The 60948-nt window shown below is 50.3% G+C and overlaps 1 long non-coding RNA gene across 1 annotated transcript; it reads right to left on the minus strand.

Moving 5' to 3' along the window:
- Nucleotides 1-17595: 17595 nt before the first annotated feature.
- Nucleotides 17596-59139, minus strand: LOC116657832. Its single transcript, XR_004312970.1, has 6 exons — nt 59051-59139; nt 57662-57727; nt 50922-51461; nt 21332-21494; nt 20800-20873; nt 17596-19407 (listed from the first exon to the last, which is right to left on the minus strand). It is a non-coding gene; the product is annotated as an uncharacterized LOC116657832 (long non-coding RNA).
- Nucleotides 59140-60948: the final 1809 nt, after the last annotated feature.

Consider the following 60948-nt stretch of genomic DNA (forward strand, 5'->3'; position numbering starts at 1 on the left):
TCCCTGACCCACGCCCAACAGATGTCAGTAGATCACCCGTTTCCCTAGCCATCGTGACAACTCAGACACCCTTGCTCTTTTTCACTCACTCAGGTTTATATGCAAACGTGATACTCAAAGTGCCTTTGGAATTCAGTGTGGGGGTGGAAGCAGGGACGGGGATGGGGAACGCAGTCCCAGCAGCATCACTGCCTGAGGGGGTAGCTCTTCACGGGGGCCAGGCCATCTCGTTCTTAATGCTGATGCCCGTCAGGGAATCCCACAAACCCTCCCCTTTCTGCAAAGAGAAAGGGGTGCTATTTACTGAGCATTCAGTGCTCCAAAATTAGACAGTTACAACAAAACGTGAGAAAAGGAGAGACAGATCTGTGGTTTCCAGCCAGCAAGCTTGTGCCGGGCACAGCGCCCAGAGAGGGCAACGCAAAGTGTAAAAGCCGCTGCCTGGACTCAGGGAGCTCAGGGTCTGGTCAGCAGAGAAAAGTCACCCACTGCAGCAACAGCCGTGAGAGAGAGCCCTGTGACGGGGTGGTGTTTGTAATGGGCAGGCAGGGGGCTACTGTGGGTCCTTACATCTATCTAGCGTATCTCAGACAGTAATTTGAGGTTGGAAAAGAACGGAATTTAGAATAGAATAGAATATTACGGGATGGTAAAATTAGGGTTCATATTTTGTCTCTGGTATATACATTTGAGCAGTGATGGCTTGTGATGCAAACTATTTCATCCTGGGGATCACGGACAAAAACAACATTAGAAACACTGAGTAAGAAGCTACAACGTAAGGGGCTACCTTTGCAATAACTGATCGTAAAACAGGTATAAAACGTGTCACGGATTGGAAACTCAGGTGTAGAGCAACCATACCCGCTACGTCAGTGTGGATGATTCCCCAGCAAGCCTGAGGGATGGCAGCACAGGGTCGTTCTGCTTGCAGCAAAGATGAGGAAAATGGAGACTAAGCAAGGCTGAGAGTCTCTTTATGGTCAGCCAGGTGAGAGGCCAGAGCCCCAGGCCTGGGACCCGCCGCCCCAGACTCTGACCCAGGAGGGTCCTGCCGCACCAGCTGCCACCCTGGAACGAAGTCCCACCCACATCACCCAGTGTCTCCGCTGCCTGAGACACACCTCTCACCACTCACCATCTCCAGGCGCAGGTAGAGAGGACTCAGAACTTTCCTAGGTTCTAGGAAAGAGACTCCCCTGCCAAGACTTCATGGACACAAACTCCCCACAGTCCCCTCCTGCTTGTGACTGTGATGCTTTTCTTTAACGCCATCGACTGTCAGCTCCTAAGGACCCCACCTGCTTTGAGCTCAGGACATGACGGCGAAGCAAACCTTCCAGGTTTTTATTCCACCACAGCCTGTAGCCCATCATTACCCCTCTGACTGAAAGAGCCAAGAAAGAAACAAAGAAAGAAAAAGGAACGTCAGGATTTTTTCCAGAGGAGAAAAGCCACGTGAAACGGGGTGGATTGAACACTGTCCTGGCTGGGGATGTGTTGGGCTGCACCAGGCAAGCCTGCAAGGCCTGTCCTCGCTCAGCTTCAAGACGGAAGGGCCCCCCAGAGTCAGTGGCAGAGACATCCATGGTTTATGGATGGAGGGATCTTTCCTGTCTGAAGCAAGGTCCTGGAGCGACACCCCCACCGTGCACAGCAAGGACTGGGCGGAGGTCTTCACCACGGGGGGGACAGGGCCGGGGGGAGGAGGAGGTTAGTAGTTACAGGGGAATTGACAGATTGACGTCAGGTTGGCTCATTGGTTACCAGGGAAACCAGCAGAGGGCCACGCCCCTCACCACCCCTTATTTGAACTATCACTAGCTTAGGGGGCAAGGTCAGTCCTGTGAGCAGGTGTGGGTGAAGCAGGGCCTGGTCGAGCAGGATGTACAGAGAGCAGGAGAAAAGCCACCTTGAGCAGCCTGACCACACGCGTGCTGAGCCATGACTCACCCCGTGTATGTACCCTTCCCCCTCGTACAGGTGTGTGTGTGGAGGGGTCCTGTCACATGCCACCTCCCCTCTCAGTGCCCCTCTGAGGGGCACCAGGCCGTGGTTTTTGGTTTGGGGTGTCCACGTGGAGTGGGTTCTGGAGGCTGAGCTGAATTTCGGGCACAGATGGCTTCGTTCTTGCTGTAGGATCAACGGGCCCCATGACAACCTGTGTCACATGTGCCCGTGACGAGTGCCCACGTGGCAGTGCAGCCGGAGGTCAGGGCCCAGCTTCGGGAGCCCCCACCTCCTACCGTGTCCTCTGTCCAGTGAGCAGCTGGGGTGGGCGATCTTGGAGATTTCTCCCGGCGCATGGAATCCATCCACACTCTGTGCCAGGCACAGCTCCAGGCCCCAGGGATGCAGCCGTGACCCTAGTCCTGCCCCCACAGACCCTGCCCTGGTGACGGGAGCCAGACAATGATCAAGAAATCCAAGCAACACTGCAGACCATTTCAGAGGGTGAGATGTGTACGGGGAAGAACCTTAACCAGGGCGAAATGACAGAGTGGTGGGAGTGGGCGGACTTGGATGGGGACTCAGGGAATGAGGAGGGAACATTTGACCTGAGTTCTGAAGGAGGAGGAGCAGATCATGGTGGGGGAGAGGACTGGGGGGGCTTGGGGACAGGGCTCCTGGCACACAGTCAAGGCCAACCCGGCCTTCCCAACAGGCCCTGCAGGACCCATGGAGAAACGGCCTCTACTTGCCCCCCGCACAAAAGTCCCTGACACTGCAGCCTAGGGCTCTTTTCAGGGGCTACATGGAAGAGCAATTAAAAGCCTGGACCCTGGCACCAGGCAGTCTGGGTTCAAGTCTCAGCCCTATCACTTACTAATTACCTTAATTACTGCTCTGTGTCTGTTTTCCAATTTAGAAATAGGGGTGGTAATAACAGAACTGTTGTGAGGATCAAATGAATCAATCCTCATGCCTCCTTTAGCCCAGGGCCGGCACACGGTGGGGTTTGAGCGGCTGGACACCGAATCAGCAGATGCCCTCGTAGGTCAGAGCAGGGGCTTTTAAACCAGCCCACATTCAGATCAGACCTCCGGGGCATCTTGAATGAGAAAACTGCTCCTTTACAGAACGAGCAGGGAAATTAGCACTCAGACTTCCCAATGTCTGTATTCTGTCTTGACACCAAGCAATCTTCCGGAAAACAAGGGCTTGCCCTAGGGCCGGGACAGCGAAGGCCAGGCTTGTCTTCACTGGGGATATGGGGGGAATAGTATAATTGTCTTCACTGGGATACGGGAAGGGGTCAGTGAGCCACAGACTCTAAAGACAGGCAGGACCTTTGGGATGACGGTAATGGTTACAGGTCAGGGCTCTGAAGCCAGGCTTGGGTTCAGCCCCAACCCCACCACTTGCCAGTTGTGTGACCTTGAGCAAGGTCCTTACCCTGTACAAGCCTCAGTTTCCTCATCTGTAGAATGGAGATAATAATCATAGAGTGGTTGTAAGGCACGAATTTCCTAAATCCACACATCCATCCTTACCGTATAACATAGCATCACAGGAATGCGAGTGGTCATCGTTCATCGTACTGTCATCACCCGGGGCGAGGACGGTCTGAAATCCTCGGTGCTGCTGCGGTTTGCAGACAGGACCTCAGAGGTAGTAGAAGACCCATGCTAAGCACTCGGATCACAAGGGCCCGCAGGGAAGCAACTGGACCCCTGCACCCCTGTCCAGTGCCTACCGCTGGGATGGACGCCCATTTCCACGTCCTAGTTATACAGCATTTGCCTGGGGCTCAGCACTCTTGCTGCTGTGGCCAGAGCCTCTCCACCCCAAAGACTCCAGGGACTGCCACCAGCCAGGCTTCCTGCCTCGTCAATTTTTCCCTTGAGAAAAATGTTCTCTTGTCCTGCTGGAGTCCTCATTCTGAGCCTCCCAGCACAAGGTCCCCTGCAAACCTGGAAACGTGTTCCCACAGGAAGTAACCGCTCTCCGGCGGGGTCCTCACTCTCGCTGCACAGAAAGCGGGCAGTGGAGGAAGGCTGCCGCCTGAGGACTGTCGTGGGTCCCGTGCACAAACTCCGGGAGATGTAGACAAGCCCCACAAGTGGCATAAGGATTCCGCAACGGCAGGGAAATAGTCTGTGATGAAACCGAGATGTCAAAATCAATATGCAAAGAGTGTGATTAAAGACAAGCATGGCTGCCACCAGAACATCACTCTTAATTGAGCCTGCACCTACATTTTTACATGTGACAAGAAAATTAATGACAGCGTGATAAACCTTCAAGAAACATTAATTACCCCTGCTGCTTGCCCCTCCCCTGTGCTCTCTGGTTAACCTGTAATCTCCCACCCCCCCAACCCCCAGAGGGGCCCTGGGGTCGCCGATTACACAGGAAGTGCTAGAGCATTCAGACAGCCCCTGCTGCTCAGGCTGCTCAGACCCAGCTCCTCCCCGGGCTCTGTGTGAGTTTGTTTTCTGGCTCCCTCTGCACAGATTCAGCCCTGGGAAGAAAGATCCAGTGCACAGGGGGTGTTTACTGGAGAAGGAACAGAGGAAGAAATAGACAGGGTGCAGGTCTGCGAAAGTTGGAAAAGGGTTGGTGCAATGTGTGGTCCGCCACGTGGCTTCCCCAGGACTAGACGTGTATTCCCATAGGACGAGGGAGGGAGGGAGAAGGGGCGAACGCTGGGGTTTCAGCAGATGCAGAGCAAAGCCGGGTGTACTGGCCTCTGCAGGCCTAGGCTGAAGTGACATGTGTACAAGGGGTAGGATGTCACCAGGGGCTTCCAGAGTCATTGGGATTTGGGGCAGAGGCTCCAAGAAGAGAGATGATTGGAATACAGGGGAAAGGCAGAAATGAAAATTCATCAGTGCCTCCGCCACCGCCCCTGCTCTGCCCAGACCCTGGGCAGTGCCAGGTTGCAGGGTGGGCTTTCTGCGGGAGGCGGACACCAGGCCTGGGACACGCCTGGGCTGGACAGACTCCAAGAGCCAGAAGCAGAGAGAGAACAAGCACAGGGGCAGGGAGCGGGGAGAGGGCTGTGCAGGCAACGCCGACAGGCCCAGATGGAGCTGTGAGCATCCATCTTTGCAGTGACCAAAGGGAGACAAAGTGACAGAGACCAGCAGGTTCCTGGGTGGTGGGTCCCCTCCCAGGAGGTCTCCATGGACGGTGGGTCTGCGGAAACAGAACACACCTGGGCCGCCTCCGTGTGGCCACTTCGGGCTTGCTGGTCTCTGCCATCTGCAGGTGTGGCCGCCCTGGGACCCCACGTCTCAGCCTCTGACACGGGGACTCCCTCTGCTCCCTTGCTCTGTCTTTTGGGACTTGGATAAGCTCCAACATCTCCATCCACCCTTCTGGCCCCTGGTGCCCATGACCTGCCCCCTGTTATCTGACCTCCCTGAGTGTGTCCTGCACACCTGACCCCACTTGGTGCCCACGTGCAGCCTCAGACGGGCACCACTTGGGATGGGGAGGACCTGGGACACTGCCCGTGGCCCCTTCCGACAGTAGGAAATGGTGCTTGAATCACGCCCATCGTGCCTGACACCGAGGCTCCTGGAGATGCAGGAGGAGGAGGGCTTGGTGCCCTGTCCTCATGGCCCGAACCATCTCCTGTCAGGGAGGAGAAGTCACAGAGAAGGGGCCTGGCTGATCCGGAGGCCACGGTTTCCAAAACATCTCCCCGCCACAGGTGAGCACCCTGCCTCGGATGTGCCTGGGCGCCTGGAACCAGCAGATAATAGATGCCCCTGAACTTGCGGAGTCCTGCCCGGATTTCAGCCTTAAGAAGTAATTTGCAAGAAACAATTTGCCCAGTTGAGCACCTGCCAGGAATCCAGGCTCACTGGCGTTTTCTCTTGGCGACTGTCCTCCACTCAGGAGCCAGACTGGGGTTGGGGGCTCCTCTGGGGCCTCGGCAGGCCCTGGCGGTCTGCGGGGAGCGACGGAGGGCACCGCCGCGCTCATGGACGTTTGTGCGGCCCCGCGGGAGGCCATAGCTTAGCATGTCCCCTCCTAATTAAAGGACAGCGGCCAGTTGTTCCCCATCAGAGCTGACAAAGAGGACTGCTTTGGTCCCAGGGAGCTTATGGGAACGCGTCAGATGCCAAACTCTGGCGCCTGCCACCTGGCATTGTTAAAGTGACCTTTTAAGGAGAGACGGCCATTGTGACAAAGATGGTTATTGTGGGGCCGCCACTCGGCCTCTGGAGGGGTCGCTCCGCCCACGTGGGGACAGGAGGACAGTGTCCTGAACCTGACCCTGCCCTGGCCTGGCTGAGGGGAGGTTACGTGGGGGTGGGGCTGCAGATGCAAATGCCCACAGGCTGGGGGTCAGGGGGCCCCTGCAGGGGCCGGGGGAGGGGCCTTGGCCCACAGGGTGAGCCCTGACTCCAGTGGAGGGAGACCCCATGGAAATGCAGGCCCAACACTGCCTGACCTTCTGGCAGCCGGCAACCCCGGGAAAACAGAGGTCACGGTCCACTCCAAGACTGCAAGCTATGTCAGGACAGCGGCGTGTCCTGTCCCATGCCTGTGACCCTGAGTCCTCCCCCGCTGCTGAGAGCCCTCCCTGGGCCCTCAGGTGGATGGAGCAGGCGCCCCCTCTGAACAGCATTAGGTGGGTGGGCAGTCACCTCAAATATGACTGACCCGCTGAGGGGGTCTAGGTTCTTGGGGGATGCTCACAACATTCCAGAATGATCGTTTCTCCCCAGGGGTCAGAGGTCACACTGTGGACTGAAACCAGCCAGCAGATGTGGCTAGCGTGTCCCTCCCGGTGTTTGTTGAAAAATGTGAACCTAAGGTCAACACGAGAAAGACTTGAGATTTTACTTAAGGTCTCAGGAGATGGGGCCACCCTGGGCCCAAATCCTCTCCTGGTAGCAACTGATGCAGCAAAGTCCAGCTGCCACTCTGGACAGGCTCGTGCTCTGTGGTTTGCCACAGTCTCCACCCCTCCCCATCGTCTCCCAACACAAAGGCCCCGGACCTGCCACTTAAACTCCTGTGCTGTGTTGTCCATAGGCCACTTGCTGGCCATGTGTCCTGGGCAACCTCCTCTCCCTCCCTGAGTGTTTCCTACTGGGTTGGGGGGATTGGCTAAGCCATTAGCCAGAACCTGCTTAGAACGCGTCTGCAGCTGGTAATCCCTCAGGAAATGCTGCCTGGTGGCTGGTTCACTCCTTCTGTTACTTGCCAGGCCCGTGTGGACGTTGGGATTTGAGAGCCTGTTGTAGGTGGAGGAACCAGATTTGGCCATTTCTCCCCAGCTTTCTCCATCTCTACCTCTTTCTCCAAAGCCTCGCCTCCCACCATGTCCCACACCCAGAGGACAAGGCACACAGAGCCCGGAGTCCTGCCACGTGGAGTCCTGGGTTACCCGGGGTCCCGGCCCCGCCAGCACTGCAGACCCTGTGAGGGACGTGCTGGGATTTTCTCGCTGCCTCACCTAACAGTGGGAGTCCTGAATAGCAAACAGCTGATCTGCATGAATTAACGTGAAGATCCTGTGAGTCCTGGAGCTTTTAAACTTGCAAACAGGTATCTGCTGGGTTGCCATGGAGAGCGGTGGACCGATGCCCGGGCTCACCCTGCGGACTCAGGGCCTCCTCTGATCAGCAGGGTCACACGGGCTCCGCGAGGAGGCAGAGGCCTGGCCTGGCATTTTAACGACGCCTGACTTACCGAGCCTGAGTGTGTGGGGCTGAGAGAGGGCAGGTATCTATGAGTGTGCGTGTCTGTGAGTCTGCACGCACGTGTGTCCAGGCCCCACATGTATGCGATGAAAACTGAATGGCCCCAAAGATCTGCTGAACACCTTTCATGTCCTAACAGGGACCAAAAGCCCCTGGGGGTCACTGGCTGGGCGGCTACTGACTCAGCGCTGAGGAAGCTGCTCCTCCAGCCCCGGAAACTCCCGGCTCGCTCCCTCTCTCTCACAGGAACCTACTGCCCCCCCATCCCCCTGTTCCCCTTCCTCTTCCCCCTCCACCACCCTCCTTGCCTCCCTGCCCCCATCTCATTTTCTCACTGCAGCGTCTTTGTCCTGCAGTCCCCTCCCCCCGCCCACTATGGGCTCTGGGATGAGAACCACATCCCCGCCGCCTGCCATGTAAAACCCTAGACACTGCTTTGGACCCATTGTCTTGTCTTGTGAATCCGCCCCAACTCAGGGGAAATACATGCGTAGATACATGCGCACACACACGGGCATCATAGGCACAGAATGTGAACACAGACCAGAAGCAAGCCCTCCACCCTGTGTCTCAGTTTAGGTTTTCCCAGAATCCAACCCTGAGGCAAGGTTTCAAGTCCAAGGAATCTGTTTAGGAGGTGATCACAAACATTGCCAGTCGCGGGGCAGGGAGACTGGGAGGGATGGTGGTGGCAGTGAGCCTTCTGCCTGTTTCTCTGGGAATCAGCCTAGGGGTTGTCTGCACGCCCGTGGAGCCCAGTCCCAAGCAGCGGTCGGAAGATGGGCCTGAGGTTCCTGGGAAGGGGCATGTGCCCACCTCCAGGAAGTCACCTCCGCCAGGGAGCCCGCAGCACAAGCAGGCACCACAGGGTCATCCGATCCAAGGGCCAAGAGAGCTGGGTGTGGCCCCAGCTCCATCAGACCTGGGCCCCGGGGCATTCATCTCCCAGCACCTCTGGCCTCTGGAGCTCCTGCAGAGCCCAGTCTGGCAGCTGGGACCCTCATGGGCGACGCAGCGGGGAGCCAGGGAGGGGGCATGCAGTGGGGGAGGGGGGCAGGAGAATCAGGGATGGTCAGAAAGAGGAGCCCACCGCTCCTGGCTGTTCTGGTGGGCTCACCTCTGAGCTGCAGACATTCCCCCACCCTAGGCTCCTGCACCTTCAAGACAGGGGACCGGGGTGCCCCACCCCTGCACGGGCACTGGGCTTATGCTGGGGACCATCAGGGAACAGGCTCCTGTCCTGGAGGAGACGATGCTCCAGAGGGACAGACAAGACAAGAAACAAGAGCCAAAATGACGGCGGTAACATCTGGCCTGAGGGGCGCTGTGAAGAGGGGAAAGCAGGAACGTGGCTACCCTGGTGCGTCTCCCGGGACCCAGTATTCCTGCTTCTATTTTCCAGGCTTCACAGTCTCCTCCCCGAAATCCACAGAGCCCAGACCTGCTGGGCCCCCAGGTGACTTCCCAATCAGCTGACACGAAGGCCATGAGACAGTTTTTAAAACATTTTTAAAGCAACCACAGTAAGAAACACATTTCACACGGCGACCCACCACCACACACACACCTATTTATGCAAAAACAAAGGAGTTTCTCCACCACCACCTCCCTTCCCTGCAGCCCCGCACTCTGTATTTCCTTATCCAGTCTATTTTGGCCTATTGCACCTTTTAAGCGGCAGGCTCCACCTTTAATCTGATTTCAGGACCCACTAATGCATCACAACCTGCAACGTGATAAACTTTGCACCAGGGAACATCTGGTTGTGGGCGTGCTGGACCAGATGCCATTTGTCCTACAGTGAGGGGTGGGGGCCAGGTTCAGCCACTTTCTCCTTCTGCGGTGGTGGGGGAGAGGGGAGGAGGAGGGCTGTGCCCACTAGACCCCGAGAGGTCACCGCTTCCAGTGTTTGCGCAGCAGCCTACAAGGTAGGGGGACTGGGGTTGGGGGCAGGGACCAGTCCTAACCCCCAGCTCCTATAAATGGGACCTTATTTGAAAATAGGATCTTTGTGGATGTAATCAAGTTAAGATGAAGTATTAGACATCAATATGACTGGTGTCCTTATAAGAAGAGGGAAATCTGGACACAGAGACACAGAGGACAACACCCCAGGGAGAGGAAGGCAGAGATGGGAGTGATGCAATTACAAGCCAAGGGTTGCCGACATCTTCCAGAAGCTAAGAAAGTGGCCTGGGGCAGTTTCTGCTCAGAGTCTGCAGAACAAACCAACCCTGCCAACATCTTGATTTTGGACTTCTGATCTCCTGAACTGAGAGAGAATAAGTTTCTGTTGCTTCTGGCCACTCAGTGTGTGATCATGTGTTACAGGAGCCTAGGATACCCCAAGAGTTCCCTCAGTGCTTCTCTCTGGTCCCCTCAAATCCTGCCTCCTCCTTAAAGTCTCTTCTGTTCCGCAGTCAGGGTAACTGGCTCCCCTGCCACACGGCCCCCACTCCACCTGCCCCTGCACGTGGCCTGGTGGTGTCTGTGCCTGTCACGGTCAGATGCTGCTCCCTCATCCTGGAATGCAGGACACTTCAAGGCCACTGTCTTGGCATCCCCTAACAGAGGTGGCACAGTCAGCCTGCAAGTCAGGTTTCATTCACAGATTGTTCTTTTGAAACAATAATTTTACCATTTTCAATTGGATGCCAAGATACAAAAATTGGGACGTTTCCTATGATGATTAGGGTTTTTTAGGCTTTTCCCATAAAGAAATGCCCATCCACGATGAGCTTGCCTTCTCCAGTACCACAGATAGCTGGACTGAGTCACAGCTGCTCCTGTGTGGATGGGCACCTACTCTCCCATGTGCCGCAGACCCCACCCAGCCTGAGTCCCACAGGCAGTGAAGGACCACACACATTTCTGGAGGAAGAGAGTCCAGGCAGAGGAACAGCATGTGCAAAGGCCCTGTGGTGGGAATTATCAGTGTTGGCCGGATCACAGTGACATAGAGCAAGGGAGGAAAGGAGATCTGAGAGCCACTCAGAGCCCAGATCAGCATGGTGTCGAGTGTGGATTTTCTCTTGAGTGAGAGAAGAAGCCACCGGAAGATTCAGAGCAGGAGGGTGACAATCTGACATTTACAAAGGACACTCCCATGCCTCCTCGAAATAGCTGCATTCCATCTATATTCTCACCTGGTCACAATTCAGCATTAAATCAGTTTCTCTACTCAAATACATTTTTAAAGGAAATTTGATATTCCACTATTGCAAATGAAAAATTAATGTCACTTGCAGTAAATAGGAGAGAATCCATAAAAACAAATACTGTGAAAACAAGGCAGTGATAGCACGTTCTAGCTGGAGGCTGCTGAGCCCGTGCTCCCTCCCTCTGATGACAGAGTGGAGAGAAATGGAGACGCCTTAAAATCACACCAAACCAAGACTTTCTCAGTGAACATCCAAGAGACTGAGGGGGACTTGGTAAGGAAACACGTTTTGCACCGTGAGCTTCTATAGAGTTAATGCTGGTTTGGGGACCCACCCACCCCCAAGCCATCTCACCTGTCTTTAGCAGGCACCCACCACTTTTGGGGGAAACACCATTTTGAAGTATATTTTCAATTCAACATTTAAGGTCCTCGAGGGTCAAAATCATAAGGTTTTTGTCCTTTCCTCCCCAGCACCTGGCAGTAAATGCTGCATAAACACTCATTGCTACTTTTTACTGCAAAAGCCAAAGGTAGACACAAAAGAGAGCTAAAAGAGAAAGCGTGCAGGTTGGCACTGCTTCTGTTTTACCCCCGACAAGCCTGATGCGTGTAATTGCTACCACATACACCTCATCCAGTCTCCCAGGTCTATCCCTGCTTCCTTCAGCCTGTCATCAACACAGCACCCAGGGGGTTTCTGTAAAGTGTGAAGATTGTGTCTCTGACCTGCTGAAACATTCGTGACACATGTCACACTTAGAAAAAAGCCCACCCACCTCATGTGGCAAACAAGGCTGCTCCCTGCTGCCATCTCCTCTACCAGCTCTGTGTTCCGTCCACAGGGAACTTCTCTCTGACCTCTGAACTTGCCGAACACTTTTCCACCTCAGGGCGTTTGCACTGGCCAGTCCCTCTGCCAGGAGCACTCCTCCTGGATTTTCACATGGCTCCTTCCTTCTCATCCTCAGACCTCAAATGCCACCTCCTCAGAGGCCCCCTTCATCGTGCAGTTTCAGCAGCTCCCACTCACCACTGTCAACCCCGTGTCCCATGTATTTCCTTCGTGCATCTACCCCGCCGGCAAGTGTCTTGTTGGTTTGTGAGTTTTCACTTTCACTGTCTCTCACCCTCCACTAGCACATAGATGAGGCCGAGGACACGCCTGTCTCACGCCCTGACGAACCCCAGCGCTGAGCACGGTGCCTGGCCTGCGGCAGGCGCTCAGGCAGTGCCTTCTGAACACTCACCTGGGAGAATGGAGCCAGTGTGCTCTGTCCAGGTTCTCAGCGTCACAGCCAGATGGAGCTTTGAAGGGAATCCTCTGGCAAGGGGCAAGCAAAAGCCCCAGGAATGGTGATTTGTCAGGGAGTTTAAGCAGCAGTGGTAACTCCTAACCCAAGGAGCAGCCTCACGCAGGGTCTTCAGCAGTCCGGTGGGCACTTTGCATTGCCTTCCAGAGACCCCGCGGTGAAACCAGCCCAGATGCCGGGGATCTGTCCTGATTAGCGTCCTCTTGGGGGACTGCACGACCATCTCTGCCACGCATTCTGAAGGCAGAAGATGCATCCAGCTGGCCAATGTCGATTGGTGGCGACTCTGTGCCAAGAAGTGCCCGTGCCACTGGGCTGCAGGGAACTAAATAAGGCCCCTGGTCCCCTGGGGCTTTGCACTCTGCTGGGAAAGACTGTCTCTAGATGAGTAAGTACGTAAAGGAACAAAGTCATCTCTGAAGTAGTAGATCAAAGCAGATTAATGTGACCAAAGTGTCACTGGGTTGCATGAGTTCGTCTGAGCAGCTGGAGGAGGCTCTTGAGGAGGGAACTTAGCGCTGAGATCTGACAGCAAGGGGGAAAGCGATTCTGGCTGAGGAAGGCTTGAGGGTGACATGTCTGCAAAGCAGAGAGAAACCAGCAGGTCCCACCATGAGGGGCCATGTCGCCCACAGCCAGGAATTTGAGGTTTCTCCAAAGTGTAATGGGAGGAATTTTAGCTTGGGAAATCTGAAACATCCCTCTGAATACAGTGCTGGAGATTCACCACGCAGGGCAAGAGAGGATGCTCGACGACCAATGAGGAGACCATTGCAGTCAACCAGGCAGGTGACCTGGACCAGGTGACCAGTGGGGATGGGAGACAGAGAAGGCCGATCTTCAGGGCTTCCTAGTGTCCAATTTGCATCCTTTTGGTCGCATCTCATTCCTTCTCTTGTTCTGCACCTAATGCCCTTTTGGACAACCCACCAGCAGCCTGAAGACCTTTATGAAGCCCCTTCCTCTTCACCATCTCTTCTGGAGATCAAATTGTTGAAACAGACCTTCCCCAGCAGAGCCTTCAGATGAGACCACCTCCCCAGCTAGCACCTTGAATATAACCTACAAGAGACTGGAAAAGGACCCGGCTAAGCCATGCCCATAATCCTGACTCACAGAAACCATGAGATAACAAACATGTGTTGTTTTAAGCTGCGAAGTATGTGCTAATTGGTTACACGGCAAGAGGAAATGAAGATCATTTTGCAGATCATTCGTGAGTCGTCACCAGCCCTTCCATCAGCATAGCAGCTCTCAGCTGAGCTCTGAAAGGCTTTGAAATTGCAGCTGTATGTAAATACCTCATGCTTTCCCAGGCTTTCTTAATCACTGTTTTTCGCCCAAACACGAAATGGGGTGACCAAGGGTGTTCACTTGAAATTGCCTGTGTGAAACAAATGTCAGAATATTTCTGAAGCTTCTCTCTCTAGAGAAAGCTTTCTAGAAGGCCCAGCTCAGGGGCTGGCATTAAGTGGGTGTACCCATTTTCTCTTGCCATGTAACCAATTACCACATACTTAGCAGCTTAAAACAACACATGTTTATCATCTCACGGTTTCTGTGAGTCAGGATTATGGGCATGGCTTAGCTGGGTCCTTTTCCAGAGTCTCTTGTAGGTTATATTCAAGGCGCTAGCTGGGGCGGTGGTCTCATGTGAAGGCTCTGCTGGGGAAGGGTCTGCTTTCAAGTTCACATGGTTATTGTTGGAAATCAATAGGTTTTAGATGTAGGGTCTTAGTTCCCAGCTGGTTTTTGGCCAGAGGCCACCTTCAGCTGACACTGGAGTCTCCCCAACATGACAACTTACTTCCTCAAAGCAAGAAAAAGGGTCTTCTAGGGAGACAAAGGTCACAGGCAATATGTAACAAAGCCAGGGAAGTGCCATCCCATTACATTTGCCATATTTTATTGCTTAGAATCAAATCATAGGTCTGACCCACATTTGGGGAGGGGGGTGTCATCACACAAGACATGGATGCTAGGATACGGGGATCACTGGGGGTCATCTTGGAGTTTGTCCACCACCACCCAGTGCAGGAGGCATCTTCTGAGATGACCCCGAAGATCCTTCTCCCCTGCTACTCACCACATTGTATACTCCCTTCCCCTTTAGTCGCTTGCTTTTCACCAGTAGAATACCTCACAATTGATGGCATGCTGCTTCTCAATTAGGGTACATAAGATAGTAGCTTCCCTCTTGCTAGAAGACTTTCTCCTTTGCTAAATTTGATGGGGCAAGTAACCATGTTATGGGAAAACCCTGTGGCTAGAAACTGAGGGCAGCCTTCAGCTAACAGCCATCAAGGGACTGAGGCCTTCAGCAAAACCATCCAAAAAGAACCAAATCCTGTCAACCACCACGAGTGAACTTAGTGGTGGGTCGTTCCCCAGTCAGACCTTCAGATGAGACCCCAGTCCTGGCTGACACCTTGATTGTAGCCTCCAAGACCCCTGAGCAGAGGATCCAGAAAAGCAGTGCCCAGACTCCTGACCCACAGAATCTATGAAATAATGAGTATTGTTTAAGCCATTGTTGGCCATAGTTTGTTACTCAGCAATCAGTAACTCAATAAATCATCACTGAATAACTGAATGAATGAAATAATTTAGCAGGAAACACTGATTTTGGGGAGGGGTGACCAGGAGAGCACTCAGCCAATTTCCCTCCTTGCCCCTGAGCCACTGAGCAGGGCCCCCAACACCTGCACCCCTGCCGTGGCCGGAGCAGGTGCCAGGCACCGTACACGATGACTCTGAGAACAGACCCTATCGCTGCCCTCCCGGAGCTTACCGGGCCAGAGCGTGGAACCCTCCTGAACCTCATCTCCACACACACAGCTCACCTGGGGGGAGCAGGCAGAGGGTCTGGGGGTCACCTGATCCTCCCCCTCCCCCGGGAGCGGCTTACCTAAAGGGCTTGTAGCTCACACGGGGCTGATAGTTCCAGCCTCCAAGACAGCCTGAGGCCTCCTTGGCTGCTTGGTAATCAGACCAGGTACCTGTAAGGAGGTGTGACTCTCATTTTCACTTAACTGAAAAATCCACATCATCAAAGAGAGCATAGATGCTCAGTGGCCCTTTCTTCCCTCGCCAGTGACCATTAACCTTTAAAAAGATGCTTTATGAGCCATGTGGCGAGCCTCATTCTCTGTGCCACATGTAATGAGGCTCATAATGGGTCAGACTCAGGAAGGCGTGAACGTGAGAAATGCCACCAATGAGAAGCCCAGGCAGAGCAGGCCCCTCGGCCACCCGGCCACACGGGGGCCTGGAGGGGATGTGGCAGCAGCCATGTCGGACCTGTCAGACCATCCTTTTACTGACTGACGGCAGCATCGGACGTCTGCTCCACTAGGGAGGGGTCTGCCTGTTTGGGTCACTGCTTTGTTCCCAGTGCGCAGAACAGGCCAGACATGCAGCGTACACTCCATCACTCCACGAGCATCTGTGGAATGAATGAGGGAGTGAATGAATGCATGAATGCATAAATGAATAAATGAATAAAACCACAGTTGGAGGACAAGCCCCTGGGACTTGAAGGAACTTATCTTCTAAAGGGGCGGATTTCTAGAATCCGTGTCCCTCCATTTGCTGAAGGGAGAGATTAAGAAATACAGTTACCAAGTGGGACAGCCTTGTGCCCAGGGCCTGAGCGGGCAGCAAACTGGCCGTCATAGTGACACCCTCCACGCACAGGGACAGAGACATGAGCGGGAAAGGCAGGGATGTCTCCGAGGTCGCTGCTCACCCAGAACCACGTGCTGGTGACTTAGAGGTTGTGGGACATCCTGCTTTCCGTTTCTGCTCCGCCTGGAGTCCTCTGCCCCAGACCTTCCCAGGCAGCTCCTCCCCATCCTCTGGGTCTCAGCTCACACACCCCCTCCTCAGAGAGCCCGCTCCTCACCCCAGGATCTACCACCACCCCCTCCCCCAACCTCGCCCCGCGGTTTCTCATCCCCGCGTGCTCATCGCTCTCTGACCTTCTCAGGTTCACTCGATTCTGGTCTTGCTTATTCTCTCTCAACCCCCATGAGGACATCAGCTCCATGAGAAGGGGGACAGTGCCCATCCTGTTCACCGCTGAACCCCCTCGTCAGGGTCCAACACGCAGCAGGTGCTCAATAAACACGTGTGAAATGAATGGTTCGAGGAAACAGATTATCTATACACTTTGGGGACGTATAGAGTAATACTGGAAATTTTCATTTCTTAAAGCATTTACAAGCACATTTGCTGTCATCTCAGGGGGGTCAAATGCGCCCCGACGTGAAGACAGGAGGGTGGCCCAATTAGCTCCCCTACCGCCCTCCCCAGGCTCTTCTGTACTTCAGTAAAAACGTTCTTTACATTTCCTTCTTTTGAATCTGTGTTCACTGGAGCACTCAGTAAAGATGGAATACAGCAATTATTCGCTTTTTCTTTCTCCCCTTTTCAGCACACAACATGATTTTTTTTTGCAGTTGGTTTAGTACCTGAACCCCCTCCTCCATCGTGGGAGGACCGGAGCGCAGCATTCAAGGGGTTTGGGGCATCCTGGAGTCTGGAGTCCAGGGACCAAGTGCCCTTTCAGCACCTGCTACCTGCCCAGGTCACAACACGCCTGGGCCTTGGTGCTGCTGCCACCTGAGGGGTGAGGAGTGTGACCAAGTGACCCCACCAGCTTTGCCCTGTTTTACTCAAAGAGTCCCTGCCAGGGTCAAGGGAGGGGATCAGGCTAGGACTGGCTCCCAGAGTGGACGCTGGTGCTCTGGTCCTGTCCTTCCCATGGGTAAGTCAGTTCTCCCTGAAGGATCTAATTCACCGATTCCCGCTGTCTGCCCGTCTCCTCCAGCTGTCAGACCCAAGGACGCCCTGGCTCCCGCCCCTCTGAGGACCGGTGCTCTGCTCCCCCATTTCCTTCTGGTCATTCCTCTTGCCTTGGCCTCAGAATCCACCCTGGATTCTGTCTCCTGCAACCTCAGAATCCGAGTGACGCGATCACCACATTTACCAGGACGGGTTCCCGAGTCTTCAGCCTCAGGAGGGTCTTCCTTGCACATCATGGGTGACAGAGCATCTCCAAGGAACCTCGGGACCTCGATGCCCTCAGAAGCATCAAGAGCTCCAGGGGGGAGCCCCGACGGGAGACCACCGTAGAGACCGTGGGACAGGCTGGGCGGGGCCACTGTTCAGGCCCCGGCAGGTTGACTCAGGCCCTTGGCTTGTGTCCCCCCCCTAGAATCTCCCGCCAGCAGACCAGCCCAAGCTCTCCCGCTCACGCCCTGTGTCACCTGTTTTGACCTGAGGGCTGGCCAGGCTTTTTCCTCACTGCCCCCCAACAAGGAGCAGGAGGATGTGGGAAGGGGAGGGGGCGATGATTTGCATGTAAACATGGGTGCGAACAAGGTCAGGAGCTTGAAGTCCTCGGGGGCTAAAACTGCTCCAGGAATAACAGTCCTTCTTAACATTTAATTAGACATTTATCAGCTGTATTTCTGTGGGACCCCGTCCTCAGTGGGGATTGGATCCCGTCCCTCGCGGGTGTCGCTTCACACATCAGCTGCATGAAATAATCGGACACACTCTGCTCCCCTCCCCTTCCAGCCTCAGTCACCTCGACCAGGTGTCCCCCAGGGCCCAGCGGTACGACTTCTGCTGGGGCCCAGCGCAGAGCCTGACGGGGTTTGGGTGGCTTCATCAGGATGCGGATTTGACAGTGACCCGGGAACCAGGCAGCGCCGGGATGCCGTGGGGACTGAGTCCCTCATGAATTAAATCATTTAACAGATGAAATGGGAAAGTCCTGCTCGTTTTCCTTGTGACTGAGCCGTGAAATAGGCTCTGGGACCGGCCTCCAGGGCGAAGCGGTCGGTCGGCGGGGCCTGGCGCCCAGAGGGACTGACGAGGTTTCAGGAGGCGGGGCGCCAGCAGGACACGGTGCCCGGGGCCGGGTCACAATGCGCCGCAGATGCGCCTGTGTCCGCGGGCACCCCGACCTCACGGCGGAGGCAATTCCCAAAGGATATCAGGCAGCTTCAGGTAGAGGGAGGGGATCCTGGGTGGCTGGAAATGACCCTGTCCCCTACGTGTCACTTGGGACAGGACCACAGTGAGCCCTGGGGGCCGGACTAATGACTCTCAGCTTCCCCGTGGAGGCAGGCGGGGCAGGGGACACAGGATGGATCTTTATGGAAAAGGCAGCTCTCAGGGCTCTAGACTCCAGCTGAAATGTGACAAGGCTGTCCTGGTGGGGTCATTTCCTTTTACAATGAATATTTATCACTTTCATAATAAAAATGATTTTTCATTTAGAAAACAAAAAGCCACAGCTTCTGCGAGCAGCAAGCCAGAAGTTGAGGCTAACGGGCACAAACGCCTCCGATCACGCCATCCGCACACCTCCGGTCCCCACGGTGGCTCCAGGGCTGTGGTTGGCGCCCGGGGGAGGGGGTTGGAACAGTGAGTCCCATGGACACACCGGCCTCCAGGTGCCCAGCTGGACAGACCAGCCCTTAATTGCCGACAACGAGATTAGATCAGGAGCAAGTCGCTTGCTGCATTTGCCCGTGTAGACACAGCTGATACACATACGTCTCGCGGCCGACTTGTCTTGGGAAACAGTGTCATTGTCAGGTTTCCATTTTCTCTGCAGTGGCCTCTCTCTGTAATGCTCCTCGTGCTGTGTGCTGAGCCGCACGTTTTCGGGGCCTCTCACCCCATTCCCTGAAGAGCAGCATGGAGGCCAGCAGATGTGATCATGTGGCTCGTTCCCTGCACACCTCCAGGGGGCCCCGTTCCCACTAGAGTGGGCATGGGTGGTGCCCCGGAGTGTGCAGGGCCAGCCTCTACCAGCCGCCCTCCCCTCAGGTCCTCAGGGAGACCCTCACCCCTCCCAGAAGGTCAGGTCCAGAAGGTCCCTCGGAGTCATCTCATCTGGGGCTTTCGTCTCCATTCCATCCGGGAGAACTTTGCTCGCAGTGGCCGTGCTGGGCCCCCTGCCCTTGGGCTGGTTGAGACATCACCCAGCAGAGCAGTTCTCAGCATCCCGGGTCCAGTCCACCGTCCTCAGTGAAAGGATGAGGACCTTGAGGCCTGGAGAGGAGGCACGTCTGCCAAGGATGCTCTCCAGGCAGAGCTGGGGACCGTGCAGTGTTTTATAATTTGCAAAGGCTCTCAGCCCCGTGTTGTCACATCTGACCTTCATGATAGTTGGTCGACAAGGATGACACTGCACTTCACACATCGAAGACAAAACTGACCAGATGATGCGTCATTGTTTCACGTGTCACTAAGAAAACAGTGACAATTAAATTATGAGGCAACAGTGAGACTCCATCGATTATAAGACACAACCAGATCCAAGAGACACTAACATGTGAAAACGGCGCACCTTAGAATCAGTGCACTTCAGTGCGCCTCCCGTTTCATAGATTCGGAAACTGATTCCGAGGTCTGGTCCTTTCCCACACACACTGCTGGCCAGAGGACAAGCCTGAGATGTCACCTCAGCCCCCCGGTGGCCATCACCAGGCTGTGGGGGCGGGGAGATGCGCTGCCCCGATCTCCCTTCAAGTACGGACGTGCCACCCAGTGTGGGAGTGTGGTCAGCAGGCAGCCCCCTACTTTAACCGACTCCCTAAGTGCACTGAAGAGCAGACAAGTGTGCGGCAAAAACACCAGTTCAAGGCTGTGCGGGCTCCTTCCTACTTTAAAGCAGTGGCCTGGGCTCCACAGGAGAACTGGGAAGTGAAGTGTAGGAGCGAAGGCAGCAATTGTGAGGGCCTCTCCCCAGGCCGAGTGAGGAGGCCGGGAGTGGGGGCGACAGGGAGGGGAGAAAGGAGGAGAGAGTTCACCCGTTCACTGTCCCCCGTCCACGCCACCTCTGCACTGGGAGCCAAGACACGGAGGGTGAGAGGCCACAGTCCAGTGAAGGCCTGAGGGTTCTGCCTCCCCATCACCTTCTCCAGGATCACAAAACAGGAGTGAGATACTGGCTACTTCTGCTGCAAGAACCACATCTTCCTTCTTTCCCGGCTAAGGCTGTTCTGTGACTGCGCTGGTTTGTTCATTTGTTCATGCCAAAGATATTTATTGAAGGTCTACTAGGTGCTGGAAATCCTGCAAGGGCTTGAGATGCAGCAGTTAAAAAAATAGTTCAAATCTCCGCCCTTAAAAGCATATTGTCTAGCAGAGGGAAACTGGCAAACAGACACAGGACATAAGGGACGTGCATCGGATGCATGTTACATGTCATCTCAGATAGTTTCAGCCCAACCAGTCTCCCACTGCAGAAACGGACTCACTGATGGTCTACAGGATCCCACTGTGTCCTGGTCACCTCCTGTTCACCCCACTGGTGAGGGAGGGACCCCCACAACCCCAAATAGTATGAAGTAGCTAATCACACATCACTGGACACTGCACAGATGGACAGGTCATTAGTCACATACACTCAAAGCCCAGGGGGTAGGACACTTCACGTCGTGCAGAGCCACATGGGCACTGCAATTGGGAACAGAGTGAACAAGCAGGGGCTGTGAGGGGCAGGCTTTGTAGTAACAAGAGGGTGAGGTCGTCCCTGGTTCCCATGGGAGGATGCGATTGAGTTGATTGAATAATTTAAGTCTGGCAGGGAAGCAAAATGAAACCACAGGTGGTGGCCGGACTGGGACCTAAATACCTGTCTTTGGCTCCAGGAATTCCAGTGATGCTTCACCATTTCCACTAAACGTTGGCATGAACCCTGAGGTTCTTCTGCAAGAATAAAAGATGGATAAGCTATGGCAGAGTCTATAAGCTGCCTGGATGACTGTGATCTTTCCAGTAAAAGCCTTTTAACCTGCGTTATCTGGGGCATCTACCCCTCTTCCCTTTCTCAGTCTATGCTGGTTTCAGGAATCCGTGGGCATGGATTCACTTTTGCATCTAAGCCTTCTGTTTGTTTTCTTCTGCCTAATGAAGGAAGGCAAACTAGGGGACATTTAATAACCTGTTTCCACTCTCTGGTTTCATGATATTAATTTGACTACATGGTCTCTTTAATGTTTCACCATCACAAAGACTCAATTTCATACATGAATGAGTCAATGTCAAATGGTTGGGGGGGGGTGCCATGTTTTCCTGACACCTCTTAAATGGTTTCTTATTTTGTACTGATACAGATCAGGGACCATGGATTATGCTGACAAGCTCATAAATTATCTGCTACTCACCAACAATACCAAGTCTTGCTTTCTTGACGGAGTGGTTGATGTTGAGTGCCGGGGATGTCCGCGAACTTGAAATTGTTTCAATTGTTGTTTACCTGCCAGAGATCTTGAACTTGAGAACTTCCTACTCCACACAGAGGTACAGATGGCATGCATGATGGGAGTTCTGTCAAGGGACACAAATTAGAGCAATCAGAGTGAGATGGAAGGAAGGGAAGGATGCACTACTAATTGGGGCATCATTACAGGGGTTCTGAGAAGTTATAAGAAATACGGTATCAACATTGAAACCCAGAAGTGACAGGCAAAAGTGACCATATTTAGAGCCAGAGGTCATTAACATGGACAATTGACAGGCTTGATGACTCTGAGGGGGAGCAAAATCACTCTGACAGGTGACAGTATGTTAAAATGGCATTTTATTATTTTTTAGAAGCCATCATTTTCAGATGATGACTGCAGGGATCCTTTACGGAGGATAATTGATTGCCTGACAAAGAACCTGTAGCATTTCCTCCCCACAATAGAAGAGAGAAAAAGCGACAATGCAGCTCTTTAGAGCAGAAAAAGAGCATTTTTCAGAGAAAACATTGCGAAGTTTTTAACAACGAGAGCCGGAGGAAACACAAATACATTTCTCCTTCTTGACAAATATGATTTAATTAAGAGACTTCAAGCTAGAAAACAAAGTCTTGCCGGTGTCAGGCAGGGAACAGCAGCAGGCTGAGGGGGAGGGCCTCGCTGACAAACAGCCCTGTGTTGTCGGCCCCTTAATTATTCATAAATGTCCCTGTGATGGAATTCCACCGCTTCAGCTATTTTTAGTTAATTCTCTATTTCTTTTTTTACTCCAAATGTTATTTGTGTTACTTTATGAAATAGTTTAGCCAGCCCACAATAAGCTCAGATGAAACAGAGAGGCTTGGGTTTATCCCCTCGAGGAATTTTAGTAGTTTTAACATTTTGCAGGAATGTAAACCGCGGGCACTGAAGCTATTTGCTCGGAGGTGCACCTGTGGATCCCGGGTCCCCACACAGACCTGCAGCCCTGGCGGGATGGGAACTTCCCCACCAGCCAACACTCCCACAGCCGGGTTCTTCCATTCTGACCCCTTGGCTCGTGCTTTCGTGACACCATGGTGCCCTTCCTCCCCAGCAAGGACCACACAAAGTCTTTATTATCTGAGGACAATCTGAACAGATAAAAAGGTGGCTGAGACAAATCCAATTCAACTGGGTACCAAAGCTTCACAGCAAATGTTTTCAATTTCATTGGCTTTAGTTCCTTATCTTTTCTTAATTCTACTTTTCTAGTGTTTACTTTGACCTTTTTTTCTAGTGTCTTAAGGTGGAATCTTAGGTCACTGATTTTTTGATCTTCCTTCTTCTTCAATATACACACTTAAAGCCATACGTTTTCCTCTTTGCACTGCTTTGCCTGCATTCCCTAAAATTCTGATGTTGTATTTTTATTATCATTCAGCAAAATTCCTTTTAAAATAAATTTATTTGGAAAAAATACTGAGTCTATTTAGAATTTAAAAACAAAGCAAATAATAATTCATTTGGTACACAAATGTGTCCAAAATTATGAAGGAAAAACACGAGTTACTGAGGTTTGGGACACAGTACTGTAGCATTAATTTGGAAGAAAAATTTTTTTTGCTTCAAAATTTGTTTAAGAGGTTTTAAAAACCAAGTAATCTCCATCTGTCAGGAGGAAAACTGGACGCTAGTTGAGAATCTCAGTTAAGACACTAGGATTCTGCTTGCTTGTTTTATGCTGAGTTGGCTACCTTATCTGCTTGTAATGACTAACTGCCCCTCCTTGTCTGGACACCCCTTCCTCCCTTAGGAACAAAACCCCAGCTGTTTAGCAGGCACACGACAACCCAGGATTAGGACTATGGTTCCAAGCCTCCCTTGCAGTGATTTGAGGCCAGGTGAGTGAGCGCTGCCAGTGGACTGTGAATACAGGTGAGGAGTGCCCCTGCCAGGCTGTGCCCATGAAGGGAAGCATGTGCCCGACCCTCGCCTTTTCTCTCTTCTCAGTGTTGGGACGCAGACAAGTGTGGGGCATCTGGACCCAGTGGATGAAGCCGATGGCCTTGGCGTAGTGGAGTGAAGACAGAGGGAGCCTGGGCTCCTGACAGCTTTCTGGGCCAGAACTGCCACTCCAGCTCAGCTGTTCACATGAGTTAGAAATAAACCCTTATTTTGTAAAAGCCACTGTCTCTTTCACAGCAGCCAAAGCTAAGTCCTAATTCAGAGCCCACAGACACTGGATAAAGATCTTACAGACATTCTGATTCGGGCTGTCAGGACATTTCCCACACAAACCAAAAACTTGAGGGTAAAGGAGCCCAGTTTTTAGAGCTTTTAAACAAAACCCATGGCAGAAGCAGCAGGAGCTGGTTTTGTGAGTGGAAAAATTGAGTCCAAAACAGATGAAATGAATCATTCACCAAAATGAGAAGTAAATTTTGCTACTAACGTGCGCAGGTTAACAGTCTACCCCAGACAGCAAATGAGAGACCTAAGGCCACATGCAACCAGGAGATGTGTTGTGACCAGCCCTCAACTCTCTGTCTATGCAGTGGGTTTTTAACATTAAAAATAAAAAGATGCTACAATATGTGTACATTAGATCATCACACTGTACACTTCAGATATCTCACAATTTTAGTTGTTGATTGTATCTCAATAAAGCTGGGGGAAAAAAAGAAAAGATTTCACTTAAAAATCTAGATTTCCAGCTTCCTCTGAAAAATCAAAGACACTGTAAGCTGGCTGTACCTTCCATCAGGCGACTCACGACCTGGGTTGGTCCCAGCTGCCCTCTCCGGGCTGAACCTGCCACAGTCCTTGGCACTCTCCATTGCCCCTAACAGTCACTATTTATTATCTCTCAGACCACTGGGCTTTTTTTTTTTTTTCTGGTAAAGACAAACCTCTATATCCACCTCTTTACTAAAAACAACAGAACAAAAGATGGATCAAGAGAGCCAGGTGTTTGAAGAAAAGTTGAGTGCCCTGGGTTTCCTCGTGGGAATGAATTCCCTATGAATTTACCATGCAAACAAAATGCAACTGTGTTGAAAAAACGCACTCAGCCGGCCTCCCTCACATACACCTCCTCTCTAGGAGGAGCCAGACTCTGTAGGCATGTGAGTTTTCCTTCCCTTCGTACAATCTCTGGGTACAACCTCCCTTCTCCTCTCACAGCTCCTCTAACCAGAGCAGGGTTCCTGGGGCCCCTTCATTCCGGGGAAACTGCTCACACTTTCTAGACGTCGTCATCCCAGTGAGAGCCAACTCCCTGTTTGGGGGTGTTTTCTTTGACCTTTTGCTTTTTCCTTCTTGGACCCAGGAACCCATCCAAGCCACGCTTGCTTCCCCAACATGTTAACACAAACAGTCTGCTTTCACAAACTAAATAGGCACATGCTACCTTAATTACACGGTTGCTATTGAAACACTCCAGTGACAGACAAAACCCCTCATTTAGGAGGAAAATTAATTGCGCACGAACAGGAACACATTTTATCTTGAATTAAAATCTGCGACGCTCCCTTGGCAGAGAACTCCGGCTATTTCTTCTTTCCTGCGTTCCGTCTCCTCCCTCCCGTGGGGGATTTTCTTGGCAGTGGGCCCGGGCTTTGAGGCCCCACGAGGGTCTCTCCGTCACCTCCCTTCATCCCCGTTCTCTTGCCTTGGTCAAAGCTTCCGTTGCCCCAGCCCACCTGGAGTGGGACCCTCCCTCCCAGCCCTGTCCCTTCCTGTGCCCGGTCCCCTCCCCGCAGCCCCTGAGGAGTAAAACCTGTCAGGTCAGTGACAGCTGCTCCATCGCAGCAGGAGGTGAAGGAATGATCACACGTGATGAGTAACAGGGAGCGGAAGGCGCAACGCGGGGAAGTGCTTGCTTTAGCCCAAACTCCCAGATGGATTGCAGCGTGCCCCAAGTCATGAAATCATCCATCTTCCCCCGACTGAAAAGAGGAATCTGCTGTGGCAAGTTGGAAAAGGGCAGCGAGAAAAGTCCTGCCTCCTCCTCGGAGTGATTCGTGCTCTGGGATGTCCCTGCTCCCGCTGCCCAGCTGATCCCCGGGCCCCTGGGGACTGTGTCCGGCAGACGCCCTGGCCCCCGAGCTCTTCCCTGAGGACAGGGGGGTCACCAACACCCTGACCCGCCACCCACAGGGGCCAGGTGGTCCCTGACCCCACAACTTGCTGATTCACCCTCAGCTCCGAGGAAAGGCAGCCTGTGCTTCTTCAGTCCTGGTCACACTCCCGTGTTACAGACACAGAACAGTTCAGTTTTCATCACTTCACTGGGAAGGTCTCAATCACACTCTCCCAGGGATCTGGGATGGTAGTACATTTTAAGGCTGCCAGAATCTAAGACACACTTGAGAACTTTCCGTCATCCTAATGATGGAACCCTCAGGACAGGCATCAGAGTCCCAGCGTTAGTTGCCGAGGACAGCCCCCACCTCACCTCCACTGTCCATAGCGGCCTGGGAGATACACCCACTGTTTTTCCCCTCTGCACTGTGGTTATTATTACCTGAAATATTAGAGAATTTCATCAAATCTAAGATGCCTTGGGAAGAAAATATGGGGCTGTCAGGGAGCCAAGAAGCTCAGACAGAACCCAGAGATGAGGGAGGGGCCGCTCCCAGCAGAGCCAAGGATGGGGATGGGGTGGGGATGAGGTTTTCAGTTCAGGGCAACGGTAAGGACACCTAAAGCTACCAAGAGAATTAAGACTGCCCCATGTCGGGAAACTCAAGAGGCATTTTTCAAGGATGTAAGGAGCAGGAGATCTTTCCACTAAGTTACCAGAGCTTCCATGAGAGAGTGGGAGTAATTTCATGAGAGGCCTGACACTGTAGAAAATTTAAATTAATTCTCTGCTTGGCTGATCATGAAAGAGGATGAGGAAGTGGTTGCCAGAAATAAAAGATAATCAAAACATGTGATTTTGTAAAGAGGCAAACAAAATATGTGCGTGTACGTGTGTGTATATATGTAAATACTTGAGAGAGTAAGCCAAAGCAAGGAAGATAGAGAAGTGGGGGAAAAAGGGGGGAAAAGAACCCTAATGAAGGGAAATTGAGCTTATTCATTTCTTGATAGAGGTTATTCGTTTCTTGATGATGCAGTGGGACTTCCTCTGACACAATTAAACTTGAAAAGCCACCTTCGGCCTGTCCTTGGAGCCGGAGCTGATAGTCACCTGCAGGTGCTGGCTCTGGAGGGGACCACAGCAGCCCCACAGTGCTCTCAAGGAGCCAGTGCTAAAGCTACATCCACTGTCTTTCGTGCTGCGAGTTCTGCACCCCACACGCACACTGCCTGCATAGGGTCCCCCGACTCACCGCTCCAAGGTGAAAGCAACGCTTTCCACCCCTCCCAGCCCCCTTCTCTGGCTTCACAGCTTCACAAATCACGGTGCATGAGATCATTTCACAAGACAGACAGACATGGCATTAACTACCATCGCATCCTGTACTGATTCTTCTCTACCCCTTCCAATTATATCGAAGACAACATCTTGTTTTGGTGCTAATATGCCTTTAGCACCTCCCCAAGCCTTGCCTATATCCTTTGGAACAAAGAAAGAACAGGTCCCAGGCTTCGTGCAGAACGCAGCCCCTCCGTTAAGATGTATGGTTTTTATTTCTATGGTTACCATCCTCCTGCAGCAAGACATGCTGGTTTCCTATTTACACTGGTGATATGGTTTCCCTTCCAAATAAAAGTCTTCTAGTAAAAACAAACATGGGTTTATGTAAAGAAAAATATTGAGTGAATATTCAGCAAACTTCAGGCCAACTACCTGTTGTAAATCGAGTTTTGCTGGAACGCTGCCACGCTGATTCATTTACACGTTGTCCCTGGCTGAGCTGCTTTCATGATACACCAGCAGAGAAGCTGCAACAGAAACCACGTGGCCCCCAAAGCCTAAAAGAGTTACTCTCTGACCCTTCACAGAACACATGCGCCCGCCCCTGGAGTAAGGAATCATCCTGGTGGCATGTGGATGTGGCAAAGTGGAGACGGTGGCCTGGAAATGATTTAAACTGGGTGACCAGTGAGCAACGGTTAGGAGCTTGGGCTGCAGGGTGAGAGAGCACCCCGACTTTCCATCAAGTCCCTTCTCCTGACCCATCCTCAGCTTCCTTGTCTGTAAAATGGGAAAACAGGCCCTACCTCATGGAGCTCTCCTGCAGAGTAATGAGGCCATCAGGAAAAGGCGGAGGCGCAGAGCAGACAGACAGGAAGTGGCCGTGATAATTATCACGAAACCCATCTCTTACCAGCTGGGATGAGAGTTGCTCGGAGTAGAGGAACGTCCATAGTGTGGGGAAATTATACCAAGAAGCCACTTGGGCTTGGAAAATGTGGGCCCAAAATTAGGAAAATAACAAAGAAACAATTACTCAACATCAGTGGGGAGATGGAAGTGAAATCGGGAGGGAGGACGTAGAAGCACATTCAGTTGCTAGGTAACACATCCTGACGCTGGAGGTGGCAGAAACGGCCAAGGGACTGGGGCATTCATCGGTAAAAATCACCAAAATCACTTCCCTCTGTGTTGTTCCAGAGTCACCAGTAAAACGCATCCATTTCGGACTTCCCACAGACGCAGGACTTGAGCACATCTACCAGCCAACACCGGGGTTACAATGAGCTTCTGTGGTCCTTTCAAGGCAGAATTGTTTATGACCTTAACAAATCTGCTGTGAAAACAACAGGCGCAGGTAAGACAAGTTGGGTCCCCAGACCTGGGACTAAGAAACAGAGAGAGTTTCCTGCAACGGGTGAGTTTTCCGAGCTTTGGACGCTTGGACCATGCTGCCAATCTCCCCTCCAATCAGGTGTGTGCCTTGATTTTGCCGAGGTCGAGCCTGTCTCTGTCAGTATGACCATCATTTCCCCCGTGTGCCACAACAGTGAGAGGCAAATTTGGAACCCTGAGATGGAGTAAATGTTTATTTTGTTAAAGAACGCCTCCTTTTGGTCCCCACTTCTTCCCGCGACATGCCTGAGACAGCCCTTTCTGGAAAGGTCCACTTGCCCGAGCCCCCAAATTTCCTTTTTGCCCTGACCCATGAGGCTGGGTTTTCCATCTTTTGGCCAATGAAGAACTTTCTAATTTATAGAAACCAGAGCAGGTTGTTACAATTACCTATTAACTGTGCAAAGAAGGAAAGTGGGTGTCCTTCTACCTTTTAACCCAGCATCCTCGTTCTCTTCCAGTCAACGGAAAGAGAGAGATGATGCTGATATCCTGCTGGCCACAAGAGGATCTGGGAAATGTGGTCTTTCTTCCAGGCGACCAGGTTCCCCACCTCTATGAGAGACACGAGAGAGGGAGACTAGGGGTGGGGGGCACCCCGAGGCCTGTTGCAGCTCAGCAACTCTGCCCTGCCTCCTACGAGGGCAGCTGTGGGACAGATGACCCTCAAGCCCAGCACCAATGTGAGAGGGCATCTTGGTTACACGAGCCTGGCTAGGTCATCCCTGTGGGAGGACAGCACTCAGATCTGGGCAGGATCAAGCCTTCTGCAAACGACAGGCCAGGAGGGGAAAGATGAGGAGTGAGGATGGGGAACACCACCCACAAAGGACTTCCCCCACTTCCTGGGACTCCAGGGAGCCCCGGGTCTTCCCTCTGTGCAGCAGGCTCCGTCCCCAGCCAGACACCAGAGACAGGGGCTGAGCTGAGAGGCCCCCCAGGGCAGACACTCCCTGCATGGGTTGGAAACTCCACCCTTTGAACGAGATGCTAATTACAGCCCCAAGTGTGCAGTCTGTCACCTGCTAAAATTAGGCTGGCTTATGTTTTCGTCTCCACAGGTACAGCTGAGTTTGGGGAAATAATGCCGTTTTTAGCGCTGGCAAAAGTAGGAGATGACTGACTCCTAGATTCTAGAAACCAGGCTATCTGTGCAGGAACTTGTTTCCAGGAGTGTGACCTGTGGCGGCCAGCCAATCAGAAGCGGTTCTGACCACCTCACAGCTCAGCGAGGAGTGAGTGATGGTGGGAAGACAGTGTTCCTGGATCAGCCTCAAACTCGGAGGTGACTTGCAGAGCTGGGAGCATCAGTGCTTGGCTTCCCAGAGCACAAAGCCTCAGCTCCCAAGGCTGAGAAAAATCTGTCATGGAGGCAGGAGGGAGGCAGTTAAAGCAGGTCCCTGGGAGTGCATGAGGGGCCCCAAATCCCCCAAGAAGGCCTGAAAAGAGGGATGTTGGAATGAGATAGGGAGGAGGGACCTGAAGACAATAGAAGAGACAGGTGAGGGCAGGGGGAGATTGAGAAGTTTCATTCATTCGTTCATTCATTCACTCATTCGTCTGATAGATATTGAGTCCTACTGCATGCCAGGCTCTCTGCTAGGTTAAGGGACAGACAAGATCCCTCATTTATTTATTAATTTGATATTCTAACAAACACATACTGAGCCAGACAATGCCCTGATACAACAGTGAACAAAATCCCTTCCCTCCTGGAGCTAAAATTCTAAAGGGTGGTCCAATACCCTCTTTCCCAAAAGCAAATGAACAAACGATGTCATGAACCAGTGATTTTAGTAAAGGAAGCACCCCTTCCTGGGAGGCTAGAGCCCACCAGCGCTAAGAAAGGGGGTGGGAGATGGAGGGACAGGTGTGGCCTTTACGAGAAACCTCCTTCTCTTCTTCCAAGCCCTGAGGACACCCAGTGTTGGCTGCAGCCTGAGAGAGAGACCCAGGGTTCCAGGACCCCCATTCCCCCAAGATGAGCCCCTCCCAGCATCCGAGGGGATACCCCAGACCAAGAAAACTCCCCCACTGGCCCGCCCCTCCCCTGTGTGCAGCAATCCCTAGAGACCATCACGTGTTACTAAGCCCCAAAGCCAGGAAAGTCCCAGCACAGGACTCGGGCTTCTGCGGGACTGACCCAGGATGTATGACATTGTGAATGGAGCAGGATGGGGGGGCCCCACAGTTATAAATTCCTCAGAATTTCCAAGGGGACCCAGTTCTACCACCAACTCAGTCTCAGGTTGCCGCTGCTGGGCTCCGAAGGGTCAGAAAGTTTTGCCGGGCTATGCAGACGTGCCGTGTAGACACCGCACCAGCAGCCTGCAAAGTCCAGACGGCAAGACTCTGCTCGGCTCAGATGCAGAGTTCACCTGGCATGAATATTTCATCGCCTGGTCCCTGGAAATTGTGCTTCCATCTTCACTGCTCTCGGATTGGCTCCCTGCCAAGCTCCTCCTGTCACTGGCAGGTGCGCGGGTCACCAGGGACAAGCCTTGGGAAGCTGCTCCAGCCCAGCAGGGGGCAGGTCTGTCCCCACAGCACAGGGTGGGCTCATGTTCAGCTACTCTCTGGCCCCCTGGGAAGGGCCATAGTTGCTGCAATCTCTGGTTTTACGGTCCCACCTAAGAGACCAGAAGACTCTCAATCCAGGAATTACAGCTCAAAGCCCCTCATTTTCTCTGCTGCAGGTGGATCCCAGCGAGTAGCATGAACTTGAACACAGTCCATCTTGGGTCGTAAAGCTACACAGATCCTGCTCATTCTCTCCTGGAGGCGGGGGGCCCAGACCCCACCTGCCGACTCTGCAGCCCTGCTCTGCAGGCACTTGGGAAATCAGGGTTTGCCTGTTCTTAGTGGGGGCGGTGGATGAGTCTGGAGCCGAGAGTGGGAGGTCACAGGAGGGGTGGATGGCGTCTGGAAAAGAGGAAACACCTGGGTGAAGTATTTCCATTTTGCCTTTTTTGGAAGCCAGATGTTGGAATGCCAAGAAATGTGACCTAAGAAGGTCACAGAGTGAAACCATTCATGAGTGTTTTCTGTGCAGGAAGACAGCACATCACAACTGTTAGCTTTCTGAGAGCACAGCCTCTGGAGGAGGATTCTCTGGGTCCAAATCCCAGTCCACCACTTACTAGCTGTGTGACCTTGGGCAAGTCATGTAACCTCTCTGTGCCTCAATTTCCTTGTCTGAAAAATGAGGACAATGACAGTCCCTATTACATAAGAACACGGGACAGATTAGAGCAGGAAGTAGCAGTAAAGTGCTCAGTGGGGTCTGCCCACAGGATGCAGGGTTAAAGTGTCGGTTACTATCACCATCATCATCATCACCACCATCACCACCACCACCACCACCACCACCACCACCATCATCACAATTGCATTTGATGATGACACTCTGTGACTTTCATTCCTGGCCTTATCAGCCCCTTGTGGTTTTTTGCTGGTTCCTGTGGTTCAGACTTTTACCTGCAGAAACGCAGGCTGAGAAGGATGCTCTAAAGTCATCTCCCTCATCGTCATCACCATCAGAAGCCTCAGATGTCACTGGGCCATGGCAGGTGCTAGCCCATTGTCCCTCAGATGGAGACACTACACAGTGTGCAGAGCACATGATTTCTCATCCATCTTCCCAGCAGTAGCTAATCTTGAACTCTGCCCTTGCCTCGCCCTGGCCTTCCTGCCTCCCCTCCTGCTCATGAACAACCCCTCCTCCCAATACAGGTGCAGTAACAGGGAACCTTTCAATGCCTGAATCAGATCACAGCACCTCTCTATGTAAAACCCTCCAGTGCCCTCTCTCCTGGGGACTGACAGGTCAGGCCAAACCTCCTCTCAGTTCCCGTATCTGCCCACGCTCCCCTCCCACCAGCTGCCCTGCCTATCACTGCTATGTCTTACATTCCTTGAGCTTGTCCCACTTCAGGTCCCAACACCAGGAGTAACCCTCCCTAAATACACCTGCCCTCAGCTGCCTCCTTCTCATCTGGCAAGACGGATCAAGCGGCCCTTCGTCAAAAGGCCTCCCAACTTCCCAAAGTCAGCCACCCCTCCCGTGGGTCACATCACTCCTTTCCTTCACAGGACTCCTCATGGTCCACCAGTGCCCTGCACTTACTTCATTTACACATTATTCTTTCTCTCCCCCATTCGAATGTAAGTTTCAGGAGGACAGGGACACTGGTCACCACTGCATCCCCAGCACCCAGGAGAGGCTCAGGAACATTTATGGACAAATGATGAATCACAGTGGCCCAGGTTAGGGGGAGGGGAGCAGTGTGTCGTCATTATAACGCACAGTCATAATAACAACATCACCTTGTGTTTACAACCTGCTTTACAGCCTGCAGGTACTTCAGCATCTGCCATCCCTGAAAGAGAAACCTAGACATTTAGCCAGAAAAGGAAGGGGAGGGGAGATTTCAGAATGAGGGAATTTTCCAGCATTGAGCGAAAGCATATGTTTCTTCCTGGTCTTAGGATAAAAGAGGGTACTCAGAGGAGAAAAACCTTGAGAAGTCAGTGCTGTTTTCTGGAGATGAGCCCACAGCAGAGTGTCGGGGAGTCTGCAGTAATGGAGGCTTTGGGATATAATTTGTTTTTAATTAAGAAGCAGGAGGAGGAAAGAGCAGCAGGCCCTGAGCCCAGGGCTTGGGAAGGCGCGTTTGCGTCGTCGGGCCTCCCGACAGCAGCCGCCAGAGCGGGCGCCCCTTGGTGGGGCGGGGCAGGGGCAAGCAACCTTGTCTCTCGAGAGCTATTGGAAGCAAAGCTGCCAATTACAGGCTAAATCTCGAAGCGGCCCTACAGAAATCTCTCCTCCTAAACCCAAAGCCCCGATTCCAGGGCGGCCTCTTGACTAGATTCACCTGTGCCGCTGATGGGCGACCCGCGGACGATAGTGGGCTGAGCTCACGGGCACTGACCGGGTGGGCGCCGGGCTCCCGAGCGCTCCTGTGCGCTGACTCGCCTTATCCTCACCTGGACGCGGCCGCATGGAGCCATCAGGAGCCGCAGGTCTCAGGGCAGAGTCAGGCAGGGCAGACACCCCCCCACCGGGGACCGGTGACACCGCGCCAGAGTCCCAGCCCACAGCACTGACTGCTGACTGTGCCCTCGTGGGTGGAAGAGGGGCCTCGGTGACAGCCCCCCACACACACATTGCTCCCGACACCTCTTTCCAGAAAACAGTCCTTCTCTCCAGAGACAGGGAATCCATTGCAACTGGAAATTGAAGAAGACTTTTCTGGAGGACTTGGAATTTTGGCTGAAGTCCCAAACCTGGAAGCATAACCCACTCATTCTAAAGACAGTGCTGGAAACACCCATGCCTGCCAGCGACCCCCACCCCGACATAAGAGAGGAGGGACGTGCGGAAGGAGATTCCAGGGAGGGAATTTACAGCAGGAGACACTCTTAGGCCCAGAACAAGTGAGGCGAGGGGAGCTGTGAGAGTCCCCAGAGAGGCTGGGGAGCTACACGGAGAGTGTGCACCTCTCTCTCCCACAGTGAACGTTCTCAGGGCTGCACAAAACTGAGTAGAGGGAGGCCTCTCAAGAGCCTGGCCTGGGTTCCCTGCAGCTTGGAGGGAGGCCAGCTCATCCTGGATCCCTGGGGAACTGTACAGTTGCTAAATCAACCCATCCTGAAGCCCACCTCATGGCTGGTCTTCGTCGTGGGCGATAATGAATTCCGTCACCACGTGAGTCAGGTTCCTTGCTTGCACTTGCAGCCAAAAGCAAGCTAATGAACACAGCATCCCTTCAGAAAGCCTTCTCTAACCCCCAGCATCCAGCAACCCCTCCCTTCTCCGAACCTCAGGACCTCTCACTGCACTAACCCACCGCATCTATGCACTATTTATACCCATGTTCAAGTCCCACATCAGCCAGGGGCTCCTTGAGAACAAAATCTGATTCATCTCTCTCCTCCTTAACCAGGGCCCTACTACGTATAGGTGCTTTGTAGACTTTACTGTACAAATGAATGAATCATTAGAAGCTGGGCATCTCTACTTTACTTTTAAATCTAGATAGATGAGTTTTCTCGGTTTTGTTTTTAAAGAAACACATCAGTGTTATAAATGACTCTTTCAGAATTTACGGCAATATTTTGATGCCAGCAGCAGTGGATATTAAGATGTTTTATTGTAATAAACTGCACGTCCATAAAAGCCCCTCCCTCCTTTTCCCCAGGTGATAGAATTTGAAGATGCAAGAATTTCCTGCCAGCAAACATCTAAAGTTCACACAGCCTTTAATAGATGTAGCCCATTCTGACAAATAGACCTGGACAGATGGCTACAGAGATAAAGCTCCATTTGGACCCAGGGGACTCGGGGCCACCAATGAGTCTCAACAACGGATCTGCTCGCTGATTGTGCAGGATGTTCATCCTTATCCGGGTACAGCCCAGGCTGAGCTCCCTGGGCTACCTTGGAGCTGGGAATTCAGGAAGGGCCATGACCAGTGGACATGCCAGGACCTGCTGCACAGATGGAAAGAGGCCGTGGGAACCAAGGGCGGGGACAGCACTCAGCATCAGGACCATGAAATGCCAGGTTCTGAAATCTCCATCTCTCCCCAGAGCCGGCCCCCACATAGTCTTCCCCATCACTGTAAATGGCAATCCCGCCGTCCCAGTGTTCAGCCACATCTGCCCCAAACATCACGGTCCAAACATCTGGCATCTCTCACTGAATTATTACAGGTGCCTCCTCACTGGTCCTAGCTTCCACTCTCGCTCTCCGTACAGTTAATCCTCCACCCACAGCCAGAGGGAGCTGTCATCAGATCCCCTGTCCAAAACCCTTCAGTCAGGTCCTACAACATCAGAATACAATCTGAATTTCTGTATCATGTCCAGGTTTGCCTACGGCTTTCCCGAAAGTTGAAAGTCCTGCTTCCTCGCCAGCCAGGGAGCCGTCCTAATAGACGTTTCTGGGAGCCTTGGCCCTGATCCTTTCACCACTCCTGGTGAGTCAGTAGGACAGGATGACTACAGTCCAATTTGGCAAATGAGGAAACTGAGGCACAGCCAAGGTAAGTGACTCACCTTTCTTCAAAGGGCTCATTACCATGGGGTGATGACAGGTGGTTACAGTGTGGGCCTGAGCCAGCAGCCTGGGCTGGGTCCTGGCTCCACCACTTTCAAGCGGAGACATTGCTCACCTCTGTGTGCCTCGGTTTTTCCATCTGTAAAATGGGTGATGAGCATAACTGACCCGTAGCTTTTTATGAATGTGACGTAACCCAGGCATCACCATGGGGAGAAGCCTGACCCTGGAACCAGACGGCCGCTCAATGCACCAGCCCCTCCACGCACTCCCTCTAGACCACGGGCGCCTCACCCACTGCCATCTGCAGATGGAGACAGCGGAGCACCTCCGCACAGGGTTCTCATCGGGACTGAATGGTTTAATGATTACGTGGCTTAAAATGTTTATCAAGTTGTTACTGTTTGTAAAACAACCAGAGCAGGGCCTCCACAGAGCAAGCACAACATATTAGTTAAATAAATACATTCACAAAGTGCATGAAAAGTGCTCAGACTGGTGCCTGATGCCTGTGCACACGGTGAAGTTTAGCTGCTCTGATTTTTATTGACAAAGTAAGACCAGACCCGGGAGCCACCTAGCCCTTCCTCTCCCCTCCTGTTCACATCACAGCCCCAAGGCCCAGGCATCCAGGCTCCTCTGTCCACCTGGACTGTCCCTCCTCTGAGGCCACCTCTGCACTCTCTGCCCCCATCTCCACAACCCCGCTCTCCTCCAGACACTGTCACATACACACACACACACACACACACGTGCTCACACTCACAATCATTCACACTGGGCCTCAAGCATGAGCAGGATGTAGAAAAGAGGAAGGAGGAAGGGGCTGCAGTGGCGGGAATAGCATGGACGTTGACAGAGACAAGAACGCACTTGGTAGGAGGGAGAAGGGGGTTCCAAGGGCAGAAGGCTGGTGAGAAACGCGAGTCAGACCCATAAAGGTAGCTGGACACCAGAAGGTAGGGGCTTGAGATGCCCACGGGGACTGGAGACTTGATCCCTTGAGCCAGCGTCCGCCTGCTCCAGCCACCACCTGCCACCTGTCTGATGCAGCACAACCTGGGATGTATGTAACATTCCTTCAAATCAGATGTCTTCATTATGTAAATGTATTTAACAGCAAACTTTATATTCTTGATAAAATTGGAAAATAAACCTAAAAAGAAAATAATGTTATAAATTCCTCCTAGGTGTTCATTTCTACCGGAGGCTCAGAGCCGGAGGCCTGCTCTCTCTTTGTTAAACAGGAGTCTCTGTTAAAAAGGAGATGATTAAAGACATATTGGCATGAAACTGAGACTTGTCTTCTTAAGGGAAAGGAGAATTTAAAAAGACTAACCTTCTCAGGATGCGTCTCAGTGCTACACAGTGAACATCTGTGTTATCACATAAGTAACTCAGCATCGATTTAACAGTAGCAAACTTGTCCCAAACTCACATCCCTCAACCCCTCACTGGGCCCAGGCCCACGTACCACTGCCTGTGTCTGTGCCTCTTCACTGGAGGGCTTTTCCAGAACAAATGAAGGTCATTCTGTGTATGCGTGTACATGTACACACACACACACAATGACCCTTAGGAGCTGGTGTGCAAATAACTAACCGAGAACCCAGCAGGATTTTCGGATTTTCTCCTTCAGGGAGGTTCTCAGCCTGGCCCACTGCTTTGCTCTGAGATCAGAACTTTCCATTTCCGCTTTCTAAGGTGAGAAGAGGGCATCTTTTAGGTACAGTGGGATCAGGAAATTCCCCATCCTCCTACCATTCCCAAGGACACCTTTCTCTCCACACGAGCTGAGGGCTCTTCCCTGGCTTTCCCCATCCCCTGCCCCCAATGTCAGACTCCAGTCCTGTGAGATTTAGTCCAGAAAATCCCTGAAGGCAGAAAAAACCAGAAGTCAGAAAGAGCCTGCTTGGAGATTTCTGCTAGAAGGGGCTGATGGCTGGCCAGGAAATACTGTCATGCGGCATCGATTACTGAGAAAATGCATGGGAATGGTTTGGGTCAGATCTGCAGTCTAAGGAGACCACTCCAGCTGCTGCTGTCAGGGGCGGACCCGAGCAATGCCAGTGGGAGGTCGCTGCAAGGGTCCAGGTGAGAGGTGGAGTGAGCTTGGACAAGGGAGGTGGTGGTGAAGATGGAGGGACTAGTGTGAGTGACACATAGTGGGACATAAAAAATGTATTTGGTCTTTGTCCCGGTTCTTGGCCCAGAGACCCTAAAACTCCTGAGGAGTATTGTAGGAATCCCCCTTTGAGCACACCTGATTTTATGCTAATGAGGTGAATCAGGGCAGGGCCCCTAGATGGCCTCAGGATGGGGGCTGGTCCCCAGAAAGTCAATTAGAAGGTGGAAACTCTCAGCCCCATTGTCTGACCTCTGGGGAGGAGGAGGGGGCAGCTGAAGATTGGGTTATAGACACTCTTGGACAAAGACGTTCAGAGAGCTTCCAGTCAATGGCCACATCAGTGCTGGAGGGAGGGGGCAGTGAGCCGGGACGGGGCACTGCAGGTCCGCATCCCTCACCCCACGCCTTGCCTTATGCGGCTCTCCCTTCGGCTGTTCCTGAGTTGTGTCCTTTGTCATAAACAAGTAAATGCAAGTCAAGTGTTCTCCTGAGTTCTGTGAAGCTGTGCTAGCAAATTATCAGACCCGAGGAGGGGGTTGTGGGACGCCCCCCCCCCCAATTTACAGCCAGTGGGTCAGAGATAGGGAGGCTCGGGACTTGTAACTGGCAATCTTGTCAGAGCAATTAACCCACAGAGTCTGTGCCAACTCTGGGCAGTTAGCATCAGAGCTGAACTGAATTGTTGGACACCCAGCTGAAGAATTGGTGGCTGGCGTTTTCTAAACACATCACGTGTAAGAAGTGAAATCAACAGGCATGTGTGATGGATTACATTATGGAAACAAGGAAGAGGGGATTTCTGGCTTAGGCAAATAGATGGGGAAGGTGCCATTCTCTAAGATGACAAGCATAGGAGGGGAGCATGAATGGGACAGAGGGCAGGAGATCAGGGGTTGAGTCATAGACTGAGTTTGAGCTGCATCTGGAACATCCTGATGACTCGGTATCTTTGTTTTGGTAGGCTGAATAATGACACCACCCCCACCTCCCCAGCCGCCAAAAGATGCTCACATCCTAATCCCCAGAACTTGTCAATGTTTCCTTACAGGGTAAGAATGGACTTTGCAGGTGTGATCAAATTAAGGATCTTGAGCTGGGGAGATTATCCCGATTATCTGAGTGGGACCAGTGTAATCTCTGGGTCCTTGTAAGAGGAGAAGGCACTGTGATGAGGGAGGCTGAGGTTGGACTGATGCAGCCAAGGAATGCAAGCAGCCTCCAGAAGCTGCAAGAGGCAAGGAACAGATTCTCCCCTGGAGCCTGCAGAAGGACCCAGCCTTGAGACCTTGACTTCAGCCCCATAAGACTCATTTCCACTTCTGACCTCCAGAACTGTAGGAGAATAAATTTGTGCTGTTTCAAGCCACTTCACTTGTGGTAATTAGCTACAGCTGCTTCAGGAAACTAATACAGTTGTACTTCCATGAGTTTGGCTCTATTGGGGATTCCTCTGGCCATAAGTAACAATGCTCTGAGGACATTTACTGTTTACTGAAGAGTTTCTGAGGCTGATACCACAGCTCAGACTATTTCTCTGCTTCTCAGCCTTCACGTCAGTAAAGTCTCTGCCGAGAATCAAAGTAGGACTGTCATAACCCCAAGCATCATGACCTCAGAAGGAAGCATCTAAAGCAAAGAAGGGGACAAGAGGCCAGGGTCTTCACATTTCGAGGACGTCTTGATTTGATAGAGAAAAAAATATTTCTGCAAAGCCGCAGGAAACTTCCTTTTCCATCTCCTTGGCTAGAACTGCTCACATGCTCATCCTGGGATTGCAGTGATTAGCTTAGAGCAGTGATGATCTGTTTCCTTAAGCAAGAGCAATTATTGTCTGAGGAAGGAAATGATCAAATATTCTGCTCTGAGCTTATTTCCATAATCTCAGGGCTCTAGAGACTGACCTCCACCCTCTAAGTTCCTTCTTTGAGTCAACGATTCTGAGACCAAGACATTGTGGACAGAGACCGGCCACTTCACAAGAAAGTTCCTTTCTATAAGATTACAACAGCTGTCTGGTCAGAGCCCACCAAGATGCCACTGACATTGCCAATCCTGTTTCCTTTCCCTGTGAGCCTTCACATCCCCATGTTTGGAGAGGCTCTCCCTTTGGGGGGATCGCAACATCTGTCTCATGGCAGTCTGAGTCTCAAAGAGGTTTTGGAAGTTCAACATGCACCCCCAAAAAATCAGATTTCTATTTGCAGGAAGAGGGGGACTGGATATTGGGGAGGTGACTAGTAGTTGCTGCAATAAACTCTTTGTCATGCTCACTTGTTATGTCCATCTTACTTACTAGACTTTAACTCAGTGGTTCTCAGCCAGGGACAATTGTATCCCCTAGGAAACACTGGCAATCTTTGGAGCCTTATTTGGTTATCACACTGGGGGTGTGTGGCTACTCACATTAAGTGGGCAGAGGTGAGAGATGCTGTTAAACCCCCTACAGTGCACAGGACAGCCCCACAACAAAGAATTATCTGGCCCTACATGTCCACAGCACCAAGGCTGAGAGACGCTAATCTAATCGCTTGGGAGGAGGATAGGGTTGCCAGATTTAGCACAGGACACACTTGTGTTTATACTAAAAAAAATTACTCATTGTTTCTCTGAAGTTTAAATTTAACTGGGTGTCCTGTTGTAACTGGCAACTCTAGAAGAGGGTCATACCCTATACCTCGATGTTTGCTAAGGCCCAGTACTGGGCAACTTAATAAACATTTGTCAAATGAATGAGCATCTCACTAAGGATGTGCAAGGCCACTGCGAGCTCTGAGAACCCCAATCGGCAGCTCTGAGGCGCAGGGCTGGCCCCTCCTACACAGGGCTCAGAGTGTAGCAGCAGCTCACGTGGCTTCCTGCTAAACATGTCCTCCCAGGGGAGGCCTGGCTTCCTGCTCTGAAATGACAGTGGGATCAGAACTCAGCCAGTGGGCAACCCAAGATCAATCCCTGTCTGGGGGGCTTTCCAGGCTGAAGCAGACAGCCTGTGGCCTCCAGTCCCAAATAATGTCTATGAGGGGCTCCCAGAGGGTATGGTCCCTGTTCAAAGACAAGACACAAGTCCTCAACCCACTGACTGTCTACACAGACAACACTGAGAGCTCCTATGGCCCAGCTTATGATTCCTTACAAGCCCAAGTGAGGACAAACTGCCCTGGATTTTCAGCCCAGTTTTGCAGACTCTAGAGGAGTCTCTCAGGGTCCATAACAGTCCGTTTCTGATTCTGATTCAGTGACCACTCCTTGTGCACCTTCCGTGACCCAGGCACCATGTGTGCATTTCATCCTCTTCATCTCACCTAATCCACATGACAACCTGCAACGTCCTCCCCATTTTCAAGATGAGGAAACCAAGGCCCAGGGAGGTCAGCTAAGAGTTGCCAGCCAGTGGGGGCGGAATCCAGGTCAGTTAGAACCTCAGCCCTGGGACTCCTCAGCTTTTATTAAACGCCACCAACGTTAATCAACTCATGGGTGCATTTTCTGAAAGAGATGTGCTATCAAGAGAGACTAAACTGAATTGCATTTATCGTCTCATCCAGCGGAGACCCACAAGCTCTGCCTTGTCCACAGAGGCCTGCCGCTGGGCTGCGGGGGGCTGCAGTGCTCATGTTAATATTCAGTTACATGGGGGCTAACGCTGCCTGTGTGTCTGTTTCATCACACACTAGAATTCACGTGTTAAATTCTTCTGGTCCTCTTACAAAAGTGAACCATTTGCGCATAGCTAAGCAACAAGACAAATCCTCAGTATTATCTGTGTTCTTAACACAATGTCTTAACTGGACGCTGCCCCACTGTCTTTCACTGATAAGCAGTCTGATTAAACCTCATTGGTCTCTAGCCCTCAGGAGGCTACAATTACTCCTGTTTATAATTTTTGAACCTCCCAAACTAACCCTTTATTCCTGAACACGCGCTTTTAGGCATCAGGCATTAGGATAAATTACACTATACAATTATTTGTAATTAAGGGAGAAAATGTGTACCGTGCTGCAAAGATGAGCCCTGTTTGGCTGAAGTTAATCATGTCTGTGCCAGCACCAGCCCAGGGAGGCAGCATGAAACACGATTAACTTTCTTTTGACTTAATGGAAGTTTATGTTGCTGTTTTTCATAATCGTAATATCTCAAGACATATAAACAGTTTTTCTCTAATGTAATTGCATTCCTACCAAAAAGACTGCTTGGGTTTAACTGAAAACACGGGCAGAATTAACCACAAGCACATAGTCTATGGATGATGCTGGAATTTTGTTACAAAGTCCATGCAGGACTGCCCTGCATGATCACAGGGGCTGAGAAGCTGATCACAACTCGCAGAGGGAGACTCTGTAGCCTCTTCTTTCCTAGAAACAAGTTTTGGCCCAATTTTGTGAACCATTAAAGCCCTCTGCTTGAGTTCTATGTCCTTGTGCTCCAGACCCTGCAAATGCATCCCAGGCCACATTTTTCGTACTTTTAATGTTTCTCCTTTACCCATCGATTTCTTTGAGACACATTAAAAGCTCAACTTTTACAATCCTCATAAAATCCCATCTGCTCCAAGCTCCAGCCCACACTCAGCCAGAAAGTGCTTGGACGAAAACGGCTCAGATTGTATTTCAGCCCCTTGATGGAAAGATACACACACAGCAACGGCAAGTACTTTTATCAGTGGGTGTAAGTCAGGTATTCTTCACAAAATGCCTCCAAGAAGGATGCAGAAGGAAGAAACCAGGCTTATACACATCGAGGGAAAGGTCCCCTCCAGGTTAAGCCAACAAGGGGGCGGGGAGTCGGGCATGGCGAGAGGAGCCTGAAAAGCCCGATTATCCAGCCAGGAGGATCACAACGAGAGACACCATCAGGGTGCGGAGGGACACAGAGGGGACAGGTGGTCCCAGACGCGGTGGTTGGAGACGACAGGGGCTGCTGAAGCGGGAGGGGGAGGGTTCTGAGAATTACACTGAGGCCCCGCCCAGTCGTGGCTGAGGGACGACTTCCAGGCTGGGGGGCATCTGAGACCCTGAGGCCCCTCTTGTTTCTCAGGCGGACACTGAGCTCCCGAGTAGGGTCAGGAGTCCCCACCTGCTTGGAGGAAACATGGAAAACTTAGGCGGAGGCCTGGGACCCAGAGAACCACAGGGTTTGCTGTGAATTATGGGAAATAAACGTGGCCAGAGGGCACTTTGCAGACCCTCTGACCCAGCAAGTGTCTGAGCCGCTGAGTTAAATCCTGACCTGAAGCCTGATCCACAGCACCTGCCTGCAGTGAACACACCCGTGCTTGCACAGGCGCACAGACACACCTATACTCACATACATACACACGCACGCACACACAGGAACACACAGTGGCACTCACAAAAGAGATCCGCTGCCTTCTCCCTAACAAAAGAAAAGGAGCAAAGCTCAGGCATCACCCTGTTTGGTCTCTGAACTGCAACAGTGGGGCAAGCGTGGTGGGATCAAGGGACACCAACTCAGCCCCGTGCCCGGCCCCACTTCTGTGGTGAGTCTACTAGTCCTGCCTCCTTTATTGTGTTTCCTGGATGAGGAGAAAGGGGTGGAACAGAAAACCGTGGGCAGAGCCCAGCCCGGGGAGTGAGGCCCTCAGGAACTTGAGGCCTGAAGGAAGGCAGTGTGTGGTGGTGACACAGTGGTTTTCAAAGCTTTTTTGCCCCTATACATACACATACACAGGCTGCCAGATTTAGGGGGGAAAACTGTATTTCAAATAAACAACAATTTTTGGTAGAAGAATGTACCAAATATTACATGAGACACGGTTATACTAAACCATTATCTGTTGTTTATCTGAAATTTGAATTTAACTGGGATTCTTATATTTTATCTAACAACCCTACTCCCCCCACCCCTTCCACATATACACTCACACACTCACGCACTCTTCTCCCAATGAAATCTTATCTATGACCCGACATAAAAAGCAGTTAGAGGTTATATCCTACCCCTGGGTCTCCCTGGCCAACCTCCATGCCCTTGAGGTACCTCCATGGCCTCTGAGGGCCCGGTTAGAAAAATCCCAAGCACAGTGGGAAGGCTTTGTGTCCCAAAGCCAGGCACAGCTTCATCTGGGCCCAAACCCTTCTTGCCACCCTGGGGACCTCAGACAAGACCTTTTACCTCTCTAAGTGTCAGCTTGCTCATAAGATTCAGCTTACGTCTGAAGCTGGGTATCTGCACATCTGTGCATATCGGGACACCCGCCCGTGCACCCCTCCATCTGTCCCCTGTCGTCTTTCGCACAGTGCCGCCCGCCCGCCCTCCCTTTGGGGCAGAGAAGGGAGGCTGCTCATTAGCGGGTTCTCTAGGGGACAGAGACGCAGGGAGGGTGGGCTCTCCCTGGAGGACAGCCGGTGTCTCTTTCCAGATTTGCCTACCTTGGAATTGATCGTGAAGGGGATTTCTTACTATAATTCCACCCGACACTATAGAACAACGGGAGGGTTTAATTAAGTTAAAGCCATTCACTACACACAGGAAGGGCGGTGAAGAGGATATACTGGCAGATCCCCGACCCTGTGGCTTGTCATAAAGGAGAGAAAAGCCATCACAGCAGCCTGTCTGGGTGTGAAGTTTAGTGCCAAGCAGCTCAAAGCGCAACGCTGGCAGGAGGGCCTGGCTGACGATGGCATGCTGGGCTTTTGCACGTGACGGGTCTTCCTTCTTCAGGCTGAGTTTATAGACATGCCACAGCTGAGAGGTGGGTGTGAGGTTTAAGCTTTGGGTATATTTGCCGCTTTGTTTCGGTTTTCTTTTTTTGGAATCTAAGAGTTTTCCTGGAACATTAATAACAGAAGGAGGAGGAAGGAGGGAGGAGTAGGGCTGCCAGATAAGGCAGTTTCCCCAGAACTTTAAGTTTCAGGAGTGACATCAGAAACATGGTGGTTACTTTTGTCTCTCCCCTTTTTCTCCAACCAGTAAAACATCCACACCACAACAAAGGTGCCTCTGCCCAACGAACCGGGGTAACAGTGGAAGTGGTGCCTGCGATTCCAGCCCTCTGGCCACAGCAGCTGAACCTGCTGCCCCAGAGAGCCCGGGAGCAGCAGGGTGGGCAGCATACATAACGCCAGCCTCCCAGCCACAGAAGCCCCCACGACCACAGGGGACCCATCCCTCCACCCGCTGAGATGCCCGTGACTCCAGCCCCCAACCCTGCAAACCTCACACCACCAGACATGGCAGAGGCTCCTGTGTGACCCCAGCTTTCCCCCACCCTCCCCTCCTCCCACAGTGGCCAAGTCCCCCGCGACTTGGGACAGGATGGAAGAGCCCGCCATCCCAGCGCCCTGGACGGCCACTCCACCAACACTGACAGCAGCAAGGCACCAACAACCCCAGAGTTGCAAGAAGCAGTAACAAGGGCACAAGGGCACGGAACGATGCCTCTGGCAGAGATGGTGGAGGAGGGAAGTGCTGACTCGCGAATATAACCAGAAGCAGCTTAGACACAAGCAGAAGGGTGTCCACCACTTCAAATGCACCAGCAGAGGAGCAACTCACCCAGCACCACGAGAAGCCACAGTAACAACGCACCACAAAAAGATGATGATTCTCTAGAAACCAAACTTAAAGGCACAGAATACTGCGATCTAACTAACAGAGAATTCAAAATAGCTGTCATGGAGAAATCCACCGAGCTGCAAGAAAACTCAAAAGGCAGTTCAAAAAGCTCAGGAATAAAATTAATGAACAGAAGGAAGACTTTACCAAAGTATTTACCAAAGAGCTTGAAATCCTAAAAAAGAACCAAACAGAAACTGTGAAGCTGAAGAATTCAGTAACTGAGATAAAGCATTACACAGCATTGGAAACAGAGCAGGCCATATGGAAGAGAGACTTAGCAAGCACAAGGATAGAAATCTAGAAATGATATGAGTAGAAGAGGAAAGAGAAAAAAAAAATTAAGAGGAAATTCTCTGAGAATTATCTGACTCTTTTAGGAAGAGCATTAGGGTGATGGGTATCCCAGAAGGAGAAGAGAGAGGGAACAGAGCAGAGAGTTTATGTAAAGAGATAAGAGCTGAGAACTTCCCAAGCCTGGGTAAGGAACTGGAGACACAAGTCCATGAAGCGAAAAGAACACCTAATTACCTCAATGCAAAAAGATCTTCTCTAAGACACATTATATTAAAATTGTCAAAAGTCAATGACAAAGAATTTTAAAGGCAGCCAGGGAAAAAAGAATGGTAACCTACAAAAAAGACAAAAGACACCGTTAGGCCATCAGCAGATTTCTCAGCAAGAACTCTACAGGCCAGCATGGAGTGGAATGACATTCTCAAAATACTGAAAGATTAAAAACTGTCACCCAAGAATACTCCATCCGGCAAAGTTATCACTCAGATATGAAGAAGAAATAAAGACTTTCCCAGACAAACAAAAGCTGAAGGAGTTCATTAACACCTGACCTGCCTTACAAGAAATATTGAAGGAAGCTCTTCTACCTGAAACAAAAAGGCAAAAGTACACAAAACTTTGAGTAAGGTGATAAATAGACAGAATCAGGAAATTGCACCTCTGCATCGGAATAGGGTTTTGAACACTTTATTATAGCATAAAGGTTATGGGGGGGGGGAGGCAGAACAAAATAACCATGGCTACTTTAGTTTGGCCACAAACTCACACTATTAAAAAGGAACAATTTGAGACAACAACAAAAAAAAACAAACAAAAGAGGAAGAGGAAAAGGATGGAACTTGAATAGGTACATGAAGATAAGAAGCTATCAGCAGAGAAAGGACTGTTTCATCTATAAGACATTTACACAAACCTCACAGTAACCACAGAATATAAATCTAGAGACACAAAACATTAAAAAAAGGAAGCTGAGAAAAAACATCATAGAAAGCCACCTAACCAAAATGCAGACAGAAACATAGGAGAAAAGAAACAATGGAGAGATAAAGCAACCAGAAGACAAAAGATAAAGTAGCGTCCCAAGGCTTTATTTATCAATAATCACTGTAAATGTAAATGGGTTGAATTCACCAATCAAAAGACAGAGTGGTTGGCTGGATTTAAAAACAAGACCCAACTATGTGCTGCCTCCTGGAGACCCCCCTCAGCCCAAGAGACAAACACAGGTTCAAAGTGAAGGGATGGAAAATGATACGTCATGCAAATAGCAGCCAAAAGAAAGTGGGTATAGCCTTACTGTCATCAGACAAAATATACTTCAAGCCAAAAAAAGGTAACAAGAAATCAAAATAGACAGTATATAATGATAAAGGGGACAGTTCATCAAGAAGACATAACAGTTAATACATATGCACCCAACAGAGGACCACCAACATCCATGCAACAGTTATTAACAGACCTGAAGGGAGAAACTGACAGCAACACAGTAACAGCAGGGGACTCTAATAGCTCACTCACATCGATGGATAGATCATCCAGACAGAAAGGAAACAGGGGAAGAGTGGCCTTCAGTGGAACATTAGACCAGATGGAGCTGATAGATTTGTACAGGACATTCCATCCAAATGAAGTAAAAAAAAAACACATTCTTCCTAAGCACACACAGAACTTTCTCAAGGATAGGCCATATGTCGGAACACAAAACAAGTCTCAGTAAATTTCAGAAGGCTGAAGTCATATCAAGCATCTTTTCCAATCACAGTGAAATGAAACTAGAAGTCAGCTTCAAGAGGAAAGCTGGAAAAATCACAGACGTGTGGACACAGAACAACGTGCTGCTGAACAGCTACTGGGTCAACTCAGGACTCAAAGGAGAAAGTGAAAATTATACAAAGACAAGTGAAAATGAAAACACGACATACCAAAAGTATGGGATGCAGCGAAAGTGGTGCTGAGGGGCAAGTTTCAAGCAACACAGGAGTACCTTGGGAAACAAGAAAAATCTCAAACAATCTAAACTTACACCTAAAGGAACCAGAAAAAGAAGAAGGAATGAATCCCAGTCAGCAGAAGGAAGAAAATAATAAATATCAGAGTGGAAATAAATGAAATAGAGGCTAAACGGACACTGAAAGGATCAATGAAACTAAGAGCTGTTTCTTAGAAAATGTAAACAAAATTGATGAACCTTTAGCTAGACTCACTAGGAAAAAAAAAGAGACGAGATTCTGATAAATAAAACCAGAAACAAGAGGAGAAAAAACAACAGACACTGCAGAAATACCAAGGATTGTAAGAGACTACCATGAATAGCTATATGCCAACAAGTTGGACAACCTAGAAGAAGTGGACAAAGTCTTAGAACCATGCGACCTTCCCATACTGAGTCATGAAGTAACAGAAAATCTGACTAGATCAATCACTAATACAGAGATTGAAACGGTAATCAAGTCTCCCAAAAAACAAAAGTCCTGGGCCAGATGGTTTCACAGGTGAATTCTACCAAACATTCAAGGAAGGTTTAATAACTGTCCTTCTCATATTGTTCCAAAAAAATGAAGGGAAGGGAATGCTTTCTAAATCATTTTATGAGGCCAACATCACCCCGCTAACAAAACCAGACAAAAACACACAAAAAGAAATTACAGGCCAATATTTCTGATAAACATAGATGTAAAAATCCTTAACAAAAGATCAGCAAACCAAATACAACAATACATTAAAAGGATCATACACCATGATCAAGTGGGAATTATTCCAGAGATTCAAGGATGGTTTGACATCTGCTAACCAATCAATGCGATATATCATATTAACAAAATGAAGGATAAAAACCGTATGATCATCTCAATAGATGCAGAAAAAACACCTGACGAGATTCAACACTCACTTATGATGGGAAAGGAAGAAGGGACACTGTCACAATTTATAGATGACATGACTTTATATATAGAAAACCCCGAAGACTCCACCAAAAAACTATTAGAAATAATAAATTAATACAATAAAGTTGCTGGATATAAGATTAATATACTGAAATCTGTTGCCTTTCAGCATACTACTAACCATCAGAAAGATAAATTAAGAAAACAATCCCACTTACAATCACAACAGAAAGAACAAAATACCTAGGAATAAGTTTAACCAAGGAGGTGAAAGACCCGGAAACTCTAAGACATTTTTGAAAGATTTTTTCCACAAATAAGTGGAAAGATATTCCGTGCTCATGGGTCAGAAGAAATAACATTGTTAACGTGTACGTATTACCTAAAGCAATCTGCAGATTCCGTAAAATTCCTATCAAACTCCCAAGGACATATTTCACAGAAATTGAACAAAAAATTCTAAAGTGAACCTGGAACCACAAAGGACGCTGATTAGCCAAAGCAACCCTGAGGAGAAAACAACAAAGCTGGAGGTACCACACTCCCTGGGAACCCTGCCTTGATGGGCTGGCATTCTTAGTGCCTTGGAGTCCTGACTGTTTGATTGGAAATCAGAATTTGTTCAGCTGCAAGGAGAAAATAACTAACAGTGGTTTAAGCCAGTGCTTTCCAAACTTTAAATGTGCACACAAAGCACTAGGGTTCCTTGTTAAACAGCAGCTTCTAATGCATCAGGTCTAGGTTCATGGCTGTGACAGCCTCCCACGTGAAGCCCATGCTTCTAGTCCAGGGACCACACTTTCTCATTAGCAAGGGGCTGGACATTACAACCACCTGGGGAGCTTTTAAACCCCGCCCCCAACGCCCAAATGCTATACTCAGAAATTCTGACTCAGTTGCTGTGGAGTATGGCATTGGCATTGGCATTGGCATTGGCATTATTTTAAAGCTCCCTCAAGTTCTTCTAATGTGTGACCAAGATTGAGAACTGCTGGCTTAAGCAAGAGAAACATTTAATTATCTCGCATAAAAGTAAGAGAAGGGGCATTTCTGGGTCTGAGTTTGGAAGTACGATGTTGAAATTAAGGGACCCTCCTGTCCCTCTACTCAAACATCCTCGTCGTGTCCTCAAACTCAATGCCTAATGGTTTCAAGATGACTGCACAGTTCCAGACGTCACATCCTCACACAGGGAAGAAATAAATGGCAGACTCTTCGACATCTCTCTCTTAAGCAAGGTCAAAGTCCTCCATGGAACCCAGCCACCAGCTGACCCTCCCACACCCTCTTAGACATCCCCTTATGTCTTTTTGGCCCAGAGTGGGTTATATATGGCATTGCCAAATTTAGCAAAGAAACATACAGTCTGTCCTGAATTTAAGTTGGAAATACTTATACTAAAAAAACTATTCATTGTTTATCTGCAATTCAAATATAACTAGACACCCTGCATTTTATTTGGCCTGATTTACGCACCCAGCCATTAACTGTCACTGACAAAGGGAAATAGGATGATCACTCTTGGTTTAGCCTCCAGCAGCCCAGCTGCCTCATCCCTCATCCTCTTCTTGGCCTGAGTATTTCCGTCTCATTGGCCGGATCTGGGCCACATGTCTGTCTCTGAGTCAGTGTTGAGCTACAGCAATGGAATATTGCTGATTGGCTTAGCTTGGGCCCTTCGTCCATCCTTCAAAAATGTAATACACTGGGAATAAGAGAGAAGCCGTGCGCCCAGAGCACCACTGGAGTGCTATCAGCAGAAGGGTGAACTGACTGTCTTATTTTCTGTTTTCTGGGGCCTTGCTGACTCTGGGGAGACTGCCCCTCCTGGGGATACCAGTTCCTAGAGATAGTCAACAGCTTGCCTGTGAGTGTACTTTTCAACTACAAACCAACCAATCTAGAGCCCATACCCCAGCCACCTCCTGTTTCAGGCGCTCACACTCCAGACCACTATCCAGCTGCCCTAGTCACCCCAGGGCCAGGTATCAGACGACCAGAGACAGCCCTGTGCCCAGAGCCCACTGAAACCATTCAAACTAGACAGTCCCAAGCCTGCTTGCCCCGCTTTCTCCACTCCTGCCCACAGAAACCACAGTGAAGCCCTTGGCCACAGTTCCCCCCTCCCTCTGCCTGTGCCCCACCAGGCATTTCCCCGCATGGCCCCCTAGGTGTGGCGGGCTTCTCTTGGGAACTGTAACAAACTGCCTCTGGATTGACACCAATTTGCTGATCTGTTGGCCTTACTATACCTCAAACGTTCTGTTAATACACTATACTTTAAAACAGAGGGAAGATATTTTTTTTTTCTCATTCGATAAACATACATGAGCAGCTACTGTATGCCAGGCAGTATTTTAGTGCTGGGGATGTAGCCATGAACAAAGCCCACACGATGCCTCTGAGACAGAAGTTCTCATGAGGTCAGATCCATAACCACATAAAATGGGGGTATCTTGTGGGGCAGTGGTAAGTGCTGGCAAGGAGGACAGGGAGTGGGCAAGGATGGGAGAGAGGCTGCAATTTTAAATAGAGCAGCCAAGGAGGGCCTTACTGAGAAGGTGATGTCTGAGACCTGAAGGAGGGAAGGAAGAGAGCCATGCAGACAACTTGGGGAAGAGCAGTCCAGGCACAGGGAATAGCAAGTGCAAAGGCCCTGAGGTCAGGTGGGATTTTAACTGGCTCACCCTGGCTGTTGGGTGGAGAAATGAATTTCAAGGAAGAAAAGTGACAGTGGTCACCTGGGCAGGAACCTGCTCTTCCCAGTGCCCAGTGCTCTGCCTGGCACGTAACTGGCCATCGATACATAATTGCAAGGTGAAGACACAGTGATGGGGCTCACTCACCTCCCTGGAAGGGTCCTCGCCTCTGTTGCATGGTCTCTGGCTGCAGCACACGGTGGGGTCTCCACAGACCCCTTCCCAATACCACAGTTTCCTTTCTTCATGTCTCTCATGGAAGTTTTCACATCCAACCAGCTCCCTTGCTCTGTCTCTGGCCACTTTTCCTCTTGTCAAATTCCTCTCCACTCCTCTTGTTTGACTTGGGGATCCTCAGAGGGAATCGAAGTCTTTCTGGCTAGACATGAGTGAGGTCCTGAGGGTTTCTCCATGTAGGGCTGGGGTTCCTCCACCACCCAGAGACCAGCTCCTCTTTGCAGGTTCAGCAGAAGAATCCAGAAGCAAGAGTGATGTTTCTGAAAACTCCACACTAATGAGGTGTTTTCAGAGACAGCTGCCAAGGTCCATGAGAAGACAGACAGAAGGAGTGGTGTGACCATGAACGGGGAATAGGGACCAGGAGAGGTGTCTGTCCGTGCTGTGGACGAGATGTCAGATCAGCTGTGCCCTGGACATGCTTCTGGTTCAGCCACTTTAAGTCTTTTACTAAAAAGAAAAACAGAATTTAAGGGACCAGAAACTGTCATGTCACTTTTCCTTGACATTTTATTTTGAAAAATTTTAAACAAATTTTACAGTGAACACCTTATACCTACCACCTCCATTCCACCATTAACATTTTACTATAATTGCTTTATAATATATCTATTTGTCTCATATCCTTTCAACAATTTCCTCAGCATCTGGAGAGAACACTGGCCCCCAGGCCAGAAGAAGGAGCTGAGGGATTTCCTTCAAAACCAGCCCAGTGATGGCTCCATTTGATGGAATAATTCTCCGGTTTCTCTCTAGCCACTGCTCACAGAGCAGGAAACGAGGCTGATCCAGAGAAACCCAGCTGACGGATCATTAACGCCTGTGGGTGCTCTGAAAGGTGCCGCACAGGCACCAGGGCATCAGGGACAGGGCTCACGGTGACTGTCTCCCTGGCTCCATCCCACCTGGCCCAGGGCAGACAACGCGAGTGGCAGCTCCCAGCCCTCTTGACCTGAGCATCAATCACAGACCCCCAGAGCTGGAAAGTCTCTTCAAGGACACAGGCCCATTTCTATGTCTGTTTTTGACAAATGAGGAAACAGAGGCAGAAGACTCTCGGGGAGACTATGTGCACACGTCTCAGGCTGCATCTCCCTAGAGCTGCGATGCTGGGCCTCGGGCTCCTGGGGCAAGAAGACTTGTATCGACATGCACAGCAGGCTGGTAAGTGGATTTAGACCCAGACATGGGAATTGCAGTTGGATTCACAAGGATAGCATCTCATCCTTTTTTTCATGTAAAATTGTTCTTAGTTGTCCCCAAAGCTTTAAGCAGAAGAGATGTTAAGACCAAATCATGTTTCCAACAAATATCCTTTGAGTACTTCCTTTGCCCAGCAATATTCCAGGGCCTGGGGCTACAGAAGTGAGTAAGACAGACACAATCTTACAAGAGTGGAGAAGACAGTTAATCACAGTAGAAAATGAATATATGTGATAATTTCAAAGAGAAAAAAGTGCTAAATAGGAAATAAAGGGAGGGAAGGATGTCAGATGGTGATAGTGGCGGGGAGGCTGCTGTAGATGCACAATCTGGAAAGACTGAACAAGGCCATGGTGAGGATTTTATTCTAGTCAGAGATTTTTTTTTATTTATTTTCATTCATCTAGATTTTATTCTCAAATGGATGACAATGGGAGAGGGGGCTCCCAAGGGGGAGGGACGTGCGCTGACATAGGTACCAACAGCATCCCCAGCCACATGTGAAGAACAGACTACAGGGACAAGGGTGGAAGCAGGGAGCCCACACAGGAAGCCAGTGTCATTATCAGGGGAGCTAACGAAGCGTGGACTGGGGCGTGCAAGGCAGGAGTGAGAAGCACCATCATACAGACTCCATCTGTATCTGGAGGGCAGGAAATGGGGACTGAGGCAAAGAGAAGAGCAAGGGCAACACTGATCTTTTAACCTGAACCACCAGGTTGATGGCTGAGCACTGCCTCTTCTCTCTTGGAAGCAATAAACATTTGCTGTAGGATCCGTGGTTCCAATAAGCTTAAAATTAGGCTCTGATTGTAATTTTGCGTCAGTGGCTCTTGAAAATCAACAGAATGTCCTGGCTTAAAATCTAATGGGGACAGAATGCAGAGCTGAGCAAAGAAAACCAGGAAAGCTTTAAAATATACTGATTTTTTTCCCCTCCCCATTATAAAGATGGAGAAACTGAGGCACAGAGAAGTTAAGAAACTTATTCAGGTCACACAGCCAGTATGTAATAAAGCCAAGATTTGAACCTACAGCCCATGTTTTTAACCACTGAACTATTTAACCAGTCTCCTGGTAAAGGCTATTGAGTTGTTCCAATTTGAAAGGTTATTTTTCACTGTTACAAATAATAATAATAGTAATGCTGGAAATATCTGTATACATGTTTCTTTGCACCCTTAAGCAAGTGTTTCTGAAGATAAGTTCCAGAGAGTAGATGGGGTCTTAGGATCCCTCACAGTCTGCGGCATCCATCAGCCCCAACCTAGTAACTCACCACACTTAGATCCATGCCTGAAAGTCTTTCCTTCTACACAGGGGTCGGGACTTCTCCCCAGGGGTTAGGGTTAGGAAGGTAGCTGAGTGCCTTGCAGAAGGTGAGGGGTGAGAAGGCGGGGGCATGAGTCTTCTGAACCTCCAAATAGAACCAGATCAATGCTGCCCATTCCCAAAGCCTGGCACCTTATCTCATAGTGGCCACAGCCAAGGCACAAAGGGGCTCCTGAAAAACCTATCATTTCTTTTCTGCTCATCCGTGTGGTGGCTCTGACATTTCTCAGTGTTGGAGATTTCTTGGCTGAGATAATCCCAGGCTTCCTTCCAGTCCCAGGGTGGAGAACAGCCGTCCATCCTAATTAGGGTCTGGTTGGGAGGACTGGTGCCAAGACACAGCAAAGAGAGGAACTTGTCCTGCTTCCTGTTTGGAAGGTGGCTTTCTGTGGCTTGTAAACCGTGAATGTCTTTGCCTTTCCCTCCACAAAGTGGTCATGTCTCCCTGAGCTGTCACTTAGAAGTATGGAAACCTCAGAGGAAACTGTCTATAAGCTTATTGGTCAACAAGTGGCTGGACTGACCAGATTTTAAAATTGATTATGAAAATCCTTATTTTGGGGTGACACTTGGAGACCTTAAGCTTTTGCCACTAGGAGGTTAAGAAAGGGAAGAAAGCGTGGACAACGAGACCTTTGGTCAGGGAGGCGTGGCTTTCCTGTCACTGGTTTCATTCAATCCAGACAAGGCTGTGGTGAGCCTCTCTGGGTGCAGGGCTCTCCCAGGCCCCAGGGGACACTCAGACGAGTATGGCCTTCACCTTGAGGAGAGAATTACCCTGCTCAGGGTCCTCGCAACACAGCCATCCATCTACGGCCTCTTGATTTTGCAGCATCCCAGTGACATCTGAGAACAAAAGAACGCTTGCTGATGGGCAGTGCACTGTGCCCCCTTTCCTGGGGGAGGGGGGCAGCCCATGAACTAAGGGAAGCAGGAGTCCCTCAGGAGAGCAGCATAAGGACCGCTCAGTTCTCACCTGGACTTTGCCCTGGGCAATTTTACAGCATTGGCCAAGACGTTTTCCCTCTTGGACCTCAGCCTCTCTGACGCTATGGTTAGGAGTGTGGACCAAGGCGTCGCAAAGGTCCATCTCGGTAAACGCTGAGCTGCTGGCAGGCTGAGTTTGGGCACTGGAGTCCAAGTTCCACTGGCCTGCGGAGGCCCCACCTCCACCCCATGAAAGTCACAGAGAGGTGTCAGGGTGACCTCACGCCCTGCCCGGTGCGGTAGGAAGGTTTGATCACAGAAAAGACATTAGGTCTGTTTTCCTCTACGTGTCCTGAGGCTACTGCTGGAGAAAATAAGTTTCGGTTGGCTGTCCTGGCTTCACTTAAAATACTTAAAACTGGCTTCTTTTGCCCTTCATGGCAATGTCTTCCAGGTGCTCACCTCCATTCTGAGCTGTCTGTCAGCAGCAGGGTGGAGCTGCAGAAAGAGTTTAGATCGTGCGTTTTTGTGTAAAAGCTGCTGATTTATAGAGCCTCTTCATTAACGGCTGTTTTAATGAAGCAGGTTGCTGTCCCTGAGGGAGGCTTAACGTACAGTGTTAGTTACGCGTAGATGCTACTGTCATTTAAAAGGATTGTTAAAATTGTACTTTAATAGCGAGTTGACATAAATCTTCTGCTGGCTTATTTGGACAGGGATGAGTGCATCCAACAAGTAGATGTGCAAGGGAGCTTCCAGGCAAAGGCACCCGACAGCTAATTGCCTCTGAAATGAGTAGGATGGAAACGTAAGTGCTCAAGACCTGGTTTTATGTCCGACAAAAATAAGAAACGGTTCTGCAGGCAGCTTGCCTTTTGCCAACACAGCATTTGGAGCTGCTGACTGCAGCAAGGGATCATCCACCAGGTGGTGGCTTCCCCTGCACTCATGGAAGAGGGTCTGACAGGTCAACGGGCGGCCAGCTTTTGCTCTTTTTGTTTCTAAGGCAATCTCTGGAGACCCAGGGAGGACGAGTTCTCGGCACTGACTCCTGGTTTGTGAAGAGCAGGCAAAAGGTTGACTCTACCTGAGGTGCCCTGGATTCTGCAGGTAACAAATATTTACTGAGCACCTACTATGTGCCAAGCACTGTACCTGACCAGATCACTAAGGGCTGGAGAGATAACACAGACTGAAACACCCCTGGCTGCAGGGTGGTCCCTGGGAGACCAGGGGTAGACTGGACATGATGAAGTGGGTCCGGTGGTTGTCATGACTGCCACCTCCTCCAACAGACTTGCTAACATTTAGCCCACTTTTAGGGAGCCCTGCGGCCCCCACCAGCAGGTGAGGCGTTGTTCTAAGCCATCTATCTACATGAATCACTTCATTTAACCCTCACAACCCAAGAGGCGCACAACATTACCAGCCACATTTTATAGGCAAGGAAACTGAGTCACATAGAGATTAAGTAATTTAATCCAGTGAGTAAATGCCACCGTCGGAATTTCAACCATAGCTCGTTGAACTTCACTGTCTATTTTAATCACTCTGCCATCTTGCCTCTTCTCCAAGGAAATGCCATGGCTAAAAAACAAATCGCTTTGCTGCACACCTGGACCTAACATTGTATATCAACTACACTTCAATGAAAAATAAAGTTAAAAAAAAGAAAAAAGGATGCTAAGCGCTAACATTCAATAATCAGGACCCTGGCAGGGTTTTGCCAGTCCTGAATGACAAAAAAGAGACAGGAACTGGTTGCTAAGCAACCTATTTGTTGTCAATGAGCAACTCCTGGGAGCTGGGTCAATGTTAATCATGTGATCAAGATCTGAGCAACCAGAGCACCCCATTCTCCAGACTGTGGTGACTGGCTCAGGATGTGACCCAGATGCAGCTAGACCTGGGACTTTTCAGTGATGCTGGGAATGAGGTGCCTTCCATCTGCTAGGGTGGCTAAGCTAGAAGGGAATCAGCCCAGGGCTGCTGGGGGTCATCCCTGCTGCTCCCAGGGCGAGGTCTGCCTTAGCATAAAACCAGTATGGAGATAAAGAGTCCAGATGACACTGGCAGTATTGAGATTAAGCTGAGCTTTATATGATCCAATGAGTTTCCTTCATGCAAGCATTTTAAGTTGGTTTTTCCATCATTTATAACCAAAAGTCTCATGACAGATACTGTAGAAAAAGTATTAGTGCTCCCATTTGACAGGTGATAAAACTGAGGCTCCAAGAAGAAGACACGAAAAGGGAAGGAACTAACAGTTATTATATGCTACTTGCAGGTCATTGTCCTATTGCTTTATTTAAAGGGATTAAGCTGCTTTGCAAACCCTACTGTAGCAAGTCACGTGGTCCCAAACCTCAATTTCTCCGTCTATGCAGTAACTGAGCTGGGGTCTATCAGTTTGTTTCCAAGGATGTTCCATGTGGTGTTAGCTCCATGTAAAGCTCTGCTAGAGAAAGGTTCCCTGGTCTGTGGGTCCAGGAAAAGCTGCACCCTCTAGTTTCCCCTTTAGAACATCAGCATGTTAAATTGTGAAAAGCCCTGCAGCCAAGGCACATCTATGGTTAACCTAACATTTCCAAAATGTGTGACTTTGGTTCTGAATTCACCATGGATGTTAAAAGAATGAATAGAAAGAAAGGAAAAAAAGATATACAATAAGTAAAATCCTGTTGTCCTGACATGTCAAAAACTGTCATAAGGAAGGAAATTTCTGATTCCCTTTGAAAAAGCTCATTTTGATTCTCTCAAAGCCTGAATAAGTGGGAAGTCATCACGCTGCAGCATGTGAGCCACAGGCTAGACAAAGAGAAGAACTGTCCTACAGAGCAAATTGTCAACCTAGACATGGAGTAGTAAGCCCTTGATAGGGAGAAGTCCATCTGTGGTAGTCCAAGGACTAGATGACCTCCCCTTGAAACAGAGGGCCGAAAACAAACTTAGAAAATTCTTGTTCTAACAATGATGCAGAGCACAAAGAGGTGACCTGCAGAAGCCCATATGATGGAGAAGCCCCCATTTCTGTCCATTCCAGTTATCTGAGTTTCCTTAGTATCATTATTCCACATGATTAACCCCAGATGGGTTAGTGGGGGGCAACACTCCCAGGGGCAATCTTTCCTTTGACCCTTGCTCTGTCTCCACCGTGTATGAAGTTGAACTTCCCTCTGCTAGCTTACCTGTGGTTGTGTCTCCAGACAAGCCTCCTACCAGCAGCTGCCACTGCCTCGGCCCCAGGCTGGGTCCTAGCAGGAAACAGATGTCAAATCTCAAGACGGAAGTTGAGGAGGGTGGAATAGAGAGAGTGTTTACAAGGTGACGGCAGGTTAAGGAAACCAAGAATGGACGGTGAGGGCCCCGAAGATTAGCAGCAGAGGGAAGCCATTACCTCCCCAGGCCTGAAGACTCGAGGGAGGAAGCTGACAAGGAGCCCAGGGAGGGCTGTGGTTGCAGGAGAGGGTGGCCGGACATGAGCAAGGGCGTAGGGAGAGAAACAGCCTTTGCAACCTGTGCACTGCAGGTCCTTTCTCAAATATATCTGGGGGAGGAGAAGGCAGACGTTTTCAATTTTTATGCAGCACAATTTATCTTTTTTTTTTTTTGTAATTGCTAGTGCTGAATATGTCCTGGCTGTGGATTATTTGCGTCCCTCAGTATCTCAGAGAGTTCCACTTACGTTTTCTTTCAGAGTTTTAATCCATTTGAAGTTAATTTTTATATGGTATGAGTAAGGGGGTGAAGTTCATTTCTTCCATATAAATATTCATTCATCAAAAAGACTTTCTCTTCCCCATCGAATTACCTGGGCACCTCTGTTGAACATCCACTGAGTATATACGAGTGGTGTATTTGTGGAGTCCGTCCCCCATCCCACTGATCTGTGTCTCTTTCCTTGTACCAATACCACCCTACCTTGATTACTGTCACTTTATAGTAAGTCTTGGAATCAGATACGGTAAGTCCTCAAACTTTGTTATTTTAAAAAATTTTAGACTAATCCAGGCCCTTTGTGTTTTCATTTAAATCATATAATCAGCTCATCAATTTCTAAAAATGCCTCCTGGAATTTTGGTTGGGATTTCATTGAATCTGTAGATCGGCTTGGGGAGAACTGCTGTCTTAATGATAATACTGAGTCTTCTGATCCAAGAAACCAGTATATCTCCCCATTTATTTCAATGTTTAATTTCTGTTGGTAACGGTTTGTAGTTTTTAGAACACAAGTCTTGTGTCTATTTGGTTAAATATATCCCCCAGGCTTTTTTTTTTTAATGTTTTCTGATGCTATTGCAAATGGCATTTTAAATTTTCATTTCCCAATTGTTCACTGCTGGTATATAGAATTTAAATTGATTTTTTTTCTATTGATCTTCTATCCTGTGATCTTTCTAAATTCACTTATCACTTCTTGTCAGTTATTTTGTTGATTCTTTAGGACAAATGTCTCTTATCCAACTGTGGTCCCCTCCTTGGAAGTAACCACTGTGATCTGTTGAATGCATCTTTCTAGATACTTTTTCATATACTTTCCCACATAAATATGAGCCCATAAAAAGGACATACTTTACCTTATTTCATGCAAACAGTATCAAACTGTGTTATTCTTCAACTTGTTTTCATTCTTCAACTCACTTTCACTCAACAGCGTATCTTGAAGATGTTTCTATAATAGTAAAATAAAGATCTAAAAATTCTGTTAAATCACAGTACAGTATTCTTAGTTTGTAGAAAACCGTATTTATTTAGTCGTTCTTCTGTTGAGGGATATTTAGGTCAATTGCAATTTTTTGCTATTATGACCATGGCTGCAATGAGCATTCTCATATTTCCATGTCCACGTGGGTAAAATTTTCCCCAGGATAAACTGTGGCAGAGGTTGGACTAGCTAGGTCATGGGATACGTACACTTGATATTTTCAGTATGGTGACCTCCCTCTGGTGAGACTCCTAGTGAGACGCAGACGTACAGCACATTGTGTTGAATCTGAGAGGGAGGGGATGAAGGCGTTGACCTTGTGCAGAGAGGAGGGATGTGTGTGTGCTTGTGGGGGTATAGTGCTCATGAATACATGTGTGCATGAGGGACACAGATTATGGTATGCATGTATGCATGGGTATATGTGTGCATGTGGACACGTGTATAATGCATGTGGCATACATGTTCACGGGGGACATGCATGTTTGTGCACATGGCATTGTGTGTGCATGGGAGTGCATGTCCACATGGGTGCACGTGTGCATGTGTGGGTGCTGATCTGCAGGAGTAATGTGCACAGGTGCAAGTGTGCAGTCTGGGCTTGCCATGTTTGTACACATGTGAACATGCATCTCCGTGTGTGTCCTGCCTGGGCTGGTGTCGGTGCAGGTGTGGGAAGTGCAGATGCGTGCAGGCAGGTGCTCACAGGGGGCACGTGTGTGGAAGTGAGTGTGTGGACATGTGCATGGGACTGTGATTATGACTAGTGTTTGTAAAGTGCCTACTGTTTGTGAGACATTCTTCTAAGCACTTTCCATGTATTAACTCACGTAATACAACAGCTTTGAGATAGGTTCTTAGGGTTAAGGAAAACGAGGAAGAGGCTTTAAGTCAGATGACCCAAGTCACACAGTTTGGTGCTGGGATCTGGATCCAAATGGTCTGGGCTCAGAATGAGTGATTCAATGCCCCACATGTGAGAGAGGATGTACACAGTAGGGCATTGTGCACACAGCTGTTACAGGCAGGGTGTCCACAAGTGCGTGTGAGGCGGTGGGAAAATGCTCTGCATGTGTGCGCGCACACGCATGGCTGCATGGCTGTGTACAAGTGTGACTACAGGTTCACACGTGTGTATCCACAGCGTCCCTGTGGGCGTGTGCTTGGGCAGGAATGTCATTTGGGGAAGAGGCGTGGATCTGCACCCAGGCGTGTTGGTGGGATCGCAGGAGGAGCTCTGAGGGAAGCCAGTGCCCTCCTAGACCCTCACTCCCTCCCCTCCTCCCTCCCCACACTCCTACCTCCCAGACTCCCTCTCCTGCTCTGAGATAAGGAACCACAGTGACTTCCATGATTTCTGTGTCTGTGTGTCCATCCCTGTCCACCTTTGATTTCCCACTGTGGACCAGGCCTCCCTCACACTGAGCCGCTGTGTGGACTGGGCACGGCGACCCCAATTCCCAGCACCAGGGTGGGCATATGTGACCCAGGCGTGACCAAGCCGCCCCATCCATCCTCCTGGATGCTCTGACCGGCTGTGGGATGGATGTGTGACCCCAAACAGGCAACAAGGGCCTGCCCTGGGGCCCTTGCTGGATCTGGTGGGAAGAGACTCTCTCTGTGCCATGCGGCTGCCCGAGCTGCTGGCGGTCGTCTTGGTCACCCCACGAGACAGCCTGCTTGGGAGTGAAGCCAACCCCGGGGAAAGCAGAGCCCAGACATGGAGAGAGACCGAGTCATGATTAAGTTGTGGGAGTCCCTGGATCCGGC

The sequence above is a fragment of the Camelus ferus genome, chromosome 19, assembly GCF_009834535.1.
Source record: "Camelus ferus isolate YT-003-E chromosome 19, BCGSAC_Cfer_1.0, whole genome shotgun sequence".
Lineage (NCBI taxonomy): Eukaryota > Metazoa > Chordata > Mammalia > Artiodactyla > Camelidae > Camelus > Camelus ferus.